This window comes from Tetrao urogallus (assembly GCF_951394365.1).
Source record: "Tetrao urogallus genome assembly, chromosome: 1".
Classification (NCBI taxonomy): Eukaryota; Metazoa; Chordata; class Aves; order Galliformes; family Phasianidae; genus Tetrao; species Tetrao urogallus.
Window position 1 is genome coordinate 149,773,692 of NC_136813.1, and position 72,089 is coordinate 149,845,780.

The following is a 72,089-nucleotide window of genomic DNA, read 5'->3' on the forward strand; positions in this document are numbered from 1 at the left end:
TGCAGCATGCCTGGATGTTACATGTAAGAATGATCTTTTGAGAGAAACGGCATTAAACAGCCTCCTTGCAAAAACTAATGGAGAATTAAGGCAATACATGCTTTTACTGATCTGCTCCCACGGTGTCAATGTGCAGTGTTACAGAAGAAAGGGAATAAGTATGGGAGCTGTGGCTAGAGAGTTAGCTACAGTTTGAAATCTGTGAAATTTGTGTATAGTTTGTGTGAGCTTTAGACTTCTGGTGCACAAGTTCTCCTCACCAACATGGGTGTTTTCCTTGCCCTGCTTTCTAGGAAAGAACAGGTCATATTAACACTTGCCTTGTTGGGAAGAGCCTTCCCCAAGCTGAAGCAAAGAGGCATCTGAGAGTGATGTATTTGTTGTGTGGCTCATTCTCCCCCTCCAATTTATTCCTACATCCTGTGATCAAAGCTCATCACTTCGATTTAGTTGAGTCAGAAGCCTGTTAGTTTCAGGAAGTTAATGCTCTGTGGAAGAAATAACAGTGCTATTACCACAGTAGCCTTCTGTTGCATCTATCAGAGCTGTACTGGCATTATTAAATTTCAGAGAATTCAGCTGTTGAGCAGAGGAGTGTGCTTTTCTTGGTTTCACATCACTTCATGTAATTGGAGATTGCTCTTTCTATCTGTGACATCCATGTTTTCTGTTACAAGAAAAATAATCTGTAAACCTAGGCAATCTGAGAAATTCTAGTACTTCAGAGAAACGAACACCCATGAGCCTTCAGTTACATTTGCTGCTCTTCAAACTCAGGTTTTTAATTCCCCGAGTGAGCACAAGTTACCCAGAGCCCAGCCTCCCAGTTACTAAGGCCACAGCACATCACTTTGTGCTGGGCCTGAGATGTCCAGTGAAGGTTTCCTTTTTGGTATGAAGATGGGATTTTTATGCTCTGCTTCTTCATTTGCTGCTGGCTATTTCACCTCTTTTTGTTTAGTATTTATTCATTTAATGCTGTCCCTGCAGCTTGCACTCTGTATTATGGTGGTTAAGACAGCTCCAGTGCTATCAACACCACAAATGGTTGACCCATCTGAGGTCTGTCTCATGTGAATTTCATTTTCCTGCACCATGCTGACAGCATTCATCTCTATATCCTGTTTATGAGGGCGGACAGTGATAGGACAGGGGGGAACGGTTTTAAACTGAGACGGGGGAGGTTTAGGTTAGATATTAGGATGAAGTTTTTCACACAGAGGGTGGTGACACACTGGAACAGGTTGCCCAAGGAGGCTGTGGATGCCCCATCCCTGGAGGCATTCAAGGCCAGGCTGGATGTGGCTCTGGGCAGCCTGGTCTGGTGGCTGGTGATCCTGCTCGTGGTAGGGGGGTTGAAACTACTTGATCATTATGGTCCTCTTCAACTCAGGCCGTTCTGTGACTCTATGATCCTCCATCATCCAGGTTTGAAGGCAGTGGATGATGGCTGCAGAGGGGTTTAAAACACTGAACTCCTCGCTGTGGTAGTTCACGTGATCTGGGTCACAGAAGCTGAGCTGTCAGAACTGTTGTGATCAAACATAGCAAATTGTTTGGCAGCATTACAAGCTGGAGGTCTGGCTGTGCATTTCCCACTGCAGGGGTTTTGTTTTGCTTAGTCAGCGGCTGCTCTTCCTGTTTTAATGTGCATCGAGTCACTGAACTTAGATGCAGGAATAGAAATGTGAGGAGAGGCAGCCTGCTATACTTCATGCTATGCTGGGATTCATAGCTTTGGTTAGTGACCCTTCAGGTTGTTTCTATATGTGTGTGTCTATCCTGAATGAGATAAATACATCACTGAAGGATAAATGGCTGGGGGTGGTTGCTCTGTCCTGCTGGTACTGCTGGCGGGAAGGAGGTGGTGTACAGTATGCTCTGGTTTGCCAGGAGTGGTCTCTTAGGAGATTTCTACTATGAGCTTTCTGTGGCTCAGGGAGTGGGGACAAGGAAGAAGAGAGCAGAAAGCAGGGCTGCTGCACAGACGGGCTGGGTGAGCAGTGCTTCAGTTCTGTGTTTTCTTACATCTGCCAAGTACTGTGGGTCTGAGAGGGAGGTGGGGCAAGGTGTTCACCACATCTATGATACATACTTGGCAAAATCCTGGAGCATGTGCTCCCCATGCAGTGGATGCAGAGTCATGCTGCAGTGAGGGGTGCATGTTGGGCTGGAAGGTCTGGACCTGGTGAGGGGAGCTGGTGGCCGGGGCAGGCCTATATCAGCAACAGGGATCCACAAGGTAGCCTGCAGTGCAGCTGCCCTCTGCTTGGGGTGAATCAATGGGAGTGTTGCACTTTTGGCATCATTCAGTGTGGTCTCCCTTGTGACGTGGCTTATCTACCTCAAACTCTTGGTCTGATGGCCCTCACAAGTTGGTCTTAGCAAAATCGTTGTCCTTCCTCCTTGCAGATTGTCACGGCCAAAGCCATGGGGACATCTCAACTAGCTAAGTTTGTTTAAAAAAAAAAAGTAAGTTGTGTTGAGATTGGGTTTAGGAGCTGAAATACAGTAGTTTATTCAAAACAGCGTTGGATAGGGTATAGCTTTCCTGGGGATCAGAGAACTAAATTCTGCAAAATGCTGTAGTATTACTGCATTCATGTGGAAGGAACCTTTTGGTGCTGGGTTTTCTTGGTAGTAAAATGAAACTGGAAGACACTGATAAGGTGGTTGCAACCTGGCATGAAGGCAGCTTGAAAATATCACATCTCCTGTTCAGTAACAGGTAACTACTTCTTGAGGACATAGCTATTCCAAGTATGAACCAGTGGCTTGGAGATGGAATGAGTTCACTCATTGCTTTTCCCTGAAAATGACTCTCTACTGTGATTTATGTGGAAAATTGCTATCACTGGTAGTCACGTTTTCAGTGTAGGTATTAGAGAATGAATTTTAAATGACGGGGCAAAAAACAACTAAACAAAAGAGAACCAAACCACAGGTTTGCAAGGTTCCTACCAGAATTTTAAATGTTATAAACAGCACTGCTAGTAGAAATGTGATGTGTGAAGATGAGAGGTAAATTTATGTAACACTAGAATGAATCACACTATCTGCTCAGTCTGAAATTGCAGGAGTGTGCTATGCATAGATGAGCATAATACAGGTTTCTGATTTGGGTACTACAGATATTAATGGGGGGTTGTTTTATTTTTGGTTTCTCTGGAGGGTCTATCCATCTTCCTTCCTGTTATGCATGGAATGGCAATTGTTTTAGCAATCAGAAATTATGTTTTTCAGGCAGCTAAGACCTGCTATTAACCCTGATAAAAACAAAACAAAACCAACAACCAAAAATAAACAACCAAATCAAGAAAACTGATATGTGTTCAGTAAAAATTCTGTAGCAAATAAAATGTGCACCATTTTTTGGTTTGTTTGCTTGTTTTGGTCAAATGTCACAGCTGTATTCTCCTCTAGGGAAAGTGTAGTTGTGTAATTACAGAGGAGAAAAGATGAGCTACTTACCTTGGCAGACTCTGTTTGTGCTTGTAGCAGGAAGACTGCTATGCACTGCCGATATCTATTTTCATGCTGTATTAGGAAAGCATTTCGCAGGCTGAAAACTGGGGGGAAAAAAGTGAAGAAACGATACAAATTCCCTCATGCAACTGCCACCCCAGATTTATATCACATTGTCTGGTGATGACTGAAGATGTGATATATGTGGCCATCTTTTATGATTCTTAATAGGACAGTGCACCCTTGCGGGGTAAATTTTTTGTTGTGTGGGAAGCTTTGCTATTTCAGAAAGATAATTCTACTTGTACTCATTTTAGTTTCAATTACTTAATCACTGTGCAGCTAAATTACTTTTAAGTCAGGCTGAAGGTCATTAAAAGAAGCTTCCATTCAAGTGGACTAAACTGTAATTGATGTTAGAGAAGAATAAACGTCAAACAAAAGGAGAATGACTTCCAAGTCAGAATGTATATTACTGGTTTCAGAGGTGGATTCCTGCTATAAGACATCTGAAGTTGCATCTCTTGAGCAAGGTCCTGGCATTCATAGAGAGCATGAATGCAGTGTTGTGCCTCTTGTCTCTTCAATGCAATGTGGCAGGCTTTGGGCTAGCGTTATCCTGCCTGCTGCCAAAACTGCATCTCTACAATATTGCAACTTGCATATATATTTCTAATCCCTGTATTGAGGTATGTTTCTTGCCAAAATGCAATCAACCTTCAGCAAGCTAATGTATGTAGATAAAAAATCTGAGTTTTGATTTTTAATTGGCACAGGGGCTCAATCCCACACTGCCCTGCTCAAGTAGCTTCCTGAGAATAAGCTAACTGACCTTTCACTTCTACCATGACCTCACTCCCTGAGATGCAGATAAACTGGCAGCATTCCCCAAGGTCACACATTTCTGAGAATATCTAATCCTTTATTTTTTATTTTTTATTTTTTTTCCCTGCAAAGGAACATTTTTCCATTGATGCTGGCAGTTCTGCTTATTGCTTTATGCAAAATGGTGAAAATTTGAACTGCAGGCTCCCTATAGTCATTTTAATCCCTATTTTTATTGTATAACACTCCAGTGGATGCTGTATTAGGTTGAGGTTTCCAAGACATCGCAAAATGTAAGTAAGGAATGGAGACTACTCCCTCTAATTTTGTAATGATATTGGTAGGAATATATGGTGAAGAAGTCCAGCAATTTGGTGCAGAGTGTGGGGAAGGGCTGTAGACAGGGGCTGGATCCTGGACTGATCTTCAGCAGTTGACTTCATCTACTGCCTGTGATTGTGTCACAGGGACTCTGGTTTGAACATAGCGAATACCGACTAGGAAAAAAAAACCAAAAAAATTATTCCCATTAGCACTGTGGCTTTTATGCCCACTGTTGTATGTGCAAAGTGGGGGGCTGCTGCCCTGTTCTCCTCAGCAGCCCAGAGCTGCCTCCCTGTTGGCTTGATTTATGCTGTGTTGGTTGTGAAGTTTGTCAGGCAGGCAGACAGCGTCTGGAGCACGGTTAAACAAAGGTTATTCTCCTCTGTGCTCATCTGCTTACCTCATATTTAGTCATTTGCCTTTTATTGCCTACCTCTATTTCCTATCAGCATTTTAACATTGATGCTGAATGCTAATTACTCTGGGTGAATGTGTTTCAAGGTTATCATAAATTTTACATGCTCTAGGTTTATTTTCCACATTTATTGATTTTCCACAGACTGCTCTAGCTTCCTGAGCTTTTCCTCCTAGTCCTTGGGATTAGGATGGCTGTCAGGCCCCGAAGCCTGGAGGTTTGTATTTCTTATTTCTCTTCTATATGTGAGTCTCCTGGGATTTGGTAGCATTAGACTGAGCTGTGTAAGCTTGTGGAGGTAGTTCAGATTAAAGAGAAGTCCTGATTGTTTTTGTGCCTGCTCTCCCACTCAACCTTGGATTTCAGAAACTGCCTTAGTTAACATCCACTTTTACAAGTCACTCTCTGTGAAGGCTGGTCCTCCTCCCCTCTGCACCCAAAGGCACACCATACATTACTGGAAGTAGTTTCCCATGGTGGTGCATTTGGAGGTCTAGGAGAAGGGAAGCATTGGCTTAGGAAGAATGATTTCCATTTGTGGTAAGAGAACAGTCGGCTCATGTCAGAACTCATTGGAGTCTTTATGCCACCTGTGGGGTGAATGGAACATACTTGAGAGTCACCCATGTGCATGTGAAAGTCCCTGTTTCAGGCAGGGGAATATGGGCTGTCTATGTGGGTGTCTGAAGGTCATGGAAAGTGTGAAGCCAACTACTGCTGCGGCTTTTGTAATCCATGCAGCTGGCGGTGGTTTGTGTGCAAATTATCCTTAAACCACTGCATAGATCATGCATGGAGAAAACTTTTTTGAAAGCATTCAGATGCACCCAGGGGTGTACCTGTTACATGGATGGCATCAACGTTTTTCAGTATTAGTCTGTCCAGTGGGATGGGTTGGTCCAAGACTTGGCAAAACCCACCTTCTCTTACAACTGACTGCAGCTCCGGAGCAAGGGAAGGACAGACAAGGGTTAAGCCTGTGTCTGAGCCCCCGTATTTCTGAGAATAGAAACTGAAGTTGATTAGTATGCTGTCTGCCATCTGCTCGTGAAGTACTGGCAATAAACAGCTCTAAATTATGTGCTGTGTCTCATCAAAGGTGTTCAGAGATTTATTTGCCAGAGCAACATCAGAAACTATTTCTCTGAAAAACTCATCAGTACCTGGAACTCTCTTGTCAAGGTCACACCTTGTATTGAAATGGCACGACAGAAACACAATAAAGGTCCTCAGGCAGAAAACAGAGATGTTCAAAGATCCTCTTTCACCTATCCTTTCAATATCAGATTTTCTCAATTTCTTGGAGATACATTTCCCTGTCTCCCCTCATGAACATGCAGAACACAGAATTGTTGGGTCTCCAGATGGGTAGCAACCTCACTCAGGCTACTCACCAATACGTATACAGGCAAACCCTCAGTGAGATTTGCCAGCAGGCACCAAGCCCCTTGAATTTCTGTTCCTTTCATCTCTCTCCTGCTGTAGGATGGTGTTGTGCAATGAATGATTCTAGAGCAACATCTTCTGTATGTCCTATAAAAGCAGAGCAACTGCTTCTATTATTTTAATATCTCTAAATTCAACCTAAGCTTATTGATATTTAGTATAGGTCTGCTTAGGCTTAATTTATATCAGCTTTGTAAACTTAACTAGCTAGATACTTTTTTACATACTTGTATTTCTGGGTTGGACTGAATCATGAGAGGATCATTATAAACTTATATTCTTGCAACTTCTGAACTCAAGGAATCCAGCATATAAGAACGGCATCAGGAAAATGTTTGGTCTAGTATTGCAAGTTCTGCCTGTGGCTCCCCTGTAACATACTGAATCTAGAAACAGGTTCATTAATTTATCTAGATAAAAAAACATAGTAACAGATGCAACCACATACCTCTCAATCCGTTATTACCTTTTTGTTATGTTTAATTTTGGTGATTGATAGGAAATCATCAAATAGAAAGAGGTAGACATCAAGAAGTCTTGTGCTTTCTGAGGAAGAAAGAAAAGTCAGTGTGATGGCATGATTATTTTAAGGAATTGCTGTTTCTACATTGAGGCACATCTAGGAATCACCACATCTCATAGAACACTTAACAAAGAAACGTAGTTTCCAATACAGTACACAACTACTAGTCTCCTAGTCTGCACTCTCAATCTTAAATGTGTTATACTTTTTCTTTTTTGGCTACTAATATTTGTAGTGGCTACCATGTTGTGCAAAAACAACTGCCTGCCCATAGAAATGATGTGGATCACCTGCAGTGCCTCTAAATGCAACAGCTGGCATGCTACAAATTAGCAAATCCTGCATAGTAAATAAGTAACCTTCTGAAAATGTCAGAGATAAGGAAGCAGTGAAATGCCACTCTTTTCTGCTACCTCTGAATACCTGTCTGCAGCCTTCTGCACAAGCTTGTTGAAATGTTAGTTGATGGTTTCACAAAGACCTTTCAAAAGCTACACAGGAGAGAGTTGGCTTCTCTTTTCTTCCTTGTTTGGAAGGTCATGAGGATGTCAGACATACAACAACAGGTGTCTGTGAGAACGCTTCTAAGTCTTGAAGTTGTATCTCCATGCCTTGGTGAAAATTCCACTGTTATTGCTGTAGAAATAATAGGGAATAATTTAATGGAAAGAAGAGCAATTTTTTAAGCAACTGCCTCTGGGAAATCTGGCATTTAGAGTCTCCAGAAAGCTCTCTACATGAATGAATTTGCAGTTTTGCCCTTTGATCTTTTCCTTGTTTACAGCTCCTCCTTATTCCTTTATGCCTGCTTGTCTTTCATTTCCCTGTTTCGTCTCAACTTGCTATCCTACTCAACCTCCAAAATCATTCTCTATGTGTGCTGCAGGCTTTATCCTTTATCAGTCCTCTGTCTAGTCTGTAAACTGGTAGAGCCTCGGTGGGCATGAAAAGCCCAGCTACTCTTCACTGCAAATAGGGATGCTCAGAGCTACTGGTTCCAGGCAATTTGCAGGATGATAAAATACTTTCTTGGTTGCTTTGTTCTGAAATGCTTTGTCTTGAAAACCTATTTCATTAAGATTGTACAAAGCACCTTCAGTAACTACTGAAAAGGAAATGCCATGAGGATCATCTTATGTGCCGATGGAGATTCAGAAGACTGTAAGCTGGGCTGTTGATGTGTATTTAAAAATACTCTTGTGTAAGTTTCTATGAAGTCAAAAACTTGGTAGGATGTTTTCTACAGCTTTGCTCATACAGTGTATGGCTTTTGTGAGCATTATACAGGAGAAAAAAAAAAAAAAACTTGTTGCAAACCCTAACACTGTTCTCTCAATCTCTTCTGATATCTCATGAATTTATTACATCTTTTGCATATCTGAAGTTAGGTTTTATTAATTGATCTCTTTACCTTGTGGTTAAGATCAGCAGAATTTCAAAGAAACTTAACCAAAAAACAAACCTAAACAAAATGAGGAGGATAGTAACTTGTCTTCATTTTCTTGAAATAATATATATATATACATATTTATTTAGAAGGGGAACAATTGATAGCATTCTCAAAGATTTTCCATGGTGAATTTCATATCTGTTGGCCACTTGAATTCTTATGTTCTTTCTGGGCCAATTTAATTCTCCAATTTAAAAACTTGTCTTCATAGACTTTCCCTGACTTTCACTTAGTAACACAGCAGCCTGATCTTGATCTTTGACTGTACTATCTCTTGACTCCCAGTCCCCCTAACCATCCATTTGTGATTGTGCTATTTTTAAATAGCAGCTGACAGCAGAAGGAATATTTGCTCCTTGAACATTCTGATGAAGAACCTGCGTTTCTTGAAATAGAAACTTTCTAGCATTTCCTTCTGGATTCTAAGATTGCCAGAAAACATAAAACTGTGTTGCCAGTGGTTACAGTTTCATTCAAAGAAGCACAGTTCACTTTAACAACAGATATGTTTGAATCAGGGGTGTGACATTAGGATGTGCTTCTTTCTTTGTGCAGCATTACATTTCCGTTGTGTCTTGAAAGATATTTCATCCAGACAGATGGACAGATACCAGACACTTCAATGCTGCAGCTTGCAGCCAGCTGGCTTTCTTGGTGGGTAAGAGTTATGCTCATGCCTCTCCATTTTCTGATTACATATTGCAAAAAGAAATGTGGCTGCCTGATGTCCATCCTTACCTCACTGCATTTATGCTGGTGCCTTGTCAAGAGGGCAATGAGTGTAGGGATAATGCTATCAGAAATGTCTTTCTTCCTCCTCTGCCCACCACCCCATACACAGCAGCAGCAGTCTTTCCCTCTGATTCCCCTATCCCTGGTTCTGCACCTTCTCCTCTGCCACTGCAATCCTCCTCATGTGGGAGGAAAACCAAAACGACTGAAAAATGGGCTGGGTCCCTTCACTGTTCCTTTTATGAAACTAATAGTAAGAGGCAGGAAGTATTGGGACCTCCCTGTCTGTACCTCTGCTTTTGTCGAGGTGGAGAAGGAGTTTTAAGGCAGTGGCAGGGCCAACTTCTGCTGCAGCCACCCTTGCGTGCTGCTTCTACTTTTCAGATGCTGCTCTTCTCCAAGTGATCCAACCACCCAGGCTGTTCTTGCTGTTCAGGCACAGAGGAAATGCTCCTCTCATTTGCAGGCAGCTGCTACCCAATAAGCAGCCTCTGCCCTGCTACAGAATGGTGCCTCTGAGTCTGGAGATGTATCTCCCAGCTATGCCAGGGTGGTAGGTGGCTGTGAGCACACTGAAGTGGGACTGCTGTGCTCCGTGTGATGTTAGTGGCAGGCATGTTGGTGATTGTGTTGCTGATGGAAAGGAATCCACTCAGCTTGCTATTGTTTACATATTACCTTCTTGTTCCAAGCTTTGCATCAAAACAGCAGTCTTAGCAGAGATGAATTACAAAATGGAAAAGGAAAACCTCTGGATTTTTCATTTTAAGTATAATGTGCAACATCATGAAATTCAAGTTCCAGAAGTGAGGCTTCCTGATATCAGTTCCCAGGCAGTGGGGCATTTTACGTAGGGCGGTCTAAACTTCCCAATGTCCTTTTGCCACATCCTCGAACCTGACAGTGTAACTCTCCCTCTGAGTGACAGGCACATGCGAGTCAATCTGATTTCCTGAGCACCTGGCAGACTGAATGTCCAGATGTGCTGATAAGCAATCATGAGCATTACTCATCCCTTTGGCATTCTGGCTATTTCTCAGGCTTTCTCTGACAAGATGTTTGCTGCTTCTTTCCTGCAGCTGCCCATACTATCTTAGAATTCATTCTGGACTGCCATAACAAAGTGTAATTTCGCTAAGCTGATTCCTAATACCAGGACATAGGGATGTTACCTGCCAGTGTCAGCCTCCTGTCGTGAAGAAGTCTGCTTGCTGAAGACAAAATGTTTTCACTGCTGTTCTCTCTCAAGCTTTGTTTCAAACACACCAAAAAGAGAAAGACAGTGAGAGAATGGGGAGTCTCACATATCCAATTCCAAACTGGGATGAATCCAGCAGTTAACTGGAGACAATGTTTACCGATTTATCAGGCTGAGTACACCGCAGCGCTAATAATTGAGCATGACTGAGTTTCTTCAGCAGTGCTATTGCTTAAATCTGTTTAATCTTCTGAAATGTTAAGCTGGGTTTTTCTTTTCCAGAGTGAATGTAATGTTTTTTTCAGCTCTGTGCATGAATAGACAAATCCTTGAGGTGAGACTCGCCTGATGATATTACCATACAGCTGTTTAAAGTCTGTTTGTCTGGATAGGGAGCAACCACAAAAGAAAGGTGTACGTGTTCTCATGGATGCTGGGTAACTTTAAATGATATTTGAATAAGAAATAGGAAATTGGCTTACCGTGAAGAGTAGAAGAAGCAAATATTTCCTATTTACTCTGCTGCTTAAAATAAATGTATTAGTGGTTATATCTATCACATTTCACTCTGCCCCCCAAAAGCAAACAGTGGAGAGTCCTCCTGGCTCATCCCGTCATAGTGTCTGGGATGTTAGCGGAAAGCAATTCATGCCGCCATCCTGGGGACTGTGCACAGTCTGATTGTTCACCAACAGCATTAGTGTGTTCAGGCTGTGGCTGCTCCTGTGAGGGCAAAGCCCACCGCAGCAACCAAAATACAGACAATCAGTTGGCTTTAGACTGCATTATAGGTTGGAAACTAAGCCTTTCCGAAGGAAAAACGCCCTTAAAAGTTCTGCTTACCTCTGGGACAAAGAATCTCTTGTAATGATCCCAGACTTCAGGCCAAATTATGACCTCATGGAGCTGCCTGAATTTCTGAAAGTCGTCCAACCACTTGACTTTACCTTCCAGATCCTCTGAAATATGTAAAGCATCAGTTACTGCCAAGGCTGGCAAAAAATAGGCTGCCTTTTTGAAGGTGATGAATACTGATTATCTCTGGTAGAAGCCAAAGGATGGAGTCCTGGCCTAACTGGAGACAATGACTTAACTCTTTTTAGGTCAGCAAAGTATCAAACTGTGCATTCAAAGAGGCCTAAATTCACTGCTGAATGCAAAAGTGCTGTCCATTAATCTGACTTAGCAAGTGAGGGAATTGTATAAAACTCATTTAAATGATTGCCTTAAAAAGTTCTTGAAAAAATTCTGCCTTTCTGAACACCGTCCGAAGTGGTGAGAGGAAAATAATTTTCATTATGTACAGTCCGATCAAAAGGCCGTTGAAAATAATGAGAACATTTTAAGGAGAAGTAGTGGCTGAAGAATATAACTGGAATGAGTGTCTCAATACATGAAAAATGGAGATTTCAGTCTTTGCTGATTGAGGGCCATTGCAGGAAAAACTTGAATGGACCTGCAGTTTAACTTCAAAGTTTTCATGTTGAATGATGTTGCAAAGAGTTGTTTCAGATAATGCACATATATATACCAGAGAAGAAATTCTGGAACTGATGCTATTCTTTATGTCACTGGCTTACTTGTCAACAAATTATGGCAAACATCTGTCAGGTCTGCACGTAAAGAGGCCGACAGCTCCTGTCTTTGGTTTCCTTACCTTAGAGGTAACCTTAAGCGTAATGTAACCAAATCCTAAACACTGGAAGACCTTTGTTGTTGTTCCCTAGATATCCCAAGATGTTGTGGGCCCATATCCACATCTCCTTTCTCCCAGCAGAGGTCCACCATTTAGTGACAAAAGACCACCTTATCTTTCTGGAGCAAAGAGTGGAAAAGGCTTGTCTGTTTTCTTCTACAACCTTAGCAAAAACAGGGATGAGCCCAAAGATCAGCAGTGGAGGTCACGCTGAGAGTCCCCAACTGGAGACACATACTGCACCCTGGCTGCGTACCTACTGAATTGACAAATTTCTTAGAACAGAATCCAGAGGAAAATAAACAAACAAAAAGCTTCCTGGATCAATCCCTTCTTTTTCTATAACAACTAGGGAAAAGTTGTAGCTCTGATGGCTCATCTGCTGCTTTTCACGGTAGGACCCTGTCATTTAGCGAAAGGTCATTGGCACAATATTCCCCTTGTGAGTCGTATTTTATCCTATTAAGGATTAGCCCCAACAAATCCTCTTCATACATAAATCCAACTCAAAGACTTCTTTGTTTGGGATTTTTCTTTATTTGTTCCAATTTGTGATCTGCTCTTAATTGTTTCCATGTCGCTGCGGATGACTCTGAGCCAACACAAGTGAGTCACCGATGGTGGGAGTCCTGTGACCTTGCTCAGAGGGCCCATGGGTGGCACCAATCATTTCCTACAAAAGGACTCAAGACTGTTGAAAGGCATGCACATTCTCCCATTCTGTGGGGAGACCAGCCTCGAGCACAAACACATCACGTAACTTAGTAATTGTTAGTTGTATACTTTTGACTTAACCATAGCTACTTACGTATGGACTTTTCCACTTTCTCTTCAAGTAACCACATAGAATCTTTCTCTGTTTCGTCAGTGCTCCTCTTCCAGATGTTGTTCAGGAGGAGGAGATAGCGGGTCAGGCGGTGCAGAGGAGCCACCAGCAGCTCCGTCAGGTGCAGCCTCCTGCACTGCTCCTCCTGCTCACACCACTGCTGGAGACAAAGGGCACCTCTCTTAGGCCTCTGCTCTCTGGCAGTGAGGTTGTATGCATCAGCTGTAATGAGATGGGCTAACTAAAGACAAATTTCTTACTGAGGGTAAGGCTGATGTAAAGGCTGTAGCTACCATGCATGCATTGCTGCTTTCAGGCAGAGACAGAACCTGTTCTGTTGTTTTTACTCTTCATAAATTCTGTCTCTGCAGTGGTTGCTTGCTCTAACATCCAGGATGCTGCTTCCTCTCTGAGGGAGTATGGATTAATGGATTCTCTTGTGTAAGCAAAGCAGACCAGCCTTCTTGCCACAGCCTGGCCAAAACCCACCCTTCTCTTTCACTGTAGGCACTCAAGTCCTGTGAATGCACTGATGTGCTCCTGGCTTTCTGTCTCCTCTTTTTTTGCCTTGCATTATATATTCCTTATGGAGAAGCAAGTCATGATATTCTTCTCTGGCTGTGAGGTCGGTGTATATCGAGGAAGGGAAGATTTAGGTTGGATTTTAGGGGAAGTTCTTTACTGTGAGAGTGATGAGGTGCTGGAACAGGCTGCCCAGAGAGGCTGTGGATGCCCCTTCCTGGAGGTGTTCAAGGCCAGATTGGATGGGGCCTAGGCAGCCTGGTCTAGTATGAAATGGGGAAGTTGATGGCCCTGCATGTGGCAGGGGGGTTGGACATTTATTATCCTTGAGGCCCTTCCAACCCTGGCCATGCTGTGATTCTGTGGTCACTGTTGATGTGAAGAAGGCGAGGCCATCCGTGGGTAACGGGTGCGATGACAGTGTTGCCAATTTCCATGAATCATCCTCAGCCCTGACCCTCCCAGCCCATCACTATGACTCTCTGCTTGTGTGTGTGATGCCACTGAACACTTACAATGCTCCTGAGGTCCTTCAGCCCCTCACTGAGTTATGGGCTTACTTGGTTAAAATGTAGGTCAGCGTGTCAAGGAATTATGTGTGGAACACATGAATGCTTAAGGCTGACAGTACATATTATCTGCCTGTAAAAATGCAGTCTCTTTTTTTTTTCTTTTTTTTTTTTTTCTGCCTTTTGGCTTTTTCCTACTCTTGCCTGTTCTAAATTGCAAATATGACTAAGGGAAAGTTATACTCTGAACGATGACTTCATATCCATGATTATTCACTGCAGTTCAGGTATTTACGTAAAATGCTGTCTACACAGTTCTGCTTCCAGTGAACTTTTCTGGTCTGATGATAAAATTCTGTCAAAAGACAGGAAGGCTGGAGATAATAAGAACAAAACCATTACTTTACCTTCAGGTAGATGCCAAAATCTTCCCTCTGTCTCAGCTTTTCCAAGTAGAAGACAGTGGTGGTATGATTGAGGCAATAAATCTGGCGTGTCTGGCAGAGGTCACCCTGGAAAAACTGCAAAATAGGCTTGAAAGCTTGTCAAGAAAGGAAAATGTGATGACAAAAGGAGGAATTCTGCTTTTAGTTTTGAAATGTGGCTTTTACCTGAGATTACCTTGTACTTAGGGAAAGAGTGGAAGAGGGAGAGTTTAAAAGAGTGAAGGGTGAGCTAGCAGTACTCAAATTGGTATAATACTTAAAAAAGAAAGGTGGGGAGGGGTTCAAACACTGAATGGGAGCCCAGTTCTAGCGGCTCTGCAGAGGAGAAGCAGTTTTAGACTTTGTTCAAATTAAAAATAAACAACGTGAAACTGATATGGAAGCTGAAGATCAAAAACGCTGCCTGAGCAAGAGATTTATGTGGCCTCACATAATATGCCACTTTATTTCCAAGTATGTTAGCTCTTAGAAATACTAAATGACATCAGTGATAAAGCTCATTATTTCTGGGATTGAAACACTTGAAGTTGGAGGAAATTAGGGTAAGACTCTCTTTGCCTTTTTAAAACCCTAAGCACTCTGAGATAGGGTCTTTCCTAGAAACTTTCTATGGTCTCTACTGCTACAGAAAATTCAAGTTTGGCTATCACATGGTAAACTTGATGATTTCCTGTCTGCATTAATATTACCTGCTGTTTGGCCATAAGGAAGTTGTACAGGAAATAAAATGCTTGTGGGAGAACCCCTGAACATTGTTCTCACTCTCTTGCGTATCATGTTGATGACCTGAATGTCTTGGCAGCAGCAAGATAGCTGGGTCTGTTCCTGCTTCTCACTTAGCAGACACAGGCCAAAGTACATATGTATTTCACTGAGCTCTTATATACTCAGTTAAATACATTTATGGGTCTGGTATGCGGAGTAAAGGAAGGATCTAGATGATGGACTGGAAGGAGGCAGGATACAGCTGGAGTCTGGGCCAGTGTCTGGATTTAGGGAAACCTCCCCTGCAGACAGAGAAACTTGGTTCTGTTGGTGACAAAGTCTTCTCAAGGTCTGGGCTGTGGTTCCCAAGGAAGGGAATATTTTTCCATGCTGTGTTCCATGTACAGAGCAACTTTCCATGACCACCTCAAACATGTCAATGAATAAAAATGTCCTACTGGTGGGAAGTACTTGAGGCTAAGGCCAAACTACCTGTGACAGCTGGCATATACTTGACTGCTTTAAGGCACTGCATACTCTGATAAATGACCTGTTGCAAGGACCTAGTGAAGTTAAACAAGAATATTTCTAATTATGTTACCTTTCTGAGTGTGAAGATGAAGTTCATAGGTGATCCTGATTCACTGACATATTCCTTCACAGTTTCCAAAAATTTTCCACAGAGCTGAGGCTTATCTAAGTAAGGGGGAGAAAAAGAGAATTAGCATGACTGAACTTCCTCAGTTTAAAATAACTTTATTTCTCATTCCTGACCTCTTCACAGTCTTCAGGCCTAACACTTATCTCCATGATGTTGCCAGGATTATCTTCAGAAAATTACATCAAGTGTTTTAATTAGTCAGAAGATAAAATAAATCTATACAAATAGCCAGTTACATCATAGAATCATAGAATCACTCAGGTTGGAAAAGACCTTAACGATCATCAAGTCCAACCATGACCTAACCATACCTCACTAACCAACAACCCTCTGCTAAATCATGTCCCTGAGCACCACATCCAAATGGTTTTTAAACACGTTCAGGGTTGGTGACTCATCCACCTCCCTCGAGCCCATTCCAGTGCTTAACAACCCTTTCTATAAAGAAGTTTTTCCTGATATCGAATCTAAACCTCCCCTCGTGTAACTTGAGGCCATTTCCCCTTGTCCTGTCACCTGTCACCAGTGAGATGAGACCAACCCCGCTCTCACTGTAAGCACCTTTGAGATATTGGAAGAGAGCAATAAGGTCTCCCCTCAGACTCCTTTTCCCCAGACTAAACAGCCTCAGTTCCTTCACTCTCTCCTCGTAGGGCATATTCTCCAAGCCCTTCACCAGCCTTGTTGCCCTTCTTTGGACCTGCTCCGACACCTCAATGTCCTGCTGTACTGAGGTGCCCAAAACTGAACACAGTACTCATGATAATACCACATGACAAAAGCTTTGGAAGAGGATTATGATTACTCTGTTTAAAATTACTTTATGGTAACAGCTGTACTGGACATGAATCAACATGGAGAATCACAATGGATGAATGATATCTACTGGAAAACATTGTGTGTGACGGCTGTGACAATTGAAGCCTTCACATTCATTTGAAGAAGAAATCATATTTCATAGTCTAAGTTTGTTTAGTACTCTAGGAGATGAGGGAAAATTCTGTAAAATGCTTTAAAATGTAGAAACTGCATTTGAAAACCCCATATGCCCTGCAAGTTTTCCAAGGGTGCCTACACTGTCAATCAGATGTGGGTGAAAGCCTGTTCCTAACCTCTATGTGCCTCTCAGTGTTTGTTCCCAAATTCACAACCAGGCTAAGCTTCGGGCCAAAGTTTTGTTCAGTCATAAGGAAAGAATTGTATGGGTTCAGCGCACTGTCAGCGGCTCAAATTCTGTGTTGCCCATGTTTAGAACATACAGCAGTCCTGGCCAGATAAGGGCCATCACATGTGTTTGAAGGCTTTGTCAGGTCTTCATCAACCTTGTCATTTTCTCCAGGCATCTTTCTGAAAAACTTTCTTATGTCATTGTATTACCTAATATTTCCCTGTGATCAGAAGAAAACATCACCACCCTCTGTGATACTGCTATGAAGTGCTGTTGTAACTGCATGCATTGCCTTGATTGGGAGCATGATTGCTTATGGGACAATGTGTCTTTCATTTTATTGAGGGCTCACTTTGCACCTTTTACAGCATGCATTCTTTCACAGATTCAGCCTACTGTCAAGAAAAAATGCACGCAGTAAAGTGCATGAAAAAAGCCGTATTAAGCACTGGGAGTAGATACTTTTTCCTATGTTTGCCCACTCTCATTTAAGCAAGTATGCACAGTAAATGATAATTTCTTGTTAATAATGAAAACAAAATGTGAAAAAAATGGAAAGTTTATTAAAGATCATTCTCTCAAGTCGCAATGAAGCTCCAACCAAACACAAAGTATTATTTGTTTCCTAAATCACATGCAACAATAGACATCATTTCCTTCTTTAAGAATGAGAGGGATCAGAAATGACATATCATCTGAGTTCTAGTAGCTAGATGATTTTTATGATCTTAGCTCACAACAAGCATGAGGTGAAACCCATCAAATAAAATCTCTTTTCTTGTATTTCCAAGCATGTTCACTTGGTGAGTGGTCAACTACTGAGCAAAGATGAGCTCATGTGTTTGAGCACTGGTTAATTGTCTCTGCTCTGAAAAGCCTTTCTGCTCTTCTTGTTTTGCAAAAAAAAAAAAAAAAAAAGTGAGATGTTAATGGTTAAGGCAAGGGCATAACAACAAGAGACAGAACTTAAAGTAGGACATTTATTTAGGATGTGTGATATGGTCGTGAGTTATTGTGAGAATGATTGACCATAGCCATTCAACTTACGAAGCTAAAGAGCCCCTTCCAAAATTCACTTTGCTATTAAGGGTATTTGTAGTCCCTTAAAGTAACTCTAAAGTCAAGGAAAACTTCTGTGTGACTTCTAAAGCTATGTGAAAACTATTCTGGATTTATGGTCTGCTTTAACTTTCAGGAAACGACCTCCCAGCAAATTGCCAGAGCACACTGCAGCCAAGCCTCGTCTTCACAGTCTTCCTGGAAGCTTAGGGATGAGTAGCACATGGATGCAGAGCATTGGCTTCGTGCTGGGAACAGTCCTCCATCCACACAGGGGAAACCCTGGCTGCAGTGGGGTGGTTGTCATTTTGTTTTTCCTTGCTCTATCAGAGAGGCTTAATAGATATCAAAGTCCATTTATTTGAGAAGGGAAGCTTGTAATTGAAGTTATATTGCTGTTCTTAATTATGCAGTAAGGATTGTGTAGTTGGTGTCCACTTTCACAAATCTTTTTAAAAGGACTTTGTTTCTGAGAAACTAAAACTCCTGTTTGCTTCAGAAACAACTGTTGAATGAGCTCTCCGTCATCTTTTGCTGGAGACTTTGCAGAAGTTAAACCAGTCACTCAAACTGAAATACTCAATAGAAATGTCAGAAGGACTAGTTATTTGAACTCATCTTCAATTAAATGTGTAGATTCTGAATAGAAACCTTAGTGTTGGCTCCTCATCTCCTTTTATTGGGCTGGCCGGTTTCTGATCTCAGTACAGGTTGCACTTTTTTAATTTTTTACTTTTTACCTTATTTAATTCCTCCAAGTTTGCAAAAAGTCTCCATAAGTCCACGTCCAAGAGAAATTCATTACTCTGGAGGTATTTTAGAGTCCTCATAAATATCTTTAAAAATAAAACAAATTCATGTTGTTCAGCGATTGTGTTTATATATATATAAGGCAATTTTCATGAAAAGAATGTGCACTATAATTCTGAAATGATCTCATGATCATGGGCAGAAGATGATGTTATGAGAAAATGTCCTGACCTACCTGACTGCAAAATACAGGGCTTTGTGCAATGGACAGGGTACAAGTGATGGCTCTGGGCTCTCTGCAACTACTGCAGAAGTAGCAATGTTCTTGCTATGTTCTCTCTCTGAATGGAGCCACTGAGCCAACTCGAGATATGTATGGAAAAAAAAAACCATAGCATCAGAATTGTAGAGTTACAGATCTCTATGCCTTTTCAGAACACTTACCCTCCTAACCCGTACTGCATAAGCTGTTGGGAGCCAGTACGAAAAAGAGAAAAGTTGTTGGAATAGCTTAAATAAAATGCTTGTGCAGTTTTTACATCTCTTTAGGTTGTTCTACTAACCTGTATTGAGTGAAAACTGCCTTTGTATTTATTGGCTGTCTAAGATGGTACATTATCTAAGCTCTTACAGGGATCTTGGACCTGTGCCGAATCTGACCTAGAGCTGAAAAAGGCTTAAGAAATGTAGATTACTAAGTGGAATTTTTACTGCATTAATGAAAAAAACCCTTGTCACTCAGGTGCTGAGATTAAATTGCTGGTGAGTGTTTGGGCAGCCTTAGTTGCCAGGAGCAGTAGGCCTGAGAGCTTAAAAGGGATTTACCATGATCCTGAAGTTCCATACGGAGATTCATTAAAATCAGTGAAATAGCGTTTCTAACATTCACCTGCTTTATTTATTCATTTTATTTCTAGAACTCTTTTGACCTCTTTAAACTGAGTTGAGAAGGAAAGACACTTCCATCTTGCTGGAGCTGTTGATCCCTTTTCTGTCTATTTCTATTGTGAGTAGGAGAAGGAATTCAGCCCGCTCTTCTCTTTATTCCCTTTACTTTGCAATTCTTCTTGTGTTGCCTAGACTACTTATTCAGCAACATGGAAAATGTTTCACTAACCTCATCTGTTTTTCCTTAAACTAATAATAAAATTGAGATAGTCTGTGCAGAGTAAGAGAAAAAAGATAGGAGGAGTTATAGGGAAGCATCCATCCTTTAAAATAGTTGTACTAATTTATGATGTGTCATGAACATAAATATTACACACTATTACTATTCTTAGTAATAGCTGTTCTTTTTTTGTCCATACTGAAAAGCTTTTAAAATTCACTAAGATCGAGCTAATCTGGAGTTTTGCGGAGGACTGTTGTTGGTTTACTTGTTTTCTGATAAGATCAGAACTACAGATCTGCTGTTTTCATGCTCTACTGAGAAAAATCTAATCACAGATATGTATGAAGTTAAACCAAGAGTATTCTATAGATGTGTGATAGAGACATACCCAGTAGTGTCAGTTGGAGGGTGGTGTCAGTTCAGTTAGTGAGAGGAGTAGTGAAATATCATTCAGAATTAATGCAAGAATCTGTAATCATAATGTATTTGTGGAACACTTAAAGCGATGTCCAGAGACAGAGATTCCATCAAGAAGATTAAGAAAAAAGCAACAACCAAAGAGAAACTGGAAAAGCAGGAAAGATAAGTGGGGAAAAAAAGCAAGAGACCTGGAGACAGCAAATGTGAAGTTAAAGATGGCTTCACATCTCCTGTGCTGCCAGCAGGGTAAATAATGTTTAATCGTTCTTGAGAGTTGAAATCTGAACTTACCATCTTGAGAACCAGCAAATGATCCAGAAAGTAAGTGCATTCACTTGTGAAAAGTTCCCACACTGCTTCTTCTTTTTTCACTTGCAGTTGGCTGTTCATGTTTCTGCTGTTTGTTGAGCCTTTATAAATTCTTGCCAAGATTAACTCTGTTGAATAGTAAGAAGGAATAACCAACTTGCATCAACTGTTTCAGAGCAAATGAGAAGAATCCATGATCTATTTGCTCATGTAAATAATTCTGCTGCCAGTGTAAGTGATTCATATGCTGAAAGTTTGAAGCGTCCTTTAAAAAATTAAAGAACTCCCTGAAATTCTCCTGCAAAATATTCATAACATGAACATGCAGAATTTACAGGTGGCACAGAATGATACCTTATCTTTGTAGGATATTGTATTAAAAAAAACAGTGGGCAGCCTGCAAATGTTAATGAATTTAATTTGTTATGGTGCTGGAAAGCAGGGATTTATGATGATCTCTAAGTTTTCAAATGATAAAGTCAATAGGTACCATTTAGCTTGGTCCTGGAGCAGCTACCATCAGTCAACTCACCTGCTCCTAGGTCAGAGGCTCACATATAAGTTAGGTGCCTACAGAAGTCCTCGACAAAGAAGTCTGTGGAGACCTGAGTATAATGGTTTACTTTGGAAAGCAAAATGGTGAGGTGGTGAGAGTATTGTTGGCTTGTGAACAGGTTGTCTGCTGCTCTCGTAGGAAGGTGCCTTCCCAAATCAGCAGCATGGCAAAATCTGAGTGGTTGTGAAGGTCATTGCCTGCCTTGTCTGACTCCCACATTGCTCCCCTTCTCTTTTTCAAACTATTCATTTATACCTCTGTTTATGCTTCAGTTTTGCAAATGGGATTTGTATCCAGATTAATGTACTGAAAAATGTTGACTTAGGCATAAAACTTTTGTCTTATTTTCATCCTGAAGAGTTTAATAGATAGCTTTCTTGGTTCTGTATACTGAATACTCTGATACCTTGAAACAGCGAAAATTGTATACGCCACAGTCTATGGCCTTAGTGGTTGAAAGACAGTGTTCCAGATCAGATGCTTGCTTCTGATTGTCTTTACCCTGTTTAATGACAAAAAAACAAACAAACAAACAACACAACCAACAAAACAATAACAACCAAAAATCCCAAAACAACAAAACAAAACCTAATTCATACGATGTTTAGAGTACTAATAAGAAGCTTACTCAACTCAGTAACCTTGCCATGATTTGTAGGGTATGTGCCCTTAACCATGCGATTTTCTTATATCTCTGTGCTCTCCTACATAGAGACAAGATAGAGATGGCAGGTTTATTTGTAGCCATGAGTGGTGTGCATAGATGCCTTAGAGGTGTGGGTGTGTATGGTCTTGTTTATGCAACAAAATGGTGGGGCAAGGCATTGGTACGGCAACAGACAGTGGGCTACCACCACAGTGCAGAACAAACAACATTTCATTTCCTTCAGCACAGACAGAAGTGTGAAACAGCAAAACTCAAATTTGAAATCTTCCTTCTTCCATCTCAGTTGCACAAATATTGGGTGAATTTTATTATTATTATTATTTATTTTGTTAATTTTGAACATTGATTTGAAAAACTCCTTTGGTCAGCTGCATAGTAACGTCTGGAAAAGGAGTTTTTATCAAGCTTAAGGAGCTAGAGTTGTGGGTTGGTTTTTTTTTTTTGTTTTTTTTTTGAGGGATAATGAAATCAAAACATTTGCTTTTGGTTTTGCTTTACTTTTCAGTCCAGCAGTGCCATGTAAAAAAGTTTAAGCAATATTTATGAACACAAATTTAGTGGTATGGATTGGCATGTGGAAAATACATGAAGGTGTTCTTGAAGCAAAGCTGTGACTGAATTACCAAGGCTCACTCTTGCTCTGAAAGCAGCCTCCTAGGGGTGCTTGGGTGGGTGAGATGCAGAGCCGTAGCCCCAGCTGGCACAACTTGCAGCACAGCCTCCCTGTCACAGGGAGACAAAGACAGCTCGTGCTCCCTTATCACTGGAAGCTGCCTTGGGTGCCTGCAGATAAAGTCATCAAAAAACATCTGAGAAATGTACCTTTGTTGCCTGCCCTTCTCTGTTCTCCTGGTGCTTTGTAGTAGGGACCTCTCCTCCTTCTATCCTGCTGTGCTGGAAGGTAAGGGTGCTTGCTGGTTGTCTTACCGCATGCAGAGTCTGAGCTGTTGGAATCACCCTGTCTTCACTGCAGATGAATGACCAAGAGAGTGCTCAGTCCAGGGGGAGCTGCGACTTTCATGTTCAGCTCACCTGCTGGCTGCCTTTCTTCATGGGCAGTGACATAAATAAACTCTTTTTCACCGATGTTAGCTGTGTGAGAAAGCAAAGTCAGTGCAAGGGAAAGAACGTGGTGGAATACTCACAACTCCTCTTTTGGCAAAAGGCCACCTTGGCTTTTTGGATTCTAATGGGTAAAACAAATGTGTTGTAAGCAAAGAGAAAAATAGCTAAAATTAAAATTGTTATTTATTTATTCCCCCTCTCTCCCCCCACTCTCTTGCGGTGAGTCTCACTATACCACATTTTACTTGGCTTAGATGTAATACTTATATTTAACCATGTTGTGCACTAGACTTTAAACCCATTATGGCTGTTGAGATATCTCTATCTGTGATGAGATCTTGGATGACGCTGAACACTCCCACTTTCTGCAGGTGATCTGTGTGTGATTGCCAATTCTTAACAAGGGAAAATGCGTCATATCTCAGGTCAATTTTTAAAGATACCTATTGTTTTGAAGGAAGAATTAGCATATATCCGCTCTTCAGAGATATTTTGGGTTTATGCAGGTACTTATGATACTTTCTATGAATCTAATAATATTGCTTTAATAGTAAAAATATCATTGTACAAATTAGTCTCTTCAGATTTAAGAATATCTCTGCAAAAACTCATGTCCATATGATAACAGCTCACTGAGGACCTGGGAAAGCTGGGAATTCAAATGTAAGAATGCACTGGTGGGAGATTAGAGATGCCTAAGTATATTCAACAAGAAATATGGAAAGCTTTTCTGAATTCATGATGCCTTCAGGCTTGTGTTTGACTGGGAATTGCAGCTGAAAACATTTTCCTATAGATTTTGAAGACCTTGAGCATAGGCTTATTTGCTTTTGTGAAAGTGCTGTTTGTGATGTTACTTATTACATTTATGTGGAAAATTTTGTCTCCAGTCACCATCATCTTCCAGTTTCTGGTAATCACACTGTACCCTACACTATGTAAGTTGCTCTGAAAGTAATTCCCTTTATTTATTTCATGGAAACTACAGCAGAAACAAATAGCACAGTAATACTACTTGATAGAACCAATTCCCAGCTACAAAATACTATTTTTCAACATAATAAACACCATTAGCTGTGCATTTTCACCAGCAACAAGCAAGAGCCTACATGCTGTGCTTGTAGAAATCTGCATCAGTGGAGGTGACCCACTGCTAATATGTGCCACTCATTCCTCAGTGTGACATCTGCTGTCCGGTTTCCATAAATGTTCAGCAAGTGTCAAGGGGTGCCATTTTTTTTTCCAATTCCATGACACACCTTTGCTTCCCATGCTCTTCCATGTCAGACGCCATTTTGTCAGACTGTTCCTTTGCTGCTATCCGTCACATCGCAACAACGTGTAGTGGAATATTGGTAGGAAGACTCAACCTCTAATGCAAAACCACCATAATCTGCCTCTGATGTCATGGGCCAGCATAATAAAATAGAAGGCATTATTTTTCAGAGCAGCCCTCATTTACTACACAACAGGTATTTCAGGAAATTTCTTGCAGGTCATTGTTGGGTGGTCTCATGAATAACCTGTGGCTGTGAGTTGGGTCTGCTATCTTTGTAATTAAAGCACTGATAGAAAGGGTAGCATAAGCATACTCTCCTTCCTCTGCCTGAACCTGTCCAGGTAGGCAGTTGTAACTCAATTGATTATAGACGGAAATCCTGGCCTGGGCCCTGGTTGCTGCTGGGGTGTATGGAGGCAACTGCCTAGCCTGCCTCAATTACTTCTTACATTTTGCATTCAACCATAAAATGAAGGAGAAACCCTAAATTGAGGGGAATTTTATAATGAGCACCGTAGTCTTTATTGCAGTGATCTTTCCTCTGTCCCTCCTTCCCACCCCATGCACACACACACTTGCCATAAATACAATGGGGTGTGGATGAGCTAAGCTCACCCTGCGTCTGACCTGCATTTAGCAGCAGGGCTGTGTGGGGCAGGTAGTCCAAGGCACTTTCTGACACCAACAGGTCTCCAGGGTACACCTCAAGTCCTGGCAAGCTCACCACCACGGAGCTACGCGTGCGCTCAGCTGATCTGTGAGACCCAACAGCAATGCATGTCATGTCTCCTCATGTGATTGTGGAAGGAATTCCTGAAGTGCTCCTTACTGATATCAGAGGAAGCAAGCTAAAAACTGAATCACAGTGGCTATGGCATAAGGTGTTAAAGGAGAAATGAGAAGAAACTTCCAAAGCAGCAAATATCCTGTTGTCTTTTCAACTGCTCTGGGTTGCTAAGAATGAGATTTTTACAGCTGTGGCCTACCTGAGGAGAGAGGTACCTGGGAATCTAAATACTGGAAAATTCTGGGTTCTTTAAAGATTAAGCAAAAAACAGGGCAAGATTTCAGAACGATTTTGGCATTTGAGTCCACAGAAACATTTAAACACTGTGGCCCTAGATGACACGTGTTGACTTTTGGACTACATGTAACTCAGGTAATATCAAGAAAAGACAGTATAGCAATGAAAAAGTTTATTTTTTGTAATGTATTTAACCATTTTGCTAGTTTGTGTCATAGTCTTTCTAAATTTTTAAGAAGTTTTTTTTTTTTCTTTTTTTTTCCCCCTGCTAATTCAAATACTTTGTATTTTGAATATAATGTGGCTTAGTCAGCCTGCTGATCTGAAACCAATGCCTCTTTCCAGCTATTGTTGTTACCAACAGAGTTCATTGTCTAGGATGTAGATCCATCAAGAAGAAAGACAGAGGCATTCTGTATCCAGCAGTATGTTTGTGCCAGAGGCTGCTCACATTCAAACACAGAAATTATTGGTGCATATCTAAAACCTTCTTGGATTTGTTATTAACTCATGCCAATACCTAATTAATGGTATTATCATACAGTTGCAAAGTGGCTGATGTCTGCAGCTACTGTTCTGCTGTCTACCACTGAGTGATGCAAACAAACTGCTTTGGATTTCAGAGGGTCAGTCACTAAGCATCCCAAGGAAAGAGCCTTAACTTTTGGTGATCTTTGTATTTAGATGGTTACGAAACCACTTATGATTCCACTAAGTAATCTCTCGGACAGCTAGATTATTATGCAAGCTAGATGCTGCAGTATAAGAGTATAATTCTGAAAGTTGTAATTTCTGTTATAGGAAATTCAGCTTTATTTCAGCTTGGATGCACAAAATTTTTTTTCCAATGTGATACTGATCTTTAAGGTATCTAGCATCAACTTCAGGATATATTTGAATTTATGCAGATGAGTGACGGAAAGCATAGCTTCTTTGTAACTGAGTCAGGATTATTTCCCTAGATCTAAAAGGCCTTGAGCTTCAGAGATGCATAAATGAAGCTTTCACATAGGAATGCAAGCCTGAGAGGTGTGGGAGCACACTTGGATGTGTAACTACAATATACCCTTGCATTCTGGCATGCCTATGTGATTGATTACTTACATGCCTAAGTTATGTACTCATCCTTCACAGATGAAAGCACAGATACAAGTGTCTGTGATTGTCTGGCCCGATGCCTGTAGACATAATAGGTACACTAAATGTTTTCAGTAATTTTAGTACTGAATAAACTACTGTGTGACTGAATAAAATACTGTGGATAAACTACTGTGGTGCTGTGTGATCTATGCAGACTAAAACACTGCTAAATTGCAATGTTTTACCATCTTTTTCTACTTGCAGGCCCTGTAGGTTTGTCATTTTGTTTTTTTGTTTGTGCCTGATTTCCTTAATAAGAGCAGGGTGCTGAAGGGCATGACAAAAAAAAAAGTACTTTAGGGATGAACTCGATCAAAAGGGGAGATATAATCTGTGTGGTAACTCCTGCTTTAAATCTGCATGTTTTGTGAAGCAAGATATCGTCACAGGCTCACATTACAAAGGGATGAAAAAATTTTAAAGACACTGAAGAAACTCATGGTCTGGAAAAATAAATGTCCTGGGTATGGTTGCTTCTAGGGCATGGAGATTTTCAGCTGATTTGTTTTTTAGAGATCTGTGTCATGCCATGTTACTAATGTGAGCCTAATGAAAGCTTTAGAAATCCCTGAGGACAGACATCTATGTAAATCACCATAAAGGGATACAACATAGCAGAGGTCCCCAGGGATGGAGATGCTCCCACCCTGGAAGCATTTAAGGCCAGGCTGGATGGGGCTTTGAGCAATCTGATCTAGTGGGAGGTGTCCCTGCCTATAGCAGGGGAGTTGGAACTAGATGATTTTATGGGCCCTTCCCAATCCAAACCATTCTATTCTAAGATGTCAACATTTTAGTGTGGCTGTTGTACTGAGATAGTTGTCAGGTGATGACACTACTAACCAATTGGCCTGGGGAGGGCATTTGGACTCTGCTTTAAAGAGTTTGCAACGTATTTTATGGGCATATGAGATATTGAAAAAGAAGTACTTCAAGATAGCTGAGCCCAACTGTCTCAATTCATTGAAAATGAGCATCTTAGAGGGTTTTGAGAGGACTCTTCCCTAGCAGGGTGTCTGCAGGAATTGTACTGAACAGGGCATGGGGAAAATGAGCTGAGAAGAAATTCAAGGTTTTCTTTTATCAACATTTCTTCCCACTGTAGTGTTGACTTCAGCATCTCACCCTGTCTCCTCCATATACACTTCTGTCTGCTGCCCCTCTGGTTCTTTTGTTTATTTTGGCTGATTATTTTTAATCAGCATCAGTTCAGCATGATAACAGAAATATACAGTCATTAATGAAAGCTGTGTGAGGGAAGGTTGTCTAAAATGAGCACTTTTGCCTAAAGGATGGCTTTTGAAAGTACAGCCTGGGAGTGGGGAGAAGAGATTCATTAGTACTGGAGGGCAGCAGTAGGTTTTTTTACCCTGTATGTTATATAAGGTAGTGTTGGAGGAGGGTTGCCAGCTGTCACAAAGTTCTTCTAGACAGATAGAATAATCTGATATTTCAGCAGATTTCTTTTAAAAAAGAAGAAAAGAGCTAAAAACTGATTTTTTTTGTTTTACGTTTTCACATACTCCAATATAGGTCAGAATGAGAAACAGAAATCATAGTACACCATCCAAACTCTTTTTTCCCCCCCCATTCTTTCCTGCTAGTGGCCCTGGAACAAAGAGTACAATGTTCCCTGCGTGATTTCTTTGCTTTTAAAATGTCTGGATGGAAGCCCAGAGGCAATATCCTTGCTGACATATATTGGATTCCTTCTGAAGCCGCCAGGCAAGTGGCTCCACAAGAAAGTATGTGCATTAAAGATTTAGTACCCTTCTGGTTTTAGTCATTTGCAATTGATATTCTTCATATTGCCACCTAGTTTGATACAAATCACACACAGATTCTCACCCCATCAGTGAGCTATGCTTTTATGTATTATTTTTGAGTGGGATCAGAGCAGGCTATTCCTGTAATAGGTGCAGAAAGCCTACAGAGACACAAAGATTTCTTCTCCCCCTTCCCTCTCCTTCTCCTCTTCTCTACTGTAAATTCAAAAGGCTGAAGAGTAGGTTGGAAACTACAATTCAGAAAATTGAGGAGACCTCTTCCTCAGTGAACATGTTATTATGTGTGCACTCACACATCTGTTAAACTTTGTCTGGGGAACTGCATTGCATATTGATTCACGGATTGTATGTACCTTTTTCCAGCCCTCCCAGTATCAAACACAAATATACTTGGAACAAAGACCTGTTGGCAAACTGCTAGCATTAAATGAGATTTTAACCTCAAAAATGAGTAAATACTGGGACAAAGAGGAGATGTAGCTCAATTGTTGATATCTGCTGCCTTAGGAAGAGAAACCCATCATGGCACAGTCACAAAAAGCACTTCTATTCTGTACTTCTATTTGTTGTGAGGCTTATCTTCTGCAAGCCTTGCTCATGAGTACCAGTGCTTTTAACATACCTGACTCATCTGCATGCCATGTCTGAAATCTCCAAGGGAAACAAGTAATAAGTGAACCACCAGTTGGAAAGATGTTGCTATTAATGGTGGTACTACCTTCTAATTTCTTTTCTTTTGGAAAGAAAATAAATTCGTTTCCCTTTCTGTAACTGATCATCTTAAGGAAAAAAAAAAACATGGCTGAATCATGGCTGACTTTTAATCAAGGTTTTACTTTCTGATAATAGATGTAAGATCTTAATGCAATTCACACACCACCTAGACTTGGCAGAAAATGCCTATACTAATCTATAAAATTTGGGTATTCTCATTTTGTAGGATGAACAATCCCTTTGTCCAGCAGCCACCCTCAATTTGCTTTGCCAATGTCTGAGAACAATATTGAGCTATTTTGCTGGCTTCTTTGCTCCCGCTTCCCTCCCAGAGTGTTATGAAGAATGCCACTCAAGATTATGAGATGTTTCACATTCTTCAAGTTGAAATTTGACACAGCTAATCCAAGCAGCCGGGCCTTTTGGCAGCTAGTTCCTAGTGCAGTGCTCTCGGATGATCCAACCGAAATATGGTGTAAAATACTGCTTAATGTGATAGGGAGGGGGCTGCCTGTGAAAGAAAATCTCATTAAAATGTGTAGTTTAACAACCTGGTGACACACATTTCTTGAAGTAACCTACACATTAAAGTTGAGTTGTGCATATATGCCTCACTGTTCAGTTCTTCTTAGTGAAGTGGATTCATAAAAACATGTGGAAGTGAAGCCTGGAGTAAGATGAAACAAATGTATTCATACCTTTGTGTAGGCAGTCCACTCTTCTGAAAGAGAGATATTTTTGTTAGTTGGTCAGAAAGCAAATAATCTGATGTGAAGAAAGCTACTGATTTCTTAAGAGAAATGTACTAGAAAAACTTCGTAGCTAAATATTTCCACTGCTGTGGAAAAAAGAGCAGGACTCACTTGATATTCAGAATGTTTTCAATATTTGATGGGGGGAAAAATAGCTTTGGTATGTGGCACAAAACTAACCAGTTAGTAAAGAGTGCTGCATCAATTTGACACCATCCATGTTCGGTGAAACATGTAGATGCTTTCTGTGAGGCTGGAGTCAAACGTGTTTTAATTTAATTGCTTGTGGAAGTAATGCATGTTCTTTGAGAGTAGATCTGGTGGGAAAGCTGGCCTATGCATTCCCTTCCCTGTTTTCAGAGCTATAGGGCATAGCTGAACAGCAGAAAGGCTCCTCCCTTGCTTTTTTCCCATTACTGACTCTAGCACTCACTGCACCAGTGTTTATTTCTTCAGAAAAGATTATACAATTGGCTGCTTGCTTTTGGAGCTGAATATACCAATGGAGGGTGGCAACGAATGACAGAACTGGTTAAGTGGAAGTAATGAAAAGGAATGGCGTCTTTCTTAAACCTTAAGATTTGTTTTAGTAGTAGCAATCCTTAAGTTCAACTGTTTTGAGTGACTTCATTCTTGGTTGTTATGGGGCTACTAATGCTATATACTAAAAAAAATACAGAACTGCACTGGCTTAGGAATAATGCTGCTGATGGACCCAGGAAGGAAAATAACTCCCTAAAGCCCAAGTAGACCCTGGTTAAATTATCTATTCTTGTTCTTTCATAGCCCCACAAACAGTTATAGTGACCATCAGAATGAATGGACAGAGGTCCATTCATTGGAGTTGGGCAAGGCCAACTTAGTCACTGATAGCTGTAACTGTGCTTTCTTTCTGCTGTTATAGCAATAAAACATGGGCTGGTTTGCAATTTAGATTAAGAATTAGGCCATAGTGAATCAACACTGACTACATGAGCTTGCAAAAGAAGGCTGTCATCCTATCATCCCATTGTGCTTACCTGGATATCCTCCTGTGACACACAGCTGAAGTGGGGGAATCTCAGTGTAGCAGAGTTGGCTCGCCAAGAATTTTGGAGCATCTCTTTGAGAGTGCCATTGCTGAGAGGATTCTCTTGGCTTGGTAACTTGAATTTTGGTAACTTGAATTTAGCAGACTCTGGGTCTACTAAAGTTGTCTTTTTCTTTGCTATGGAAGACAGTAATTTCATGTAGACACAAGAAGGCAACGACAGCAAGGAAGACTTAGTGCACAGGAGTGGAGTTTTACAAATATAGTGGAGAGAGCCTGTGTATTCCATTTGATTCCCCAGCTTAGCTGTGTCAGGGGAGTCCTGACATGTCAGTGCGTGCAAAGCAGAGGCCATCCTTAAACACCCTAAGGTTGAAGAAATGGAAATTCTGGCCAGAGCATGCCGATCAAACTGGAAAGCTGTGTGATGGCTCCCAGTGCACTTCTCTGTTGGAAGCTTCAGAAGTGAAGACTCAATGTAGCCTCGTCTTCGAATGCAGTCACCTGTTGTTGTAGTGCTGTCCATATAAACTGATACTGGCTGTGTTTCACAGGGACTGAAGGTGTCTTCTGGATTGCTTTGAGACAAAGCAGCATTTCCTTTATGAAGCTCACTTTCCTTGTTTAGAAGTTCCACGTTGATGCAGGTTTCTTTCACCAGTTCTAGAGAATGATCAGAACTTTGTTGTTGCATCTTTCTTGATGAGCATGAACATTTGTGTCTGTGCACGCAAAGAAAACATTATCAGAAAAGGTTCTTAGAATCTTGTTGCATGAATTTTTATACGGGAGAAGATGTCAGTTGAAGTCTAAACAAAATAACATAGATATATGCTCTAGTACAGAAACTATCACCTGCAGTCTGAATCTCGATTAAATGTGATTAGTGAACAGCTTTAGGACTTTAGTATTTCAGCTAATCACAAGTGTGCAAGTGGTGTCAGCATCAGTCAGCAGAACTAATTACATGGTAAAGACCAGCTGTGTATCTGGGAACTGTGTTCATCTAGTGCTGCAGCCATTTGATTTCCTGTTGCTACTCGCCCATGAATAAACAGTAACTCTGCTGTACATGGAATAAAACTGAAGTCACTGGCTCTCTGGAATCGACTGGTTGCTAAATAGTTTGCATACAAACAGTAATTACTCATTGAAAGCTTATTCAAATACAATTTAACATTGATGTAAGGTGAATCTAATTGTTCTTTTCATCAGGAAAAGTATTTTCTTGTAAATACATGTAATTCAACTAACGAAGAAAACATTTTATCAAAGTACCTTGTCTCTTGGTTGATGTTTAAATAATGTTCTATGATTCACAAGGCTCTATTTTAAGATGTTTTGATGACTAGTCTCTCTAAAATTGGACTAGCATTTCGATTTGTAACCGGTGACTATTAAGCCTCTTCAAATTCTGTAATTTGTCTGAACAAAGCTGTTCAGAATTTCTGGCTTGTTTGGGCACTTTTATTTATTAGAATGAGTTTATTCACACGTATGTTAGCTTTTTGCTTGAGCTACAGGTAGAGTTTTGAGTGCTTACGTAGTCCCATAAGACTGATTTTTTGAAGTGATAAGAAACAAATGCTCTCATCAGGTTATCTGGCTCAAAATGCTGCTTTTTACAACTCTTTAGTAGGTAGAAGACAGTCTTTCAAATGATTGCATGAAACAATACTATATCTTTATGATGGAATTGTCTTCATTCATAGCTGCAGTGAATAGCCAGAAATATATAAGCACCTATACATTGTTTTTTGGTTAAAAAAAAAAAAAAAAAAGGTTATTTTCACCTTATGCTCATTAAAATGGACATAAAAATCACATTCTCTGTATATAATCAATGACAATAGTAAAAAAACAGCTACTATTTTTCAATTCTGAGCAAGATATGATTGCATACCATAGCTGTGAGATTTGTTATTATTGCTTTATGATTCTTAAAGGTTTGTTTTGTGAAGTGCAATCACATCTAGGTTGTATAACAAAGGAAAATGACTGATCATTGTTTGGACAGGCAGTCTCTTTGCTTTTTTTATTAAATAGCCACTTCTTCCCCATGGAGAATTTTGTAACTAGATGCAGAATTTCCAGATGCTCATGTGAATAGAATTCTGTTGTAGAGTTAGAAAAGATTAAAGAAGTATTTAAACTAAAAAGAAAAAAAAAAAAAAAGAAGTCCTAAAAGATAGAAATAAAAATGTAATAAAAATATTTCTTAAGGAAGTTAAATAGTAATTTCTCTGCATTTCCAAAAATGAATGGGAAAAAAACCTCTTTCCATTTAGTAATCAGTGACACTGACAATTTAACTAATAGCTGAAAGGGATAAATGTCAGAAGGAGAGCAGAACAGTTAATTTCTCAAACATTTCTTCTTTTCTGTTGGAAACCAGTTCATTTGGTTTGCAGTAACCTGTAGGTACTTGTACTAGGATAAGGTTATGTAAAATAATAATGAAGGAACAGCTGTGTTTTGTGCTGAAGTAGAAATGGAAATGATTTAACTGATTTGACAAAACTTCACTCTACCTAAATTTGATATGGGCCTAGTCAAGGATTGATTTGGATATGTGTGAGACCTTAAAGTTAGGTCTCTTCCAAAGCTGAAACACTTCCATTTGTAGTTTCTTCCAAAGAACATATTCAAAAGAAAATGTTTGTTGAACACTGTTACAGTTGCAATACTCTGATATTAGCTGTGCAGAGTTAACTCACCCTCTTCACAACTTTTTTAATCTGTAGGACATATCTGTTCACTTTTTGAATATACAGATAATGGATCATTCTTTTTACTAGTAGCATTTGAATCATTAAAAGGTGATGTTCATGTGTTAGCAAACAAATGCATGTGAAATGTGTTTATAACACAAGTACAAAGTACACAGCCAGCAGTGAGCCTTGAACACGCATAAGATTGGGTGTTCAAATGATAACAGTCACTTCTGTTGAGCAAATTATGGGAACTGACCTGGGTAGACTTGGCTGAAATTTGTTCTGTTTATTTGTTTGATTCAGCCAAATATGGCGTTACCTACATACAATGTGCCTGTCTATCTATAAAACTGGAAATCATTGCTTTGAGAATTTGACATGAATTTAATTTGTACTTTTTGTCAACACTATCTATCTATCTATTTATTTAAATGATGGAAGTGAATCAATGTTACTGATGATCTTCTTGTTAATGATAGAAAATTAATCTCTACTGTAAATTCACAAGAGAATTCATCAGTGAATAGCAATGACTACACCAGAAAAATGGCCTACTTCTTTTAGTTTTAGTTTAAGGAGACAAGATAAAGTAAGAAAATGGTGTTTCTTATAATGAAAATAGAGGTAAATGTAGAATAGCTGTGGTATTTTGTCTTTCTGCCACATAACAATATTCTTATGTTTTTGTAGCCACCTAAAAGCACCTGGGAATTTACTACATACAACTGACTTTAGTGTTCATTTTGGTGTTGACAGTCTGTAGACAGCTATTAGAATATTAGTTCTCCAGTGACTGAAACTGCAACTTTTTTACGTTCATCATCGACATAAAGCAAAGCACCTTTTGAGTAACCCACTAAAAAAGCCTTGTTCATTGACAGCATGAACACAGTACTGTGTGACTAATTTAAAAATCTGTGATTGGAACCTGTGTGTCCTGTAGAACAAATCCAGAGATGCTAATGACTATTTAAGAACATCACAAAACCAGGCAGTAATTTCCCTAGATTGGAAATGCTTCCTTGGTTTTCCTCATCGCTGTGCCTTTGAGATGTTAGAAGTAGTTAACTATTTTCCACTACAGTGAAAAAAACCTACAGATTCATTGTCTCAATGGGATATTTACATACATGTCTGAATTTTAGATTGTTTGATAGTGCACTATGTTGATGCAGTCACCACTACAAAATACCATGAATAGCAGTTGCCATGAACTTGGCGTCACCTATTTTAGTAAGCAATATATCTAAGTGATTTATACATCCCTCTCAGGGATAAAGCTTGGAATTTAACTGTGTTACTTAGAACACAATTGCACCCACCCTCTCACACATATCTTAATCTAACAGAGGGGTTAATATAGTCACAATTTAAAGATCAATACAGTTGCAATTATTCTTTCTTCCCTTGCAGAAAAAAAACCCCAAAATATTTTGGAGTATAATTTTCTAAAAGTTAGAAGAACAATGTAAGGCATTGAGTTCGCTTTTGCTCCGGATTTTCTTTTCTGGAAAAGTTACGAAAGTTACAAAATGTATTCCAGTGCCCTTTAGTGAAGATCAGAGTTTTCCAGCCAGGCTCAGGTTAAGAAAAAACAAAATACCTACTTGGAAAAGTTGTCCAAAGAGATCAGCAAAACAACACAGTTACAGGTGGGTATGTTCCCCACTGCTAGATATCAGGCAGTAATGAAGACAATAGTTTTTATAAAGATTAATGAGTAATGTCAGTAAACAAACTTAAAATCACTTATCAAAATATTAAATAGAACTCAGTTGATATCCACAGTTGCAAAGTATTTATCCTTAACAGTGGACAGCTGTGATACTGTGAAAGAAATGTTACCTTTGTTTTAAGATGGAGTTTTTTGTATCTGCTCCAAACAGGGAAAAAGCAAAATTCACAGTATGGGTGAATTATAGGCTTGCTGTATGAGGAACAAAAAAAAAAAAAAAAAAAAAGAAAAAGAAAGAATAAGAATTTGACTCCTTTTAAAATTTAAAAAATTGAGATATTTTGAGCAATTAATTGGATGTTTATTGAGTCATATATATTTGAAATATTGGTAAATCAACAATGGTCTCACAGACTACTTTCACCTGCACAAAAAAAAGTGACTGCTTTTCATGAGATAAGAGATGAAATACTTATTTTTGTAACGGTGGCAGTGGTCTTGCCATTAACATCAGTGAGCTTTGAGATTTTAGGCTCACAGTAAGACCTAAGAATGAAACTTACCAATGTAATATACTTTTTAAATGTTCTGGATGGTGTTCACTCCATCTATCTGCTAAATAAGACCTCTTGGGACCCTGTCAATCCTTGCTTCTGAAAGGCTCTGCTTTGTTCTAGGGATGCAGTATGGATCTGGGGCTAATGAGGGATTACTAATGACTCCCTTCTGGGATTTTCTGCTTTCAGCACCAGATATTGGCTGGATTTGCATGATCTGAAAGAGTCTGGACCTTGTATTTTGTTTTTGAGGGGAGAATGAGTGTGGATCTGTGCAGCTACCAGGTTGGAGGCTCCATAGTCCAGCTTAATGTGAATTTATGAGGCATTAGTTTCTTATGACTGTGTCTTCAAAGCACTACATCTTTCAACTTTCAGTTCTACTGCATTTATTTTATACTTTGTTCCTTCATTAAGTTAGCTTTTAACACATAATGTCAACTGATAAACATTTTGGCCAAATGAAATTAATTTTTATGCTTAGGACTGAATTTGAAATTTTGAGAAATACCTTCAAGAGCCTTAAATTTTCAAAGGCCGGAAGCAATCTGGCCAATCACACAAAAACTGGTGGAAAGGTGCTTGAAAGCTGAGTGAAATCTTTGAAACCCCTTGATCAGATTGCCTACAGTAGACCCCAGCCACCAGATGTCCTTTGTAAGTTTAGTCCCTGTTTTTAACCCACAGGCTCTCATGACTATTTCTCAGAAGAAGTTCTTCACAGTCCATCCATTTCTTAACATCCTTTAATAAAAGGCAACACCCCCACTTCTCCTCTTTTGCCTATTCCTTCTAAAATCTTATAGCCATCAATCATGGTATTTGAGATGTGTGGGTCATCATATTGTGGTTTTTGTTTTTGTTTTATGATAGCAATAGAATCATAGTTTTCTAATTGCATAATGGTTTCCAATTTTTCCTGCTTATTTCCCATGCTGCGTGCATTGGTATAGAGGCACTTCAGCTGGTCTTCTGGCTGCAAAACCTACTTGGAGAGGCCCTCCTAAAAACCTCTGGGAAAAAATCTGAGGTTTTCCCTTGCTGTATCTTAAAGCAGCATTGTTCACTGACTCTTCCTCAGCAGTATATGCCCTTCCCCATCACATCTTTTTTGAAGCCCCAGTGATGAGCCCTGCTAGATTGCTGCATAGTATATATACCATAAGATGCTGCAAGTTGAGGGTCTCCACTAGTATTGTGTCCCTTTAATCTACTGATGCTATCCTGCACCTTGTTGTGAAACCTTCTATTTATGTTTGCAGTAAAATCCAGTCTATTGAAACTGGTAGCTTTAACTACAGTGAATGAAGATTTTACCTTTCCTCGCTCCTTTTAAAATTCCCTCCCCCCCCCCCCCCATTGTATTTATTTGCCCTCAAGTCTTTTCTCCATTTCCTACCATTCGACTATACAAGTAGTTATAGCAGGGGGCTTATAAAGCAAGATGGTGTATTAATGCAGCAGCCAAATGATCACAAGAGATACTAGTCTGCAGGATGCAATGGTTTTATGTACGAGTGGCAGTGGAATTTTGTCAGTGCTTGGGAGGCAAAACCTACCTTAGCAATATCCATTGACATCACTGTACAGATGCTTTCTGTGTATATATTTGTGCATATCTATGGAAATTTTCTGGCCAAAAATGCATTGTTATCATTGCAGTAAGTGTGTAATTTTCAGTAATTGAACTGTAATCAGTGGTTCTATTTAACTCTGGCGTTGTATATACTTTCAAAGTTATCAGTAACTGTTTCCAGTGACTTTTTGTTTAATATTTGGCAGCAGTATCTCAGGAAACTTAACATTATAGAATATAAGTAATGAAGGAAATGGCTGTAGCTCCACAGTTAAAGAAGAGTTAACATTTTTATTTAAAGAAATGACGATTTTCCCCCGTGTTACATGTAGTATTTACAACCTGGAGATGCCCTTATCTCTCCATTCATTACATATCATCCCTAGAGGCCTGCCCCAAAATAGAAAAAAAGTGTTTTCTGAGTCATGTAGTTGCTTAGTTGGTGGACAGTACTTTTATTTTATTGACATGGCATTCATACAGGGTTTACACTTTTATTATATCTTTTCTCTTTGATGTATTTCTCAAAAATAAACAAAACTGTGTTTTGAGCTAACTTGTTGGTCACTCACTAACTCAGTTTGCATTGCCAGGAATCAGAAATTTGCCATCCTGTGGCTTGAACTGAGGCTTTTTTGAATGATCACTCTGTCCTGAATGGACAGTGGTATTAAATCTTGCCTGAGAAAACTAATGGGTAGAGATCATTCCATAGCAAGGAAGGAGTCCAAAGTGTATTTAACCACCAGACTGTCAAAATAGTCAAAAATGAAAAAAAACTCCCAAACCCAACTTCCATTACAGTGAGCAGCCTAGTGGTCAGGCCTCATCACTGGAGGATTTATTCCAGACTACTATTCGGGGGGGTGTGTTCCATGTCTTACAAGCTGTTCTCTCAGCATCTCAGAATGTTGTGCTTTTGATCAATTTCGTAAAAGATCCCATAAATTTGTATCATTTCTCATTGATCAGTTGTTCAGATGTGAAAGATCTGCTTCTCAAACCTTTGGCTTAGCTCCTACTGTTTACTCATCTTTCTGGCTGAAGATGCATTGCAGTAGAGCACTGAAGCTTCAGCCTTGAGAGGTGCCTCACCACTGCTTAACAGCCATGGATGCAAGGCATTGCTTCTTGCAGTTGTCCCAACAGCTCGTGCCTGCAGTGAAGAATTAACATTTCTGCTGTAGCTCAGCACAAGAAGTTGGGTGGAGATAATTTTTCTATCAGTTTCATAATCTTTTCAAACCAGCAATCTGAGATGGGTTTTCATTTTAGACATCATTGTGGCAGTAACGATGAGGAGAGTGATGGAATCATGGGCTGGGAGGAACTTCTTATACAACCCCTTCTCAAAGTTGATCAGGTTGCTCGGGGTTTCATCCTGGTTTCAGGGTGGAGACTCTGGATAAACTGTTCCAGTGTTTGAATGACTACACTGTATGTATATCACTTCTGCTTCTGGGCTGGTGAAATTACTGTCTTTTTTCCCCCATTCCCATACATTTTTTCAGGTATTTCAAAAGCACTAATAGGACGCTAAGTCCTACTTATCTACTTATTTATTTAGTTAGTTATTTCACAGTTTAAAGAACAGGAAACGAACTTATAGGAAAAGGAGGGCAATTTGTCTTGGGCCTTAAATTCTGGAATTTTAGAAAGAAGTAGGGTTCAGTATGTTGTAAGTCATCTGCATGTCAGGAAAGCCAGTGCCTTGCTTTTACCTTGGCTCTCAGGTGCGTTTATCCTTGAGGAATTCAAGTAAGGGCAAAACAAAACACAGCATTAATATGTCATTCATCAATACAAACAACACAAACCAGCATCTACATCTAGCTGTACATGTCCCTGTTTATTGCAGAGGAGTTGGACAAGATGACCTTTGAAGGTCTCTTAGAACTCAAATTATGTTCTGTGATTCTGAGAGAGTTATCAGCATTCATCAGTTTCTTCCCCTCCCCTCCCCCCCCATCCCCCCCTCCCCCCCACCCCTCTCCCTTCCCGTCCTCTTCCTCTTCCTCTTCCTCTTCCTCTTCCTCTTCCTCTTCCTCTTCCTCTTCCTCTTCCTCTTCCTCTTCCCTTCCTCTTCCCTTCCCTTCCCTTCCCTTCCCTTCCCTTCCCTTCCCTTCCCTTCCCTTCCCTTCCCTTCCCTTCCCTTCCCTTCCCTTCCCTTCCCTTCCCTTCCCTTCCCTTCCCTTCCCTTCCCTTCCCTTCCCTTCCCTTCCCTTCCCTTCCCTTCCCTTCCCTTCCCTTCCCTTCCCTTCCCTTCCCTTCCCTTCCCTTCCCTTCCCTTCCCTTCCCTTCCCTTCCCTTCCCTTCCCTTCCCTTTTTCCCTTCCCTTCCCTTCCCTTCCCTTCCCTTCCCTTCCCTTCCCTTCCCTTCCCTTCCCTTCCCTTCCCTTCCCTTCCCTTCCCTTCCCTTCCCTTCCCTTCCCTTCCCTTCCCTTCCCTTCCCTTCCCTTCCCTTCCCTTCCCTTCCCTTCCCTTCCCTTCCCTTCCCTTCCCTTCCCTTCCCTTCCCTTTCCCTTTCCCTTTCCCTTTCCCTTTCCCTTTCCCTTTCCCTTTCCCTTTCCCTTTCCCTTTCCCTTTCCCTTTCCCTTTCCCTTTCCCTTTCCCTTTCCCTTTCCCTTTCCCTTTCCCTTTCCCTTTCCCTTTCCCTTTCCCTTTCCCTTTCCCTTCCCTTCCCTTCCCTTCCCTTCCCTTCCCTTCCCTTCCCTTCCCTTCCCTTCCCTTCCCTTCCCTTCCCTTCCCTTCCCTTCCCTTCCCTTCCCTTCCCTTCCCTTCCCTTCCCTTCCCTTCCCTTCCCTTCCCTTCCCTTCCCTTCCCTTCCCTTCCCTTCCCTTCCCTTCCCTTCCCTTCCCTTCCCTTCCCTTCCCTTCCCTTCCCTTCCCTTCCCTTCCCTTCCCTTTCCCTTCCCTTTCCCTTCCCTTTCCCTTCCCTTTCCCTTCCCTTTCCCTTCCCTTTCCCTTCCCTTTCCCTTCCATTTCCCTTCCCTCCCCCTCCCCCTCCCCCTCACCCTCCCCCTCACCCTCACCCTCACCCTTCCCCTTCCCCTTCCCTTTTTAAATTTAATTAACACTCCTATTATTCCTCATTTTTAGAGACCCTAGCTAAACACTTTACCATCTGATACTCCACTGGAATTTTCTTTGAAAAGGCAACTGGCTTGAAATATTTAGAGATATTGGTTCAGCTGGATGGGGTAAAAAGTACCCATGTATTTACAACTGCAATAACACATTATTTTTAAGATCTACAAAGTCTAGCAATTAAATATTATAACTGGTATGGTAATTGTCCTCCTCTCCTCCTGGCAAGGCATTGTGTTTTTCAAAGAAAATCAGGTTTTAATTGTCTAAAATATTTACACTTGGAAGGCATGTCACTAGCAAAAAAAAGTTATTATTTTGAAACAAGTGTTGTGTACTTGCATTGTATAAACCAAACTCCCTGAACTCTAAGAAAATTACAAACTGGATGAGACATAATAAAAAAAAAAAAAAATGGGAATCCATGGTAACAAATGATGGAATTCACAATTCAATTATATATTACTTTAAAGGCAGCTTGGTTCCAGTGAAGTGAAATAAAATGATAGGATTGGAATAATGTCTAGTCAAACACCAATGACTTTTGCATGGTTGCTCTGTAATTATTATCTGAATAGCATAGCTTGGAAGCAGTAGGATTAGCCATTTGAAATGTTATCCTCAAAGGAAAAGCAGAAACAAACAACAAATCCACGGGGAATTAAATAGAAAAGTTGACATTAGCTCAACAGTACATTTCCACAGTTAACCGCTAAATGTCAGGAAATAGCAGAGGTTGGTCTGGTTGTGTAACTGTGCTGCTGCTGCCTCTTTGTGTGCATTATCTCATTGGCTGATTACATGGGTGCCTGAAGTCCCTCAGACAGAATCTATCAGATATAATGGCCCCACAAGGATACAAACCTATGCAAAGGATACAAACCTATGCATGCAGTCAGTGTTTATCGTAGGTTTGTGAGGTACCAGTAGCAAATTTGTGAATGCAAAGTGGCCGTAGGAAAGTATTCTAGTGATGACCAAGAGGAAACAAAATCCTGTAAATTAGAAATCAAAGCTCTGTCACCTCAAGCACTGCAAAGACCTCTGTAAGGGTATCTCTAGATTAATCTGGACTGTAACATGAGAGTAATGTTAAGGGATATAAAAAACTCTCTGGAGATTGCAAATTAATGGTTTGCATTCCTTGAAAATTGAAGTCAGATGTGAGGTCTTGCCTCAGAGACCAGCTAGCTGAGGCATTGGAGTCTTCAGCATCTTTGTTCTTGCTCCTGGGCAGACTGGGATAATGTTCTTTCCTCTTAACAATAACGGATCTACCTATCCATAGAAGATTTATCTAGCAATCTAGCAGTTTCCCTTCTAGGCATAGAACTGAGTACATATGAGCTTTTGTGTTAGTTGATGCTTTTACCAGCAAGTCAGGAACCATGAGATTGAAGGGCAAATAAACAATCAGGGAAGAAAGGGGAATAAGCCACTTCAGGAAAAGTACTGAGCAAAGGATGTGCTAGGCCCACAGGGACTGTTTTTTATTTTATCTGCATAAGCCAGAGGGAAATGCTCATTCAAACATGTTAAAATTCATTAGAGCCTGGGAGAGGAAATCAAGGCCTGGATAGACAGATATTTGAATGGGGCAACTGCTTTCTAGCTGTTACAGAATGGGACAGGAAGTGGCAATCTGGTCAGAGTAAAATAATAATATGACTCTCCTTTTCTGCCTCTCTGTGTCGTACACTCCTGTGGCTGCATGCTTGTTCCTCAGAGATATCAAACCATTGGCCACAGCAGTTAGAGATGTGGTTTAAACAGCTGTCATTTTGAATCCTGCTTGATGCTTGGCTTGCCTTTATCCTTTCTCACAGATGGGGGTTCTCCTTCCATTAGTGATTTACTTGCACGTTTCCTCTGCTGGAAGCACTGCTTGTCCTTCAAGGACAAGAACTGAGCAAGTTCTTCCTTGGTGTTGTGTAAGACAAAAAACAAACCAGCTTCCCCAGCAGCAACTAAATTTATTGACAAATATTTGTTGATGTTTGCTTATTGTTAAATACTGGCAGCTGAGCAGCCATTGTCCAAGATACTGTGGATAAATCTACACAGCACAATGGGTTTCTGTATGAACATATATTTTTTCCTTGTGTTTTCTTTATCATGGGTAACTTAAAACAATATAGAGCCATTTCAGCCACAAATGCTGGGCAAGAAATTAAGAATTTTAACAATGAAATCCTTCAAACTCATAAGAAAATGTAACTGAAACACATTCTCATAATGAAAAGAATGACTTTTAACCTTCTGGTTTTACAGACTGAATTAGTAGAAAATACTAGTCTGCTAAAAGTCAACAATGGCTGCCATAAAACAAGCCTGGCCACCAAAAGCATAAATCATATGCAAGGGCTTGCACTTGGGTTTTTCCAGGAGCAGTAGCAGGAGGACTTAAGTGAACTCTTTCAAGGCAGTCAAGAGTTTGCTGGGATCAGACACCAAAAGTTAGATTTGTTTTGAGTATTGATGGGCATTTTACCTGCGAGTGTAGGTAAGTCTTCTCACTTGGCTGTGGAAGAAAGGAACATTTTCAGTTTTAAGCTGCTATTTTTTTCATTAAGTTTTGTGTACACTCACATCTTACCAGTAGAAAGCGCAGCAGCCAGATGAGCACTAGTAACTTGACAGTGCTGCAAGAGAAGAGACTCTTTTTAATTACATCTCTTGTGCTCTTCAATGTAAGGATTTCTACACTTTGCTGCTATTTGGCCTTGCAATACAATAAAAGTGTACTTTTTGAAGGATCCAGAACAAGACTGTGAGATATATTTTTGCAGATATCTACACAGAACAAAGTACACTAACTGGAGAGTCTTATAGATTTGTTATATTATGTACTTAGGAGTCCTACAATTGAGCTAGATTGGCTCAATCATTAGCCACCTGCCTAATGGCAGGTGGAAGTCTGTTAAAGACAACTAAGTCTGAGAAACTCTCCTGCTACTGTCTTCTTTATGGCTTATGGCCAAGACAGTCCTTTGATTTAACCTGCTTTGAATAGTTTTGAGGCTAAAAAAAGGAATGTGTTTGTCCTGCTTATTCTTGTGATTAAAAAATGGGAGGTAAAGGGTAGAGAGGAATAAGAAAAGGAAATGGAAGTAAGCGAGAACAGTAACAAAGCGCTGATGAGTGCAACCTTCTAGCATCTCCTTGACCAGCAGAAGTGAGGCAGGATTACTTGTCTCTGTCCCGAAACTTTAGGGACTAGTGAGAAAACAGAGATGGGTGAAAAGAAAAGGGAGTTTGAAGCTTTGGAAGTTGTTCTACTGTTGTGGAATGTGATAGGAGACCAATATAGGTACACTAAGTGATCATTCAAGACTGTGGTCCTATTGTTTGAAAATTTCTCTCTTAGTACAGTTGTTAGCAGGAGGATCTGGAGTGCAAATAATATCTTTGCCTCTTTTATGATTTTCTCATTTGTATTTCTATCTTAAAGATCTTTTTCTTAAAGCTTTTCTATTCAGCAATCATAGGCAATGTGACTTGAATTTCTCACTTTGATATAAAACAACTCCTTGACTTGGGCAACTCTAGCTGCACCAGAATATCTTCCTTGCTACTCCAAATTTAGACCTTGCTAATAAATTACCCGTGACTGCTTAAACCACAGCTTTTCCTAGTTAGAAATAATAATATTAGATAATAGTTTATTATAATGAGAAGTCAATATGAGAGTGGGAATGTATTCTAGTTACAGACATCAAAACTGGAGTGGTAATTCATACTACACATACTTAGTTATTATAGTTCTATTTTAATTTTCTATTGCTTGAGAAACACTTTCATTAGCCCTTCAAATAATGCCTTGAGGACAGACTCTGTAGTAACTGAAGTTCATGAACCCTCAGCAGGCAGTGCTGTGCCTCCATCAAATACATTAAACAAGCCCATTTTTATGACTTGTGCTAAGCAATTGTCATAAATGACTGAAAAGAGTCTTTACCATCCAAACAAAATTAAGTAACTAGTTCATCCATTTATCATACCAAATGAAACTATAGAATTTCTGCTTTGCTTGTTTGTTTGTTGTCTTATTTATGTAGTGCCAGGACTCAGGGTGTCACAGGCATGTGGATGTTACATCCATTTCAAGTGTTTGATGGTGACAGAATTTCTGAACCACTTATCACTAATTAATACTGCCACTCAAAGATTCTTTCTGATTTATTGGATACTTTTACAATAACCACATTATATACCATACAAGCAAAATCTATGGCCATGGCCATTTTGAAAATATTGTAGCTGGTACCTGATATGGTTATAAGCAGTAAAGCTGATACTGGACTTCTAGTGATTTTGGTAAGTTTGGAGATAAAAATGATTTGTGTTTGTGGCCTCCAAAGTTTTGAGGTCATGACTGAATTTTAATACTGTGCTTTCCAAACCCCTTTAAGACTGTGGATCTTTGAACTTTTGGATGGTGAATGTACATGTAGATATGGAACTTTGCATATAAATTGCAAAAGATACATCAATGTGCAATTTGTCAAACTCCTATTCTGTAGGCATTGTAGAAATAGTCTGCAGGACTGAGGATTTGCAAACGACAAGTTGAAAACAACTGATTTAAAGTATGAAGGAGAGTGTTCAGTGAGTCATCATGGCAGGGACAACACTGTTTAGTAATGACGCATAGAGAGCAAAACTGGTGTAAAGGTAATGTCTTAAATGCATGCTCAATTAACTGTATCCTTTGGTCATAGTTCTGCAAGAAAAAATGTTTGCTGCAGAAAATCTTGCCATCTCTTGACTTTGTCTATGCATGTCTATGCATGGGCATGTACATATTGCCATGTAGCAATTGCCTCACGAGGAAAACTAATCTCTGTGGAGCTACAGAGGAGAGATTTTCTTTGAGTGATGATTTTGTAAGTTGTTAAAGTGTAAGAAGCAATCATCTCATTGTGTATGATTTATCGAATGGGTGGGAGAGTTGTCTGCAGCATATGGATTTATTCCAAACTGTAAGAAGCTGCAGGATTGTAGGAATTTTTCATTACTTGGATGTACTGATGTGTGAAAACTTGTTTGCAGTATTTGAGAAATAGCCCTAGAGTCGGATAAAATCTCTCTAGCTCATAAGAAATCCCATTTTTCATTATGAAACTAAAAAACAATCTGCACAGGGAGCAAAATAATAAATGTCCATTAATTTTCCCCAGGAAAGAAAAGCAGTTTTTCAGCTTTAAATAGCCAAAAAACTGTTAATCATTAGTAGACATCTTCCATGTGTTTGTGAAGACAAATTAAAAATGAAAAGTAAGCATTTTCCTCTTTTTCTATCTCAGAATCAATTTTTGGAATGTTATATATGTACTCACACAGTCATGCATAACTTTCTGAAGCTTTTTCTTCATGTTTATTTTCTGAGCAACTATTTTTTTTTGTTTGTTTGTTTGCTTAGAAGCCTGTGAAATATGAAGTATTCCTAGTTTTTGCTCAACACAAGGTGGCAGTAAGGCATTGCCTGGCGACATACGTTAGCTGGGGCTGCTTGATGTTTCCATCCTCTTTACTTATCCGTCAGATAACAAAGCCCTCCAAGGAACGAATACTGAAAGCCAACATGTTTATAACAAGAATACTTTAGATGAACAGATGAAAACATTCCTACTAACGTCTGAAGCAGTGGGTTATGTTTTAGCAAACCATGTTATATAACACTGCAAATAATATCACAAAATGCCACACTTCTCTCTCTCTTCTGCTGTTATTACTGTTTCCTTTGAATTTGTGCATTAAATAAAGGCTGCTCAGGGCAAAGACGGAAATGTACTAGGCTTAAAATTTTATTCTAGCAATATTCTAAGTATTTGTTGAGATTCTGCATTTTGGAAAATGGAGTTTTCTACTTCTGTTCTTTGTTGTCTAGAAAACACTGCACTGTCACTGTGCTGAATAGCAGCCACACTGATAAACACTCTTTAAAAAGCAGGGTGAGGGAGGAATGAAGAGATGTGACAGTATTTTGCTGGTAGTATCAGGAGAGTTTTAAAAAATGTTTTGGGCAAATATTTATCATGTGTTAACAATCCTGAGCGCACACCACTGAGTTGCACACCAGTGAGTTGCAGACGTAACTGCTGTTTTACTATTATTGATATTCAAACTCCAGCAGGCCCAAAGTAGTTTCAAGGCATGGCTGAGCTACCAAACACGTTAACGTAGTTAAAACACATCCTTGTGGAACAACTAATTGTGTCCTAGGTCTTTCTCCTAGAGTCCAAGAATAGTATGAAGTGTTTATACATCGAGTTTTTGGCTAGCTCTTCCCCTAAAATAGAGTGTCCGCGGGATGACCCTGGCCACCCAGTGGCCACTTGGTTTGTCTGTAGCCTCTCTATATGATCACATACTTGTTGAGAGACAAACGGAAATTATAGATGATTCAGATGAGCTGATTTAACGGAAAGTCTGCCTCCTTGTTTCACAAGTTATACATGTGGTTTATTTTCCAAGAACTGGTTGGCAGAAATCATATTATTTTGTTTTCCTTCAGAATGATTTACTTGTAACTTTTAAAATAAAATACCACTTTTGATACTGTGAACTCTTGTGCATGAGTCATATATATAATTAGAAATAAGCACCCCTTAGTTCCTTCCAAGAATGTAGTAGTTTTCTGTTGTTCAAAGACTGCTAGAAACACACAGACCTACTTCTAGCTTTGCTTATCTGTTCTTAGTTCTACTCCGAACCTTTGCCACCAGGAATTGAATTTAGGACTTTGGCAATATGCAAAATAATAGAGTTTTCAGAAAGAGAATTCCAAGCTATATGATCAACATATTCTACAGACTCCAGTCTTTAATGTTTATTAAAAAAATAAAAAATACTGATTAATAGCCATTAGAAAGTACATCTGAGCTAGCATTCACCCTGCCTCAATATGTAATTCACATATTAGCATAGGGTTTGGAGTAAGAAAATGACATACTCTAAAAATCATCAGCTTGATTGACTGTGCATGATTCCTTGAGATAATATTAAAATTATGGGTCAGAAGGACTCTTCCAGGAATTCTCTTTGCATTTAGTTGTTTTTCTAAGAACACTTTATCAAATGTTTTGTGTCAGTTTTCTGATTTCTTCTACTTAGTAGTAGTAGATGAGGTGTCTTCTTTTTATAGAAATGAAGATCATTGCTACATTATTTTGCTAATGTGTGCTACTTATTCACAGAGAAATAGGGTTTCTGCTTCAATATATATCTGTGGTTATTTTAGACGGAACTCCAACATATTTGAGACTATCAATGTCATTACTCACATTGTCACTCTCATACTATACTTGGAACGGTTGAAATACTGGTACATAGTGCTATTCTACTGAGTGCCCAAGGGAGAGATATGGAAAAAAAACCCCAGCAACCCAGCCACATGCTCCAAGAAAAAAATCAGTTGTCAAACAGTTTTTTCGGGAGACAAACTACGTGGTGAGGATAATCCTGGCCAAATGTGGGTTTACAGAATCCCCCTTGAGAATTTATTGTAGCCAACTGCTGTTCCACTTATACATCTGTTCATGGGTGTGGATATCACTCAGAAGTGTTCTTTTTCTTGAAGATTCTTTTTTTTTTTTAAAGAATGCACAGAAGAGGTGCCAAGTTAGACTCTGTCTGAATGGATGTGCCATGCCTCTTGCAGGCTTGCTTGCTGTCTTCACATAAGCAGCACACACATTCTTGTTCTTCAGCTTCTTCGCCCAGTGGGAAATTCTCTAGTGTGAGCCAAGTTTTGCACACACATGAGAAGCAATGGCATCTCTGCTGAGCAGCAGGATAACCTGAGGATAAAGATACCTTGAGGAATTTGAAAGCAAGTTAACCTGTTTACATAAACACAGCCTGCTTATTAGTTCTGAAGCATTTCTTGTTTTCTGCTTCTAATTCACTCAGTCACTTCTATTTTCATGCTAACTCATGATTTTCCGCTTTTTTCCCTTATGCTTATTAAAGAAGGTACTGCAACCATTGGTTACAGCTGAGTTCAGACTTGAGCATCTGTTTTTAAGAGTTGCTGTACAGTTTAAGGCAAACCAGTCAGAAAAGATTTCTGTCTTAAATACTAGTGATGTCTGGGACCGCATTAAATTATAGCTCATCCTTTTCTGAACAACCAATAAAGTAACTTATTATAAGTCTATATGTGGACTAGTGTAAAAAAACCTGCCATGTTTATCATTGACTGTTATCATCGACATTGACATTGACTTCGAGCACAAAGGTGGCACTTCTGTTTTGGCAGTCAGGGTCATTGAATAGCGGGCTGTACTTCTTGGCAGGTAGTCACTGCTCTGCTTTATAATTCTGGAAAACAGAAAGGACCAAATATTACAGGTTCAAGTTTTACTCACAAGTTCTTCATGCATTCATGCACAGAAAAGCATTATAATTTTAAATATTTCTTTAATGAAAGCTGGAGAAATTGTGATGAGTTCTTGTTCTTATTGTAGGTCATGAAGACAACCCCCAAACAAGTGTAGAAAGACACAGACTTCAGACCAATGCAGACCCTGGGATTTGTTATTTCAGGATAACAAACAGAACTGTGAAGGTGAATGGTAAAAAATTAGCATACTGTGAAATGCATACTCCTCTTTACTGATTGGTTTCTCTGGAGCTCATTTCTCATACTTGGAGGCTTATGTACTCTGCAGTATTCATCTCATGTAATTTGAGAATTTATAGGTATGAAAAATAGATTCCTTTTGATTTAACAGCAGAAAAATCTTAGATCCAAGCTGAGCACTGTTTCTATCTTGTCAGTGGCTCTGACCACTAAGTAATAAAATTGCATTCCCATTTCTTTGTTTACAATAGTAAATTTGTTAAGGAGGACTACTGAGAATACATTTAAGATCCTGTGATTTATCCTATCAAAACATTGTTTTTATTCTTAACTACATAAACAGTCTTGTACAAGCAGGTATGCATCACCACCTAGCAAATACCCAGCTCAAACCACAAAACAGGTTGGCAGATATTCCTAAATATGACATTGTGCAGTGGTGGCTTTTCTAGGATCTCTGTCCTCTCCTGGTCCCTGTGCTAGCATGGACACCTTTAGATTAGAAGTTTGTAATTGAATATACAAGGAAGTGGAGATTTAGGCATTTCCAACTGGGACTTGGAGTGAGCATAGGAAATGAAGGAGAGTGAAGGAAAATACCTGAAGTAACTATAGGAAATGCTGAAGTTAGAGGTACTGGTATGCCTAAGCCTTGCCAAAGATTTACATACCTACCTGCAAATCCACACTGAATCTTCTGTTAGGGAAGAATCAGACTCCAAAACCCCTCTAAGTACATGGGTACCCAACTCTGTAACTTCTCTGTCATTGGCTTCCTAACAGTGAGATCCCTTATAGAGGAAAAGTAGACAGAAGAAGTGGATGAGACTGATGACTGGGGCATTTTCCCTGATGCCAAGGAAATTTCTGGTTTTTGGTCTCTGTCATAGACATATTCATGCCTTCAGTATGTCTGTTGCGAAGAGCAGGAAAATAAGAAAGTTTTAGTGAGCTCTGAGGAGAGAAATTTGGTATGTTTTTTTTGTATGAGGCCAAGAAAGAGGAACTTTGCATGTGATTTCATGTTCATTACATGAAAGAATGGAAAGTTTGCTTGACATGAATGGCAGAAGAAATTGGGGATTTTGTTCAGGATTCAAGCTGAAGGGGTTGTATTTTCCTGCCTCTTACTCTTTGGTAGAGAATTAGTTAAGAATTGTATAAGAAGATAAGTATATTTGCGGTGGGGGAGGAAAATTAACACTAGATTTGAATGATGTTGCCATTGATATTTCACATGGAGCTCTAATGAGATGCCCAAGCCTGGGACTAAAATTCCTGTTCTAACGGAACAAATCAGTCTGTGTTCTGGTTCATTAAGCAGTTCATTACATGTCCAGGTAAGCTTTTTTCCACATTTGGTTGTTCCTCAAGAAATTAATGACTGTCATTAATTTGTTTACTCTCCATGTGTCAGTGACTCCATTCAATTTTTTGGTTGTATTTTTTCTAGTCGGAGGAGGTCATGAAGTTTCCTCTGTTGTATCACACCATTGTTAAAGAGGTTTTGTTAGCTTTACATGAAGGCCATGACCACAAGTTGAAAGTTTTGGTTTTAAACAAACCAAGAAAACAGAGAGGAAGACCTAAAATCTATGGAAATCCTTCTACTCAACCTGCTAAATTTTCTAGGTACTTGTGGATATCGATTCATACTAGAGAACAAAGCAGTGCGGAGTTCTGCTCTCCCTTGGCAGCAGTGACCTAGAACTCTGACTTTAATTCTGGCTTGTTAACACTGATAAAAAGAAATACTTCACACCAAAACATTAAAAAACTGGCCAAAGAAGAAGCTGTAAGCTTTTTAAATCTTCAAAGATTTTTTGATTTTATTGAGACTTCAGTAGTGGCACTACACAGAATTTTTCAGTTATTACTGGCACTAAAGAGACCACAGAAACTCCATGTGAGCCCTTGTGATTACTCTAGATGGGTCACTGCAACAAAACTGATCTGTAGTAGGCTTTAGCGAACTCTATGAATGTGTAGTATGTTGTCAATACTCTGAATAGTTCGAAGCCCTGGTTCAAAAGTTCACTTTTTTCTTGACTGGAAGCAATGTTTAAATCTTTCCCTGGGGAAATCATACTGCTGGGTAATGAGTTAAAAATACTGATTTATCACATTTGATAGGTTAAAAAGAAACAAAGAAAATGTTTCCATGCCAGATTTAAAGGGCAAGTTTTGAAATTATAAGGAATGTGAATACAGAGGACCCCAGTACCAACCATTCCAATTTGCCTACCTTGATTATCTTTCACTACACGAAAAGGAAGCTTCTGGATCTCTATCTCTAAAACTCTCCACTTACTGTATTGGAGAACTGAAGAGTAAACTGTGAGTTCCAGGTTCACAGTAGGTACCCTCTGTCTGAATGCTAGCTATTACTGTCTATAACTTGTACATTTGAATTAGCAGAATAGGCACAGGAGTTTTAGTTTGGCTTCCTGGATGTCAGGCATACCTGTCAGCCCTTCCTGTCTGTCTGCTGGTCAAACTGGGTGCTGGCTGCCTGTGTAATGGCCACAGCATAAAGCTGATAGCAGCCCTTAAAAGAGGAAATAAAGAAAAAGCATATGCTTTAGCTGAGGAGTGCCAGAATTACAGAAACATCTCCTCCATTGAACTCTGACTCAAAAACAGTTGTTGGAAGAAAACCGCAGTCTAATACTTTATATTAATCAAGTTACTTCTTTGAATCAGGCATCCAGCCCTTATGGATGGATTTCCATAATGAAGGTTCTACTGGTAGGATGTTTCATTTTATCTATCTATCTATCTATCTATCTATCTATCTATCTATCTATCTATCTATCTATCTATCTATCTATCTTTTTTCTTTCTTTCTTTCTTTCTTTCTTTCTTTCTTTCTTTCTTTCTTTCTTTCTTTCTTTCTTTCTTTCTTTCTTTCTTTCTTTCTTTCTTTCTTTCTTTCTTTCTTTCTTTCTTTCTTTCTTTCTTTCTCTCTCTCTTTCTCTCTCTCTTTCTCTCTCTCTTTCTCTCTCTCTTTCTCTCTTTCTCTCTTTCTCTCTTTCTCTCTCTCTTTCTTTCTTTCTCTTTCTTTCTTTCTTTCTTTCTTTCTTTCTTTCTTTCTTTCTTTCTTTCTTTCTTTCTTTCTTTCTTTCTTTCTTTCTTTCTTTCTTTCTTTCTTTCTTTCTTTCTTTCTTTCTTTCTCTCTTTCTCTCTTTCTTTCTCTCTCTCTTTCTCTCTCTCTTTCTCTCTCTCTTTCTTTCTCTCTTTCTTTCTCTCTTTCTTTCTCTCTTTCTCTCTTTCTAATTTCTTCTTATATTTTGAAGGAGAAAATAAAATATTCTTGCAATTAACAGAAACTTTTACAGCTCCAATTTCCTGTAGATTCACAGGGGGACAAACCAACACATAAAAAATGTTAACTCTGGCAGGGCTACTTTACACACTCCAAAATGTGACTCTATGTTGTACCACTACTGATAGTGTTTGTCTCAAAATGTCCTTATGTTATGCTAGATGATGTACAAATGTACCGGGAAAAGATGATCACATCTGCAATGAGAACTTAAAGCCACTGAAAGTGAGAACATCCTTTCCTACCTGCAACAACAGTGCTGAGGGTCAGCTCTTGCTCTTTGCATTTGAAGTGCTGCTGAGAAGCACATGAAAGAGATTGTTTTTAAAATGCTCTCTTTTATGTGAGGCCCTCCGCAATATCAGCTGAAGTGTCTCTTGTTTTCTGATAAGATGAGCGAGAAATATGCAATACTGAAGACACAGTGGAAGCAGTACAGCCCCTGATTCAGGCTTTCATGTTAAAATGGAGATAAAATGCAAATGCCTATTGTACTGCTGTATGCATTAAACCACAGTGATAACACAGTTGAGCTGAGTAGGAAATCACTTTGTGATGGATTTTATTAATGGAATATGCTACAGATAGATCAGCTAGATTGATGCATATTTTTATAAAAATCTTGTCATATTTCTTTTTTTCCTTGGCAAATTTTGAGATGCTTTAAGCAATGTTTACAATTATTTTTGTAATATTACTTGTTGACAAGGTGAAAATTAGTAAAACTGTGTGCTGGGTGTATTGTAGTAAGTTAGAATTTATGTCCCTGAGTTAAAACGTAACTTTTAAACAGAGAGGTGACTGGGCCCAGTTTTACCTCTAGGATATATCGCTAGTTACTGACTCCCAACTGGACTTGGTCCCACCAATCAACATCCTATGGGATGTTAGCTGCTTTTCAGTCCACTTCAGTGGACAGTGCCTCTGTGTGAAATTGTCAACTCGTCTCATCCCTTCTCTTTCTAGTTTCCTCATCTTTTAAATAACTTCCTTCTCTCCTCCTTAAGCCCTCTGCACACTCTTGTGTGGCAGTCTCTTCCCTTCTCTGCCATCAGCAAACTTGCTGAGAGTGGACTCTATCCCTTCATCCAGGTTGTTGGTGAAGATGTTAAACAAGACTGGACCCAGCACCAAGCCCTGGGGAACACCGCTAGTCACAGGCCTCCAACTAGGCTCTGCACCACTGATGGCAACCCGCAGCTCTGCCAGTCAGCCATGGCAGTCCATAGCAGATAGTCAGCCTATGACAGTGGGCCTTAATTTACCTTATATTATAAAGAGCTCTTCACACAAAAACAAGCAAACAATACCAAAGCTTCTGTTATCCTGGCTTCCTGTCAGTAGTGGAGTGAAGATTTGTGCTTTACCATGGCAATTCCTCTCCCACCTCTTGTAAAACATTACCAGCCTTATTCACAGACAAGCACAGATATCTCCTGCCCAGAGGCACAGATGAAGGGAAAGTAATACCATAGAGAAGTGTAGGGAAAGGCAAGGAGTGAAGGAGTAGAGTGAGAGATATGAGACCAGAAGATCAAGGTGACTGGAAAAATCGCATATTTTGTGTACAAGAGTACATAATTTTTGTCGAGAGTGATTCTACGATTCTATGAAAATATCTGAGGATACCCATGCCACAGTCTGCTGGAAATACAGGGTGCCTTGAGTGCTCCGGAAGCAGGTCTGTAAGGCTGGAAGCATTGAGGCTTTACAGGTTATTGGTAGCACTGCATGAACTGGGTGCTCCTGATATTCTTCTTCACTCTCTGCAGCCCCACAGATTGATGCCTATGGGAGATGCAAGGACACTGTGGCAGGAGGAGAGAGTGATAGCCATTCTCTTTATGTTGCTTACAGCTACCAAATTGTGCTCTGCCACTGTGGGCATAAAAGACAATTTGTCAGAAATCTCTTCCCCATACTGCTCCTCACAAATCATGACAAGATCCCCTCTGAACTTCTTTCGTAGCGAGGTTTAATCCATTTTGCTTACCAGTCTCTTCATAAGACAAATTTTTCTTGAGATCTAGATGCTCCTGTAGCCCTCTTCTGAATTCAGCATATTAACTATCTAAAGGACAGAGCAGCTAAAGATACATTTAATTTTTTGTTGGTTTTTTTTTTTTTTTTTTTTTTTTTTTGTGATTTGGATTCATGAATCCTTGCAGTGCTAGAAGTGCTTCTAACCTCGTGTCAGCTGGAACATGCCTGTGTGTGTCACTGCCATAACAGCACTGGTCTCTATTTGCAAGGGCTGGTAAATGCTGAAAGAATAAGATTAAAATAAACGTTTGTTAGGTCAGAACCCAAAGAGAATCTTGTAATAACAGTACATGAGGGATGCATTCACATATAATGTAGCAATAGCACTTTTTGCTAAACAGCATTTTATTTTGTTAAATAACTTTGTGCTCAAGCGTGATCCAATTGAAAGGATTTAATAAAATCTCAGACGCTGTGATTGCATTTTCTTTAAGCACCCTAAGTCACAGCAATGGAAGTATCAAATTCAGGCCCTCTGAGTCATGAGATTTAATAAAGAAAGATCCATTAAATGCAATATGGCCTCTCTAAGAGCTCCTCTTACACTTTGGGCCAGCATCATGTACCCTTCCTCTGTCAGTTTGGATGAGAGTTCAGTACAGACACAATGAGCAGTTAGTGAAGATGTGCTTGCTTCTATGTGAGGATGACTGCTCAGAGTGAGGCTTAGGGGTGGGACTGAGTCTGAGTGCTCGGGAAGATGACAGTTCTGCCTCTGCTGCCCTGACTCTTGGCTCCCATGAAGTCATTTTGCTCTTCCTGAGCCCGGTGATCCAACAAGACAACAGACTTCACTGGGACTTAGTGAGCAGAACTTTCTCACTCAGACAGTGCCAGGAGCCAGAGTTGGCAGAAAGGAGAAAAATGTCCTAACAAAGAGCTGAGGGTTGGGAAGAACTATTCCTGCGACAGCAGTAAGCTGTTAGTCATATTTCTTTTCCTTTGCTTCACTTTCTGCTTCATTTCCTTCCAGAGCACTTTCTTGCTCATTGTACCAGATTCTCCAACATCTCAATTTGCCTTTTGCCCTCTGCTCTGTCTTTATTCAAGTTCCATTACTCTCTCCTCCTTGCCAGCTCCTGTGGCCCACACAAGCCATGCCTGAAACCTATTACCTTCTGCTGAGGACAGTCTAGCTTCGGCTGCAAAGGAAAGCACAGAAATGGCAGGTCTTTCTGGCAGAGACATTACACTTCCAATGGCTCAGAGATTTTTCTTGTGCTGTGGCCCACTGCTGCCTGAATAATCCCTCTGTGCATTAACTGAAGATCTCTCAGATGCTAGAGACCTCTTACTCCTGGTGGATGTGGGTCTCGGTATTTGTGTTCACAGGAAACCCAGACCCAGATTTCCTGTGCTTGTGTGGAGGCCTTTGTCATGGCCGCATAACAGCCACAGTTGTGCTGTGCCTCTTCCCCCAAGGGACAGTTTCCCATTGGAAGTGCTACCACTTTGACTTCTGCTGACAGGCTGCTGGCTCAGCTGCTTCACCATGAAGGTTGCAGTGATCTGGTAACCAACACATGGGCTGGACTTTCCAGACTGGAGTTGCCTATTCTAGACCAGTGCTGAGAATTCAGAATAAATGAGAAGGAAATAATGACTTCAGTTGTGGTACTCTACACTGAAATCACAAAAGGGGGTCAGACAGTACTTGAGCAAGCAAATAGAAACTACATTTGCAGTGATGCTATTCATTAAAATCTATGCACTTATGATTTTGTACTTGTCCATGTCACATAAGCACATCAAATTTTGCTCAGAATGTGCATAAAAGCGAGCAATGTTTCATGATGACAAATCTTTTTATTTGCAGAATGCCACTTGAAATACCATGGCCTTTGTGCAAGAATAAGAGCTGATCAGAGGCAACAAGTATGCTCTGCAGGAGACAGAGCATAAGTATCCACTTGCAGCAGTCCTGAATTTGTTACGGGCTGCTCTGTGCCCTGCAGTAAGGCACCCAGACCCTCTTCATTGCAGTTCTTCACATAGTAAACAGAGATAATAACCCTCAGCCCCAGTATAAGTAGGTTGATGACTTAAAGATGATAAATGTATAAAATGCATTGCTTTTACTTGCAATGATACAAAACTTTCTGCACATTACACTGCAGTCAGCACCAAAAACTTCAGACTTCTAATGGCTGCTTTTGAAAGCTTAAAGTACAACACTTGTGTAACACTTGACCTATTACTGAAGTCACTGACATTTAGGGAAACTCTCCCTTCTTTTAATATATAATTTTGGAACTATGCTTTCTCCATCTGGAAAATCTCCTAATTAGAGAGTCTGTTTTTCCTCTAATAGTCCCCACAGCATTAAGAAAACAGGGACCAAATATCCAGATTATGTTCAAGATGCAAGAACATGTCAGAAGCAGAGGAGGTGATGGCAAAGTGCCACCAGTAAGAGAACAGTACATTAGTTACAAAGCAGGGAAAACAAGCAGAAAGCATGCCAACTGAGGCAAATTTCCTTTCTATGCCTTCAGTTTCAGAGCCATACATTAGAAAGCACTTTGATAATTGTTCTGAAACTTCTGGTATGCATCTTCTAAGATCCTCTAATTTTTTTCTGTTACCAAATAATTCAGAATACATATTTTTATGTGGTAAAAGAGTGACATTATAACCAGCAGTCTCTCCATACCTGCTCTTGTTGGATCAGCACCCTTAGGCCAACATTAGGAAAAATGTTGCTTAATTTCTTTACGCTGATGAAACACATCTGTTCAGAAGCCAGTTCCAGTTGTTTGAGGCTATCCCTTCCCATTTTTTTTCCTAGTAACAATGCACGAGCTAGGAAAAACATTGGGTGCAAGAGGTTGCCTTTCCTTGGCCTGGGCATTTATCTTTGTTTCAATCTGTCTACTTTTATATGACAAATACTGTCAAGTTTTAGCAGCTGCCTCCTGACAGAAGAACTGTTTACATGGGAGTGTACCAAAGCAATCATTATTATATTTGACATTGTGACCATGCTGTTCTCTATAAAAATCTAAACCAGGGGCAGAAACACTACCATATAATGAGTTGAAGAAGGTAGCAAACGGAAAACCTTGAATAAATAGCTTATTTTCAGCTCTCAAACTGTCCCATTTTGTCTTTGTGACAACCACCTGTCAATAATAGATTATTATGATATTGAAGAATAAGCAGAAAGGTAATAATTGTTTAATATTTTATTTTCATTTATTGTCAATGAAATCTCTGTCAGAATTGTGTCAGAAGACACAAGAATTAAACCACTCAGAATAAGGCTGATGAGTGAGTGGTATGTGTGAATTTTTATTCTAGTGAGGGACTGTTTTAATGTAGCTTTTCAGGTGTTAGAATCATGAATCTTTAAGGTTTGAAAAGACCACTAAGATCACCCAGTACAACCATCAGCCCATGCCCACGGTGCCACATCTACATGATTCTTGAACATCTCCAGGTATGGTGACACTACCACCTCCCTGGGCAGCCTGTGCCAGCGCAGCACCAGTCTTTCTGAGCAGAAACTTTTCCTAATATTCAACCTGAACCTCCCCGGTGCAACTTAAGGCCATTTCCTTTCATCCTATCGCTGTTACCTGGGAGAAGAGGCTGACCCCCACCTCACCACAACCTTCTTCCAGGTCATTACAGAGAGTGATAAGGTTTCCACCGAGCCTCCTCTTCTTCAGGCTGAACAACCCCAGTTCCCTCAGCTGCCCCCCATCAGACTTGGGCTCCAGACCCCTCACAGCTCTGTGGCCCTTCTCTGGACACACTCCAGCACTCATGTCTTTCTTGTAGTGAAGGTCCCAAAACTGCACACAGTAGTCACCTGATGAATCTCACCTCTTTGCAACTCTGCTCTGCACATCCATATTGCTCTGTGGAAGTACAACTTTTTCTCAGCAGTTGGCCAGGCTATTTCTTGGAACTGTACTGCAGACCAGGCTGTGGCTGTGCCTGGTGCTGCCCAGTGTGCCCGGATGCTCATGGTGGGGGGCTGCTGGCACTGCCCGAGCCCTTTCGCTTGTGCTGCCACCTGTCCCCCTGAACTCGTGCTGTTCTGCCAAGATGTACACACTGTTCCTACCCTATCTGTATGCCTTTCTTTCTTACTTCTGTACTTACTAGCCTCCCCCAACTGTGGTCACAATTGGTGACAAGTCACGAAGAGATTCAAAAGAGGCCATGAAAGGATTCAAAGGAGACCGCAAAATGCTGGAAAACATAGAGTGAGTTGGCAACAGCGTGGCACTACTCTGAATGAGGAAATGAGTAGCTTATGCTTGCTTCCACTAATGACAGCCTGTTCTTCCTTTCCTGAGCCGGAAGAGCAGGGCTTCTGCCAGCTCAGAGGGAGCAGAGGGACAAAGGAAATGTGCAGGAAGGCGTCTGAGACACAGAAAGAAGTTTATAATGCTTTCTGTACCCTAAACCACTGAAAATTCCCTCTCTGCTTATCCCTGCTAAAACAGGGGAAAGCCTCACAAATGGGAAACAACATTATTAATGAGAAATAATTTTTCATCTATTACCTGCATTCCTAGCTGTGCATTGTAGTCTCTCTGCTTGAGAAAATAAAGCTCTGCATGACAGGGTCCAGAGGTACTAATCAGATAGCACTCATAAATCTAATAAACTGTACTAATAAAACAGACCTAAAAAACAAAAGTAGAAGTCATCTCAATGCTCTTTTATGAGATAATGTTCTGAAAGCAGAACAGACTTGCCATGTTCACCAGCAGTCACCCGCAAATCTCTGACTACGTAGAGAAGCCTATAAATGCAGTAACAGGGCAGTGACTGTCTCCCACTCTTTGCATACAGCATGGATCCATACAGCACTCTCTCAGATGCAGGTCGAATATGGAACAGTGTTGAGACAACCGCCGCTGTTGCTGTGCACAGTGAGATTTTCAGAGCTTCATGCAGCTTTGCGAAGGCTCCAATTCCATGTCAAGAAAAAGATCTGAAATACTGATTATCTTTCCATTAACTATACTATTTCATTGTGTTATGTTTAAATTAACTTGTTTCATTTACTTGGCTCTCATGGTTACTCCAAAAGTAATGCTTCCTATTTATCTCCGTGGAAACTACAACAAAGAGCACAATAACACCATTTGATAAAGAAAATTCTCATCTACAAAACACCACTTTTCAATACAGTCACCACCATTCTCTATGCATTTTCACCAGAGATGAACAAGAGCCTCCATGCCATACTCACAAAAATCTGCACCAGTGGACAGGATTCTGAGGTGACCCTTGCATGTAGTCTGGCTTTGGGTAGCATTGTGATAAATATTGTGATAAATATTTACATGAGTGGTAGTTGTAGGTGACTCTCTTCTGAGAGGAACAGAGGGTCCAATATGTCGTCCTGACCCTACCCGTAGGGAGGTATGCTGCCTTCCTGCGGCCCGGGTCAGGGATATTTCTAGAAAACTCCCCAGCCTTATCCGCCCCTCTGATTATTATCCTCTATTGATAGTTCAGGCCGGCAGTGATGAGATCCCTGTTAGAAGCCTGAGGATTATAAAAAATGATTTTAGGAGACTGGGGAAGTTAGTTGATGGAGCGGGCATACAAGCAGTGTTTGCCAGCATTCCCTTGGTGACAGGGATGAACGCTGAGATGGCCAGGAAAAGCCATCTTATAAATGCATGGCTGAGAGGCTGGTGCAAGCGTAAAAATTTTGGATTCTTTGATCATGGGGTGGTCTACTCGGCATCTGGCCTGAGGTCTACTGATGGGAATTGCTTGTCTCCAAAAGGGAGACGGATACTTGCCCAGGAGCTGGCGGGACTTGTAGAGAGGGCTTTAAACTAGATAGGAAGGGGGCGGGGGATAAAGCCAGGCCTGCTAGAGAGCAGCCTGGGGAAGTGGTAGTGGGATTAGGTGAGAGGCGAGGGGCTCAGCTGAGGTGCGTCTACACTAATGCACGCAGCATGGGCAACAAACAAGAAGAGTTGGAAGCCATTGTGCAGCAGGCAAACTATGACCTAGTAGCCATAACGGAAACGTGGTGGGATTGCTCCCACGATTGGAGTGCTGCAATGGATGGCTATAAACTCTTCAGGAAAGATAGGCAAGGAAGGCGGGGTGGAGGTGTAGCTCTCTATGTTAGGGAATGCTTTTACGCTACTGAGATTATGACTGGGGACGATAATGTTGAATCCCTATGGGTAAAGATCAGAGGAAGGGCTGACAAGACAGGCACCCTGGTGGGCGTCTGTTATAGACCCCCAAATCAAGATGAAGAAACAGACGAGGTATTCTATAAGCAGCTGGCACGAGCTGCACAGTCGCCTGCCCTTGTCCTCATGGGGGACTTTAACTTCCCTGACGTATGCTGGGAGTACAGCACAGCACAGAGGAAGCAGTCTAGGAGGTTTCTGGAATGCGTAGAGGACAACTTCCTGATACAGCTGGTCGGAGAGCCCACGAGAGGAACTGCCCCACTAGACCTGCTGTTCACAAACAGGGAAGGTTTGGTGGGAGATGTGGAGGTTGGAGGCTGTCTTGGACAGAGTGATCATGAAATGATAGACTTCGTGATTCACGGTGGAGCCTGGATAGGGAATAGTAATACTGCTACCTTGGACTTCAGGAGGGCGGACTTTGAATTGTTCAGGGGACTAATAGGGGGAGTCCCCTGGCATTCAGTCCTAGCAAGCAAAGGGGTCCAAGAGAGCTGGTTGCTCTTCAAAAAGGAAGTCTTAAGGGCGCAGGAGCAGGCAGTCCCCCTGAGCTGCAAAATGAGCCGGCGGGGAAGAAGACCGGCGTGGATGAATAGGGAGCTATTCCTGAGGCTCCGGGAGAAAAAGAGAATCTACCGCCTGTGGAAAGAGGGACAGGCCACTCAAAATGAATACAGGGAAGTTGTTAGGATGTGTAGAGGTGAAATCAGAAAGGCAAAAGCCCAGCTTGAATTTAACCTAGCTGCTGGTGTGAAAAGGAATAAGAAACTCTTTTATAAATACATTAACAGTAAGAGGAGGACAAAGGAGAATATCCACTCTTTGCTGGACGAGGCTGGGAATGTGACCACTGAGGATAAGGAAAAGGCGGAGGTTCTGAATGCCTTCTTTACGTCTGTCTTTAAAAGTCAGACCAGTTATCCTCAGGATACCCCTCTCTCTGACCTGGTAATCTCGGCTGGGGAGCACACTAACCCCCCTGCGATTCTGAAAGAAACAGTCAGAGACCTACTGCTCCAGCTGGACTGTCACAAGTCGATGGGGCCAGATGAGATCCACCCAAGAGTGCTGAGGGAACTGGCGGAGGTGATAGCCGAGCCGCTTTCCATCATCTGTCAGCGCTCCTTGTTGACTGGTGAGGTCCCAGATGACTGGAGGCTTGCCAATGTGACTCCCATTTATAAGAAAGGTCGTAAGGAGGATCCGGGGAACTACAGGCCTGTCAGCCTGACCTCGGTGCCAGGGAAGGTTATGGAGCAGATCGTCTTGAGGGAGATCATGCGGCATGTGCAGGGTGACCGGGGGATCAGGCCTAGCCAGCATGGGTTCATGAAGGGCAGGTCCTGTTTGACCAACCTGATCTCCTTCTATGATCTAGTGACCCATCTGGTGGATGAAGGAAAGGCTGTTGATGTGGTCTACCTAGACTTCAGCAAAGCCTTTGACACTGTCTCCCACAGCATTCTCCTGCAGAAGCTGGCAGTCAGAGGCTTGGATGGGTATACTCTTGGCTGGGTAAGGAGCTGGCTGGAGGGCCGGGCGCAGAGAGTGGTGGTGAATGGAGTCAAATCCAGCTGGCGACCGGTCGTGAGTGGTGTTCCGCAGGGGTCGGTGCTGGGGCCTGTCCTCTTCAATATCTTTATAGATGACCTCGATGAGGGCATCGAGTGCACCCTCAGTAAATTCGCAGATGACACCAAATTGGCTGGAAGCGTGGATCTGCCTGGGGGTAGCGACGCCCTACAGAGGGATCTGGACAGGCTGGAGAGCTGGGCTGGAGCCAATGGGATGAGTTTCAACAAGGCCAAATGCCGGGTCCTGCACTTCGGCCACAACAACCCCAGGCAACGCTACAGGCTTGGGGCGGTGTGGCTGGAGGACTGCGTAGAGGAAATGGACCTGGGGGTATTGATTGATGCTCGGCTGAACATGAGCCGACAGTGTGCCCAGGTGGCCAAGAAGGCCAATGGCATCCTGGCTTGCATCAGAAACAGTGTTGCAAGCAGGAGCAGAGAGGTGATTGTTCCCCTATATTCAGCACTCGTCAGGCCGCACCTCGAGTACTGTGTCCAGTTTTGGGCCCCTCACTGCAAGAAAGATATTGAGGCCCTGGAGCGTGTTCAAAGAAGGGCAACGAAGCTGGTGAGGGGTCTGGAGCACAGGCCATATGAGGAGAGGCTGAAGGAGCTGGGAATGTTCAGCCTGGAGAAGAGGAGGCTCAGGGGAGACCTTATTGCTCTCTATAACTTCCTGAAGGGAGGTTGTAGTGAGCTGGGGGTCGGCCTCTTCTCTCGTGTCATTAGTGATAGGACCAGGGGGAATGGTTTCAAGCTACGCCAGGGGAAATTCAGGCTGGACATGAGGAAGTATTACTTTTCAGAAAGGGTGGTCAGGCACTGGAATGGACTGCCCAGGGAGGTGGTGGAATCACCGACCCTGGGGGTGTTCAAGGAAAGACTGGATGTTGCGTTGAGGGACATGGTTTAGTAGGAGCTATTGGGAATAGGTGAACGGTTGGACTGGGTGATCTTCTAGGTCTTTTCCAACCTTAGTGATTCTATGATTCTATGATAGGCAGCAGCAGTCATAAGTGATGACCACATCAGCTTTTTTTTTTTTTTCCAATCCTAATTGCACCTTTCCTGCCCTTTCAGTCTTGCAGTGGTGTGCTTGGAGAACCTATTTTTACTCTTCCTTGAGCTGAAATGAGAGGTACATTTACAGTAGCTAGATGACATTTAGTTATTGTTAATAATGGACTTTGAATGCAGGCTTCTCATATGTAACCATTATTCTACTTTGTGGAATGAGAAGACAAAAAGACAGAAAAATGTTATATTGATGGAGTGATGTACTGAAATGGAATGCCAATCTCCATTACACTGTTTGGTGTTCATGCCTCCTAAAAAGCAGATTCTTAGTTCAGCACTAAGACGAATAATCATTGTCCAAACAAGGACCAAATAAAATGAAGCAAAGTTAAGAAAAAAAACAAACCTAAACCAAACAAAAACCAAATGAACAACAGCAAAAAATGACCAAGAAATGCTTTATGGCACTTGCTCAATGTTATTTATAGATCTAGTATTTCTAACTGAAAGCACTGAATTTATATCAAAACAATAAGTGAGGCCCTGGCTTTGTTAAACCAAAGAAACTCAAAGATTGACTTTTTTTTTTTTAAAAAATTATTCCTGAAATGAACAGAAAATAAGTGATGGGCTTGTTTCTTCCTCACATCCTCTTATGCTGGTACCCAGCTCACCCATTTGATACAAAACACAGTTCACTACAAATGCCACTGCACACTTTCTTGGATTTCTTGTATGAGTTTGGTAAAGAAAAGTTTCTTCTTCACTGGAGCTAGTGCTTGAAACTGGAATAAAGATAAACAGAAATGCTGCACATTAGAACTATCTCTGAAGATAAACTTTCAATGTTATTATATATTCTTCTCAGAAACTTACTAACTTCCCAAATAGTTGAGTGAGGGGACTAAATCTGCGTTTCCCAGTATCTGCATACAATGAATCAATGAGAACATTGCTTTTCCAGCTGTGATTTTGTTAAAGGTGAAGCAGAGATGAGAACACTTTGCTGCAGCTTCCCTGCATTAGATCCAATGCATTAGAACTGCATTCTCCTCCTTTACATCCAGCTATTACATCTTTTTGCTAACAAGCCTGTGCTGCTGTTCCCCTGCCTACCGAAGGGTTCTGTGTCAGCATCTGGCTCTCTCCCCATGGGCATGGAACGTTTGTGTTTGCCTTATGCCATGGACCAGGCAAGACTGTTCTTGCTGCTCTGCCTTCTGGCTGGAGGAGAAGTGTCTGGAGCACCATGTGGCTCTGGGAAGCCTGCCTCCAGCACTCTCCCAGAAACCCAGCTCCACCCTGGAGATGGATTCCTCCTTCTTGGGTGGGGGCCAGGGAAAGGAGGCATGATGCATGCCTAACTGTTTATGTGCAGTAATGCACAAAAGTTGTGTGTGGGGATATGGGCTCAATGTTTTCCTTATGCATCAGAAGGTGAGGCAGGTGTCAGTGGTCAGCCATCACCTGTTGCTTCCCATGCAGGGGAACAGCAGCCATAGAACAGGAGCAGACCCAGCTTGGGGTCTCTGGCGCCATGGGGTTGATTTCTGTGCATTGCATATGGTGGCACAGTGGAAGAGAAGGCCCATACGGCAAGGTAAGAGTAGCAGAATTAGGCTTGTAAAGCTAAAACAGAGATGGATGAAGTCTTAGAAAGAAAAAAAAAAAAAAAAAAAAGAGAGAATATGAAGGGACGAAATTTCTGTTTTATGGACTATTTGTCAGGCAATAATGCAGAAGGATGATGTTCACAACAAAACTTAAGCTGGTTTTCTCTTAAAGCAGTTATTTACAGAAATACTCCCAAATTTGGGCAATATATCTCATGAACACCCAGACACATTTGGAGACTTCTCACAAGTTTTTCTTTCTTCAGACTTCCATCTCCCTACCCTGCTCTACTGCTGCAGCTAAAGGATCCCACTGAATAGCATGTTGAATCTTCTCCATTTGCCTTCCTCCATAATTTTGTGCTTACTTCCTATCTTTGTTCAATTTCATGTACAAAAACTGTTTCATGCTAATGGGAGGTAAAGCTTAAAAATAAATTACTTGTTTTATTTGTGACATTAATTCTCTTGTGGTAATGCGTACAGAAGTAGTTATGACTGCACCTAAGTTATACCAAACTCTGAATAGATAGGACCAGGAGAATTAAAATATATTGAATGTATTCAATGACTCTGTTTAATTAAGCACTTTAATTAAATATAGCTTTTAACAACAGACAAATGTGGATGATTTCTTCTCCTGAGAGAACCTTTCAGTTAATTTATCTTTCAAAGACAATGCTTCATATTACCAGCAGAATGACATTTTTGTGTACGCCTGGAATTGTTTAAGGAAATGCAATAACTATTTTAAGAAAGACCGAAGTTCCTTTCCTTGAATATCCCATGAATAGTGGATTTTGTTCCTGGCTTGGTCCATTAAGTTCCAGTTAAGTAAATCTCTCCACATGTGACTCATGCCCTGATGATGCTGCTGCTCTAGAAATTCCCCGTGTTGACATTCATGCAACGTTTGTCAAAATGTCTTTGTTGTATTGGCTTCTTGATTCTACTGTGACACACGGTACAGAGAGAAGAAGGAAAAAAAATCTTCAGATGTTACAGAACCAAATGGAAAACCTCCAAGTCACGAAAGCTTTAGAGCACTTGCAGAATAGGATTGGCCAACCTTGAGTGCCAGATGAGCTTCTTTCTTTGACAGCGGATACACTGCAAAAGCTGCCTGAGGCAGGAAGGTAGTGCACTCACCAACAGCAGGAGGGAAGGCATTTCTAGAACATGTAATTTCCCCCTTGGAGTTAGGACAAAGGTTTCAATTACAGATGGGTGAACCTGGTGGTGTGAGGTTTTGCAAACTTCTGCAGCAGATTTATTTTTTGCTTCGCAACCATAGCTTAAGTTTCAAACTCTTCTATTATGTAATTTTAATGCAGTGCTAATTCTATCTAGAAAAACAGGTTATTTTTCTCTCTTTTGATGAATGTGGAACCTATGTTATTATGTATTCTGAGACCAGCAAACTGAGTACATAGTAAATATCACATATATACTGGCCTTGCATTTTAGTTATGTTTTTCTTCCTTCATCATCTGTTTATGGTGAGGATTCATATACCTCTCTGGGAGGTGTAGCACAGAACAAAGAAGTAGACAGAAAAAGTGTATCTGTATGGAGGTGCCACATAGACCACTTTGATGCCTTTCTGATGAGTTCCCATGAGCAAGAAAGTGCACTGCCAGGGCCCTTTTACCCTCAACCACAACCAGTACCTCTCTCTACTCTGCCTTAATGCTGGCTCATAGAACAGAAGGAGAGGGAAGAAAGTAGGACTTTAATTTCCTCTTCTGCCTTCTTAACTTCCAAGCATGTGAACAAGAAAAAAGCCCTGAATCTGAGTGGGAATTCAACTTTCAGAATAAAAGTAAATGGGCAGTTACTTTTTTCTCACTTGCACTAGAAAACAGTTAACTAAGATTTGCCAGGCTCTATGGAAGCCTTTATGATTCAGGAAAATCCCCCAGTCTTGACAGCAGTTCTTTTTCAACCATTTTTCAAAATTAATCGTTAAGTGTTATTTTCTAATAGCAGTTCCCAATGCTAAGGAACAAATCTCCGCTGATGTGGAGCAGCTGGATAGAAATATCTCAGTGTTTGCAGAGTACATTTTATAAATCAGTTTGGAAAATCCTGTTTACTGATTTGGTGGGGTGGGAGGGGAGGGAGAAGAGGAAAAGGAAAGTCAAGGAATAAACTGAATTTGGTATCTGGCTGTTGCAGATCCGTCTGCCAAAGTTGTAATGAGATACTTGTAAAGCAGTAATCAGCTGTAACAATGCTAAATTTTGATTAAAGTAGGTACATGATAAAATAATCCATAAAGGATTAGAGTGCTAAATTTCTCTGTTAATTTTCCAAAAAAAGTTCTGGTTGTCATGAGATAATTCAAAACTCATTTAGCACTGCTTTCCCAAAGGAAATATTAGGTAACTTGGCACAAGTATGCTGTTCTGACTAAAATACTGGACATTTTGGTTGTTGGTGAAGCACAATCCCTAGGGCTGAGCAATCTCCTCAGAACTAAGTTCCTGGATGTTGGTGACTCTTTGCCTTTCACTTTGATCCCTTTGCCTTTGGTCTTACTTGTCAGTGTGTACATGCATTTGTCTAATTTGTGGCCATAGACTTTCCAAACTAAAACTTTATCCTGCCCATGTACCCTGGATGGTCCATAACATTACCGTAGTTGTTCTCAACAGTTAGTAGACCCTTTGCAGTGCTCATTGACCTGCTCTTCAGGTATGGGCTTCAGGTCATTTCCTCTGCATTTTATCAAGATCTATAGAAGACACTAAAACAGGCTGCCCAGGGAGATTGTTGAGTCTCCTTCTATGGAGATGTTCAAGACCTGCCTGGATGCCTACCTGTGTGACCTGCTGTAGGGAACCTGCTTTGGCAGGGAGGTTGGACTCGATGATCTCTGGAGGTCCCTTCCAACCCCTACAATTCTGTGATTCTGTGAAACAACCATCTTTCATCCTAGTCCTTTCCCCATTCTCCAGGGCTTGTTTTCTCTTAATTCCCTCCCATCCTCTTCCCCTTGTACATTTGCAAACCAAACACTTTTAATTATCTGGGAGCACTTCCCCAAGCCATGAACTCCTCCCAGAGGAAACTCTAGTTCAGAGCTTCTTAAAGATATCTTTTGTTCTTAATGCAGCTAAGGGAATCACCTTAACTGACTCGTACATGGTGATAAACTGAGACAAAAACTCTCTGCTGACTCTTTACTCTCTGAAGTTGAATGCACACATTATTTCTTTAGATAGGAAGTGTTTTAACATCAATATTTCCACCCAGAAGGAAATGATTACTTCTTATGAAAATAGTGACCCAATGGCCTTATATAGCGTTAGTCACTGTCTGCTGTGAGGCATTCTGAATTGCATCGGGTGAAGTAAAGGTGCAACATCATAAGTGATAAGACTTAGGACTTATTTCAGTTTCTACTACAAACTGAGAAAGATTCCTTCTACCTTCTCTCCCTACACTGCTTAAGTTTTTGAGAAATGGTGTTAGTGTAAAATAGACTGTAGCGTAATGCTGCTTGATGTAGCTGAATGATGGGAGCATTTCTTGTTTCTCTTTGCTCTTGAAGGGAGTCGGGGGTGATAAATCCAGATTCAGATTTTTAGATCTATTTAAAATTTATTATTGTGTACATATGTCATGTCAAAAATATATGTGTATGTACAGATCCGTGTGCATACACGTATGAATACCTTAATGTGGACACTATTATACACATGTGTGTTCATCTAGCCTGTAACTCTGTAGCTTACATAGGCCTTATAGACTTTAAAGCTGAGAGCTGTGGTTGAAATCAAAGCCTCATGCTATACACTACTGAATTTTCAGTCAGAGAAATTCCATGCTCTGAGCTGTTTACAGGTAAATAAGCAGAGAATGGGAGATTATGCAGATGCCAAAACAGGTAAAATGAGCCCTGGTCAATACTGTAAGGCTTGGGCTCTACAATTTGAAAATTAGGATCTCAAATAGCAGCTGTACCTGTCTGTGGTGAGAGCTGTAAACAGCCAGCCAACTCAGCAGCCAAAGTCAGGCGGAGTGCTTTCCTGGCAGTGCTGCCCTTATTTTTAGTGTGCATTTCAAGCTGCTGAGGGGGTTCTGCTAGCATAAGAGAGGTATGCCAGAAGCAGTTACAAAACATCCAAATGTTGCCAGAGAAGAGGAGACATTGACCCATTCCCCCAGTGTCTTGTTAAAAACAGCCTCAAGAGCCAGGTGCCTGACTATATATATCTATATATATTTCCATATATGTATATTGTCACATAGATATATTTCCACAAATACATAATCTGTTTCACAACTGTGCATGTGTATGTGTACCACAGATTCATTATCACAGGTAACTGAGCAAGCGCAGCACACTGTGCATGTGCATGAAACCATCTGTTTATGCATCCTTGACATATTCCCAGATGCTCAAAATCTTAATATAAGCTTGGATCAATCAAGATTTTTTGTTGTTGTTGTTAATGCAGACACCAGATGCTTTTCTCTACAATAATGGAAGAAATGCATCTTCCACTGGGCAGGTGCTGAAGAATGGGATTGTCAAGAGTATGGATTTACTAAGAAAAGAAATGTGTCTGCTCATTCCTAATAGCACCACTGAGCTCAAGGAATCACAGAATCTTAGAATTTCCCAAGCTGGCACAGAAACACAAAGATTATGGAGTCCTCTAAAGACAGAGTATGGTTTTTGGGACCCATATCCCAGAAATGTGACCTTGAGGAAGTGAAAATCAAAGCAATCTCTAGTATGCATCTTCTTTTCTTCAGTGTAAATATATGCCCAGTGTTGTTTATCACACAATGTTGTTTAACAGGTGTTCGAACTGGGGTGTTATCTTTTCCCTTTCCTCACATCAACAAGGCAGAAAGACTTATCTTTACAATTCTACAAAGCCACATATCACAGATTCCCACAAACCCTAATGTGACTCAAAACAATATTTCCGATGTTGATCTCCTTTAGCAGCACAATTGAAGTGCCCTTTCACAGGAAAACACATTTCCCACATTCTAAGCTTTCTCAGCCTTGGAGAGTCCCATTGTGTAGAGCTACTGGAGGAGGTAGTACAGAGTAGTTCAGCTAACAGCATTGCAAAGGCATCTGGACACCACCCTGAAGGATGGAAGTAGTCAGTATAAATCATCTTATTGATAGATAGATTGCAACACAAGGTTTCATTTCTAGTGAATGATAGCAATGTGTGTATTTATAATTAACAAACAAACAATGCCATAAACCACGCACATCTATAAAATATTGCACTACAAAGACTTCTGACTACATCTAGAATTTATGCATGGATTTCCTGGAAAATCCTGAGGATCTTACTAGAGAAATCTTCCCCCCTCCCCCCCCCCCCCAAATATTAAACTTTAGCAGATAAGAGATTTACATCAAATTCCTCAATAAAATCACTAAACTTTCAGAAGAACCAATGGGTCTCTGAGGAAAAATGTGGCTTACTGTGCAGTGTGAATGAGCAGTGGCCAAGCACAGTGCAGGCTCTGCAAGGTAGCTCTCTTGATGTAAATTTGTATCCCACTATACCCAGCAGCAAATCCATCAAATATTCATAGCCCACTTTATTCCTATTTATGTGCTCCTGCAGCTTAAGAAGTTCTCAAGGAAAAAGGCACTGAGAAAATGCAGTTATACTTGCAAAGCGGGAACAAAAAGGAAGCTGTGTTGGCTAGGGCAGTTTTAAATAAGATTGTGAAAACATAGATGTTCAGATGTCAAAACACAGTTTTTCTCAAATTTCAGCTGAAGTCAGGTGAAATTTGGTGGCGCTGCTAATTTAAATAAAAGCTCTAATGATTTTGAAGAGCAGTTATATGGCAATCAATGGTTGCATGCTAGTGGTAACACTGTAATATATGTTATCTCAACAGAGGCCTTTATAAAATAAGCAGAATGGGAGACACGAAAAATGTTGTCACTTGCTAACTTCTTCAGGCTAGGAATTTCCTTGATTCTCTCACAGAGCAAACTCTTCTTCATACAGAGACCTCTTGTTTTCCTTATCTAACCTAAAATAAAATATCAAGCTATGTAGCAGGGGAACATTAGTACACTTGAACTTAAGGTGTCTTAAGCTGTGCAGTGTCCACAGTATATTGTGTCTGTGCTAAAACTTTCTGCTTCTATCCTCATGGAGAACCAAACACAGCCTACAAAACCAGTCATGTCTCCTTAGCTTTTTGTGGACAGCTGCTTTCCAGCTGGAATTCACACAAATCTTGGAAGATCTGGGAAAAGAATTTCACAAACAGAGTATAGGAAATTCTGAAATTACTTTTTAGATACACAGGAGACCATTCTTCCTGAATTTGGGGATGATTAACTATTTTTAAATATTTATTTTGCTAGAAAATATATCTTTTGTTTTTTACCCTCTTCCTTGCTTAGTCTTTAGACTTTATTTCACAAGAACAGAGAAAGCAATGCCTCTGTATGCACCATGTGTTCTCTGAGTTTTATTGTAAATGGTAACCTTGAAGCATGAATAATTTCTGATCATCATATTTATTTTTTTCCACTCTGTTCATTCTTGATAACTGGAAGGATATTTTCTGAATGTTAGTGACATTTTTCTGTTGCTTCTTTGTAACTCCCTTGTGCCACCACTCTATTCCAACAAATCTTCACTTTTGAGTTGAGGTTGAAAATGTTCAGATCCAAACAAACAAACCTGTAGTGTAAAATCAATAATTTTTGGTTTTCTACTTTGTTCAACACACTTCAAAACTGAGCATCTTTTTCTTTGTTTTTTGTTTTCGTTTTTGTTTTGTTTTTCCTGAAGTTATATCAGACTACAAACACTGTTTTGAATTTGTGTTTGGTATTTGATTTGATTTCACTCACAGAGATAGGCTTTATGTATTCTTGGATTAATTGTTCATACAGGGCAGCTCCTCATTAAGCAAAAAACATGCAGAATGGTTACCTTTCCTCTCCACGAAAAAAATAAACAAATCTATTTCATGTTCAAAAGGTGAATGTGAAGGCAAACCTACAAAAGAAAGCTGATCTCCATGAGATTTCGGTGCCCATTACCATTATAACTTCTCAATTAAAAAAAAAAAATCCTGCTGAACTATTCATCCCTTCACACTGCTTTCTCATGTGTAATAATCTACATCCCTTTGGTGTAGATAATTACATCTCCTGTGGAACTGGATTACTGCCTTGAGAAATTAAAAAAAAACACAAAACCCTGTGGTTGTCTCTGAAATGCCAGGCTAACATCAAGAAAAATATAAACGGTATTAAAACCCTGGATTGCAAAGCTCTAAAAATACACATTTTGTTACCATTTGCTGAAAATAATTCTTTCCATTGATCTCAACACTGGCATAAGTACTGTAACAATTACTGAAATTCATAGAATCATAGAATCACTCAGTTTGGAAAAGACCTTAATGGTCATCAAGTCCAACCATGACCTAACCAGACTACCCTAACTAACAAAATCTGCTAAATCATCTCCCTGAGCAAATTGATGACTTACATGCTATCTTTGCTACATAATTAATTAGAATGGATGCCAATTAATAAAAAGTG

At 40.5% G+C, this 72,089-nt stretch overlaps 1 protein-coding gene across 1 annotated transcript; it reads right to left on the reverse strand.

Annotated features, from left to right (window-relative positions):
• Window positions 1–559: 559 nt before the first annotated feature.
• PLEKHG7 (pleckstrin homology and RhoGEF domain containing G7) lies at window positions 560–31,268 on the reverse strand (the record flags this gene model as incomplete). The annotated part of the gene is given in 20 exon segments (XM_079537118.1): window positions 560–616; window positions 620–667; window positions 3,472–3,569; window positions 5,869–6,028; window positions 6,942–7,021; window positions 10,353–10,443; window positions 11,222–11,337; window positions 12,883–13,057; window positions 14,339–14,452; window positions 15,684–15,757; window positions 15,760–15,778; window positions 18,711–18,806; window positions 20,543–20,649; window positions 20,652–20,682; window positions 20,686–20,688; window positions 21,523–21,618; window positions 22,929–22,969; window positions 24,755–24,882; window positions 29,491–29,513; window positions 30,564–31,268. Coding segments are annotated over 20 exon segments (2,262 nt in total).
• Window positions 31,269–72,089: the final 40,821 nt, after the last annotated feature.